Source organism: Cricetulus griseus (assembly GCF_003668045.3).
Source record: "Cricetulus griseus strain 17A/GY chromosome 1 unlocalized genomic scaffold, alternate assembly CriGri-PICRH-1.0 chr1_0, whole genome shotgun sequence".
Classification (NCBI taxonomy): domain Eukaryota; kingdom Metazoa; phylum Chordata; class Mammalia; order Rodentia; family Cricetidae; genus Cricetulus; species Cricetulus griseus.
The window spans coordinates 76,474,288-76,546,376 of record NW_023276806.1 but is presented as its reverse complement, the minus strand read 5'-3'; the positions used below and the strand labels follow the sequence as shown (position 1 = coordinate 76,546,376).

The 72,089-nt window shown below is 35.9% G+C and overlaps 1 long non-coding RNA gene across 1 annotated transcript; it reads right to left on the bottom strand.

The window, feature by feature from the left end:
- Positions 1-16,249: 16,249 nt before the first annotated feature.
- On the bottom strand, positions 16,250-46,527 carry LOC118239564. The gene is made up of 4 exons (XR_004772042.1): positions 46,417-46,527; positions 44,683-44,757; positions 39,718-39,797; positions 16,250-16,399 (listed from the first exon to the last, which is right to left on the bottom strand). It is a non-coding gene; the product is annotated as an uncharacterized LOC118239564 (long non-coding RNA).
- Between the last annotated feature and the right edge of the window lie 25,562 nt (positions 46,528-72,089).

Below are 72,089 nucleotides of genomic sequence, written 5' to 3'. Positions count from 1 at the left end.
TTTTGTTTTTTGAGACAGGGTTTCTCTGTGGCTTTGGAGGCTGTCCTGGAACTAGCTCTTGTAGACCAGGCTGGTCTTGAACTCACAGAGATCCACCCACCTGCCTCTGCCTCCCAAATGCTGGGATTAAAGGAGTGTGCCACCACCACCCGGCTTTTTTTTTTTTTTTGTCTGGACCTCTTTATTGTGCACTTGTAGTCTTCTCTGACTGTCAGACAAACCTTAAATGTCCATGCTAGCCACCTTGAAGCTCTGATTCCTGACTATGCTCCCCTTGATTCTCTGAGAGCTTAGGCTTATGGTATCATGTTTACCACCCCAGTTCTAGGAAGCTGCTGTTTCCACTATGTATCTGGAAATTTTTACTAGCAACTGGTCTCTCAAGTGCTCTGCTGCACATCAAAGCCTCTTAAAGAGTTGTGGGTGTAGTCCCTATCCCAAAGGATACAATAGACACTGATGACACCCTATGGGAGGCCTCACCATCCAGGGGGAGAAGAAAGGATATGTGATAGGGTTTTATTGGGGAAGGAGAAGGGATCTGGGATTATCATGTAAAACAATCCTGTTTCTAATTCAATAAAAAAGTTGGAAAAAAAAGAGTTGTGTCTTTGTATGCTGAGCCTTCCCAAGGGACCACTTTCTCAGGTCCTGTGTGGATATTTGAGCCTCCATCTTGGATGCCATATGTAATGTCTTTCTCTGTACCACCAGGTAGATCCCAAATTATGACATAGAGAATTATTATTGTTTCTGAATGCTGTACCTTAGCTTGAGCTTGTCCCAGTAGATCTTATAACTTAAATTAACTCATTTATTTTAATCTACATTCTGCATCATGACTTGGTAACTCATCTCTTCATACTGTTCATGCTGTTTCTTCCTCATCTGGCTGGCAAACCAGCCTTCTTTTTCCCAGAGTTCACTCTCTGCCTGGAAGCCCCACATATATCTCCTGCCTAGCTATTGGCTGTATATCTTTCTATTACAATAATCACAGCAATACAGTTTCACACAGTGTACAAATATCCCACTACAATTATCTGTTCATATTTATATGTCACATATCAGTCAGGATACATATTACTCAGTTTCTCCTATTACATGAAAATGGTATAAACAACAATAAATATTTTCTGAGCTACAGTGACTTAGAATGGAAGGTAGGAAAACTGTTGCTCTTATGGTATCCAGGACAAAGACAAGGAGTGATGAAACCATGATAGAGCTCCCAAGATCATGCCCTAGTAATCTACTTCCTCTTTTTTATAATCCTAGCTCCCAACACTTCCAAATACATCTCCAAATAAATTAACTACGTAAGAAATCACCTGAGTCATCAAAATAAGTTTTGTGAAGTATTCAACTTGCATTAAATGTTTAAGGCATTATAAGAGAAAAATTCTACCACAAAATATGAACAAATTTTATATGTATATATGGAAGTGCAAGTCAGGTAAGAGGTTGAACAAATATTAAAAATGGCTGCATATGATATACTCAGTGGAAACTATGGAGCAGTTCTTTGGTTCTTTGTAGGAACTGATAGGATAATGATGTATTTTAAAATATATACTGATCATAAAATACCTAACAACTAAAATGAATGAAGATATAGAGCTGATATATAAAGAGTAACCATACAATAAGTAGACATGACAGCAAGAACTACTTTATGAATTATCTAGTTAATTTTTTTGCTTTGATATTCATATGATGGATATAAAAGGAGTAATATAAAAAGATGAGTGATTTGCACTGGGTTCTGAGTACATAAATTGTTCTGATGATGTTGTGAGTGGGGCCACTTGATACAATCTATGATCATGGATATTACTTATTTTTCTTGCTGTTACAACAAAATATGTACTGGCCCTTTAAAGAAGAAAGGACTTACTTTCAATCTCAGTTTGAGGGCATAGTCCTTTATGGCATGGAAGACACAACAACAGGAGAGTGAGGCAGCAGGTGACATTCTGTCTGTGATGAGGACACACAAAGAGAAAAGTTATGGTGCTCTCCTCACTTCTCTTTTTATTCATTTCAGGGTCCCTTCCTATGTGGTAGTGTTGCCCACATATATTGTTCATCTTTCTACCTCAGTTAACCAGTCTAAAAACTCTCTCACATACATACTTGTGTCCTGGAGGATTCTGGATCCTGCCATGTTGGCAATTGATGTACACCATCCCATCAGAGAAATAGATTCTAATTTATTATAATACTGTGTGAATGATAAGTGCTTTGATCACAACTATGAAAGTAAACAGAGACAAGAGACAGAAGTGCAATCACCAGTGGATAATATGTTTAAAGAGAAATCAGGCACTAGGGAAATGTCTGGAGAGCAACAAAGATGACACCAACTAACAGTCTAAGCAACAGAGAAGAAGCTACCTTAAATGCCCTCCCCTGATAATGAGATTGATGACTAACTTACATGCCATCCTATAGCCTTCATCCAGCAGCTGGTGGAAGTAGAAGCAGAAACCCGCAGCTAAACCTTGAATTGAACTGGAACCCAGTTGCAGAGAAGGAAGACTGATGAGCAAAGGTGTCCAGATCAGGCTGGTGAAACCCACAGAAACAGCACACCTGAACAAGGGAGAGCTCTTGGTTCCCAGACTGATAGCTGGGAAACCAGCATGGGACTGATCCAGACCCCATGAACATGGTGTCAGTGAGGAGAACTCAGAAATCTATGGGGCCCCTTGTAGTGGATCAGTACTTATCCCTAGCATAGGAATGGACTTTGAGGGCCCATCCCACATGGAGGGATACTCCCTGAGCCTAGACACAATGGGGTGGGCCTAGGACCTATCCCAAAGGATATGACAGGCTCTTAAGACACCCTATGGAAGGCCTCACCCTCCTTGCAGAGCAGAAAGGGTTTGGGATAGGTACAGTGATAGCTGCAGGGGCAGGGGAGGAGGAGAGGGAGAGGGAACTGTGATTGACATGTAAAATAATCTAATTCAGATAAAAAATTTAAAAAAAGAAAGGTAATGGAAATACTTTATATAGGTAAATGATAGTCTATAGATAAAAGGAAGCTAGATGCTCAGTAAATAAAGACTAAAATCAATTATTTTGATGATAGCACTTTTGTGAATATTAACATACAGTGAAAAAAAAGAACCTCATTATTCAGACTACTAGGGAGCAGAGTGAATGAAATACAAAACTGTCAACACAAAGCAGAGCTGCTCTGTCTACTCAAAAGCAAATAAGAGGTACTTTATTCTGAGCCTAATGAAAGTGACAATGGCATGGGAACACCAATTTTCATTGTTCCAAATTGTATAATTTACCATGGATGTCATTAAAAGAGCTCTTATGGTCACAGAACTACAACAACAACAAAAGTGCTTATGGATTATTGCATTTACAAAATCCATTGGTAGTGGCAACAAGTAACAAAATTAAAAATATGTAGTACATACTCTAACACAGGCTTCAGATGTTATCTGACATCATTCTTACATTATGACATCTGTGTAATTTACTAATCTGTTAAGAATATGTTCAAGAGCTTTCATTTAAGACCCCAATGTATGCCTGAGGATATAAGGAAAGTTATGAGCAACCCAATGAAGCAAGCCAATAATCTGCATTCCTTAATGGTCTGTGTTTTTGTTCCTAACCTCAAATTCCTGTCCCAACTTATCTCAGTAATAGAATGTGACAAGAATGGTAAGCCAAAAAACCCTTTCCTCCTCAAGTTGGTTTTAGTCAGTGTTTCTATCACAACAGAAAGAAATCATAGATAGTTTCTAAGATCTAATTGCTATCTTCACTACACGCTTTGGTGGTAGAATACAGTGAGATCATCCTGCGACTGAACTGGGGACTTGCTCCCTTGAAGGAAGCCTCCTGAGGGCTAGAAATTGCTGTGTCAGCAGCTGGAGGAAAAAAATCCATAGTAATAATCCCTGCCTTTAGACCTTGCATTCGACAAAACAATTTCCTAAGCAATTAGTGCTTATTATGGTATGATAGTGATATTACTGGTATGTGGGTAACTAACATCTGTATGAATTCATCTCAGAGCTGTTGTATCAAAGGAACTCATGCCCTATATTATGGACCTAGTCAAACTGTCTTCACTGGATAAGTCATAAGCATTAGGGGCAAACCTACTAAATTGGTCCTGTTAATTAGACATGCCAAACTGTATCTTAAACATTTACATTTTTACCCATAAACCAGTGTTCTTTTTTGATCAAAGAAGCTTCTCTTTGTAATGAGTAGCTATTAATGTAGAGTTTTGTGGATCTTCATTTAGTGCTCAGCATTAAATGGAAGACACTATCAACCACCAAAAAACTTAGCTAAAATTACCAAAGAGGAATTGGAAAAAATAAAATGGCTAAAGCATATGGAGGAGGGCTGTGAAATCCTGTGTTATGTGTATGTGATACAGCTGTGACATTTATGAACTCATAGCATCTATAGCTACTAGTATTGCGACCATATGACAATGAACAAGGAAACCTCCAGCTAAAGATGATGGGTAAACTCAACAGATTCAATTCCAGATAGAGAACAAATGGAAGGCATGTTTCCTGGAGGAAAGCCATTGTCTTTGGTTACATAGCCATTGCTGAGTTACTCATGCTCCTATAGATAATGGACCTCCCATACACATGTAACTAGAACTGATTAAATACAGTAGGTCATAAAGAAAAGTTAAAGTCATAAAGACATTGAAGATTGATCTGGTCTGGGTGGGAGGAAGAAAAGATGTTTGGTGGAGATAAGGCTGGATATGAGTATTACCAGAATGCCCCATACACATCTATAAAATTATCAAGAGAATATATTAACTGATGAAAAGGGACATTTTTCAGGTTTTACCTGGACGTCTAAAGGTTGTTAGGCCAGATTCATAGGTGTGCAGTGAATGGCTCTAAGTGGAAAAATGAGAGCTTTAGAAAATTTTAGCTAATGATTTTCACATCTGAAGTCTCCACAATTATTCCACAGCATATGTGTACATATTTGGATGTGTGAATGTGGTATACACATGGCACAGCACACACCTGAGGATGAACTTGAATATTGGCCCTCATCTCACTCCTTATTTGAGGCAGAGTCTATTATACTTTGCTTTCTGTTGCTGTGACAAAATACTGAAAAAAAAAAAAACATGAAGAGGGAAGAGTTAATCTGGTTTTACAGGTTAGAGTCTATCATCTAGGAAAACTATGTAGGAGGTCAAGACAGACTCTGGAGGCAGGAATTGAAGCAATGGCCATGTAGGAAAGCTGCTTACTGGCTCATTTTTTCCCTCCTTTGCTTAACTCTGCATTCTAATATAATCTAGGATCACCTTTCCAGGCTTACCCCCACCTCTAGTGGGTTGGACCATTCCAACTTAACCATCATTTAAGAAAATATTCTACAGATATTCCCACAGGTAAATTTGACAGATTCTTTTTTTTTTCACTTGGGACTCCTTCAGGTAACTCTGGGCTGCCAAATTGGTAGTGTTGTTAACTACAACAGGGTCCCCTTGGTATTACATAGGTTAGCTGTCCTGTGTGTTCTCAAGGTTCTCCCATCTATGTCCCTCTGCAGGTTCACTCAGACTACTGATGCTACTCCTACTGTGTCTAGTTTCCATGAAAATTCGGGGGATTCAAATGTAGGTTCACAAGCAAGCACAGCAAGTGTTTTTTACCAGTGAGAAGAGTTTTAATCATAATTACTAATCTGAGAATAATTGTGTCTTTTTAGACTATGCAGGCAGAAACAAAAACAAATTAAAGTTGCAGGAATCAAAGGAGTCTGAAAGGATAAACTGGCTCATGACAACAGCTGAGTTCCAGATACTCTTGATTTGTGAGCCCTGTAATATACTCAGACACAATCCCTCTAGCTCATCAACTTACCCTGCTTCATAGATCATCAAAATCTCCCTGTAAGCTCTGATTGTGTCATTTACAACCACTAGGTATCATAAAGAATTTTTTGTATAACATAACATACAATGATAACATTTAAAATAATTTGCATGAAAAATCAAGCAATCTACAAAGAGGTAAATGTGGAATTCTAGTTTTACAATGGAAAACACTTATATTACATCTCAGTCAAATTATTGAGGGGAAATCTTCTCACAGAATATTTTTGTTTTATTTCTTGAACTATTAATAGACATGTATATAATTATAAATATATACATATATATTTGGGACAAGATCTCACTATGTATGTCTGGCTGTCCTGGATCTCAGTATTTATGGGCAAGGCTGAACTCAAACACAGATATATTCCTGTTTGTGTCTCCTGAGTGTTGGGATTAACGGCATCTTACTTAACACTCACTACATAAAAGCTATCATATATTGTAATACTGATAACTCACCTAATAACTTTTCCTAAGAAAATCCTTCCTGAAGTACATTATCAAATATAAACCAAATTAGTAGAGGAGAAGAAATGGAGGAGCAGAGATATTGAGTTGGGGGAAGAATAGAGGAGAGAGAGCAGGATGAGAGATACCATATCAGAGGGAGCCACTATAGGTCCAAGAAGAGATCTGGAACTAGGGAGATCTCCAGAGACCTACAAGGATGACAGGATCTGACAGTCCGGGCAATGGAGGAGAGGATGGCCTAGAAGCCCTTCCCCTAGGAGGTTGATGACTACTCTCTATGCTCTCCTAGAGTCCTCATCCAGTGGCTGATGGTAGCAGAGACAGACATCCACAGAAATACACTGAGCTGAAATCTGGAACTAGTTGAAGAGAGGGAGGAATGAAGAACAAAGGGGTCTGTACCAGCTTGGAGAAACCCACAGAAACAGTTGACCTGAAAAATGGAAAGCATATCGACCCCAGACGCTCATTGGGAGGCCAGTACGGGACTGATCCAGCCCCCTGATCATGGAGGCCAATGGGGAGGCCCCTGCACTCCTGGGAGCCTCCGGAGGACTGGCGTTTTGCCCTGGTGTGTGTGGGGGACTTTGAGAGCCCATCCCACTTGAAGGGATGAGCTCTGTCTCTGGACACATGGGGAGGGGCCTAGGCCCAGCACAGGAAGATTTGGTGGACTTGGTGGAGCCCCTGTTGGGGGCCCTACCCTGCCTGGGGAGTGGTGGGTGGATGGGGTGGGGGGTAGGTTGGAGGTGGGGGAGAAGGAATGGGGGTGAGGGGAGGGAGAGGGAGCGGGGACTTACATGTGAAATAAGCCTGTTCCCTAACCTGAATTAATAATAATAATAAAAAGAGAAAAAAAAAAGAATTGGATGAATTGTACTTCATAAAATAAGCAATCAATCCATAAGCAAAAATGCATATATGAGCAATTAGAGTTGTATATGTATGATAAAGTTTTCTCAGTTTACATTCAAGTTCTATATAGGTAAATTGGAAGATAACGATTAAAATACAGGTAATACTTTGGACATATCACAATAGCAAATATTTATTGACAAATTTTCTCCTGGCATTTTCTTGTGTGTTTATCAATGAAGATCATTGTTTCTCAACAATAAACTATCTCTGCAAGTATGCAGTTTAGAAACTTGATTGCATATAACCTTAGAAAAAATAATACTAAATGGAATATATTATCACTGTTCAAACAAAAGCTAATTTTTTGAATAAAACAGTCAAATATTGTACTGATGATAATGAACAAATGAAACCAGCCTTACTAATAATCACATTTTGACATTGTAAATTTGTTCTTCTCACAGTGTTTCTCTGTTTTGTGGTCCATATAATTTGTAATGTATCAGTTAAAAGATTGTAGTCAATTATTTTGAAGATTAGCATAAATATAAGAATTATATTTATCTGTGTTGCCAATTTCTATAATTCAACACCAATATTAAAAGATAACATTAATGTTATAGTTCAAGTTTTACACTAAATGAGAAAATCACAATTTAAAAGAAAGCATTCCATTGTACTGTGTACTTGAGGGACTTTCATACTGAAAAATAGAATATCATAATTTCTGTGTTCATGGATCTTAGATGTGAGAGCATTACTACAATAGAACACAAGGAAACACCTTTATAGAGAGTGAAAAAATGTGATTATGCCTTAGCAAGTTTGCTGAACAACAGATGGAGTTGTTATTGGGAGATAAAAGACAGAAAGTGAAGAGATGATGTGAGTCTGGTCAACAATTGAGGGAAAAAAATCAAAGTCAAAAAACTCAAAAAGAAAATGTGTCTATGCACAGAGGAAATCTACAATCAAGTGTTGCCAAACACCAACACTGTCAGAATTTTCAAACTAAAGCAGCTTCATTTGAACACACACACACACACACACACACACACACACTGCAGAGAAATATGCTGAAAATATTCATTGTTGAAATAAAGGGATACATGAAAACTGAGGTATATAGTTGGATATTTAATTAAAATATCACATCATTGCCACACTGATTTCTATATCTTTCTGCATATACTCAATATTTGTTGACCTTTGTTATTTTGGATAGCCATTCTGACCAGGACAATATTGGGACTCAAAAAAAGTGTTTTTATTTCCTTTGCATAATGGTGAAATTGTTTTTTCTTAAATGTTTTTAATTCATTCTTAGAGAATCATGAACTGTATTTTTTTAATCATATTCATTCACACTGAACCTTTTTACTGGTCCACCAACCCATTTCATCCATATACAACTTTGTATAGTCATTCTTTCATTAGTTTTTGAGTCTACTTAGTAATTTCCTTGTTGTCGTGGGTTTTTGTCCATCCAATGAAGAATGTGAAATGTACACAGTGTTCCTTTCCTAAAAAATAAAATTAAAAAAACTAGCTCTCCATGCCCACTGCCTTAGCTCTTCAGGCTGGAATTTTGTCTGGCTTGAGATTGTGCAGATCTTGTGCATGCTTTCACAACCTATAAGTTCACATGTGTATTTTCAGTCTTATTTCCTGAAAACACTATTTCCTTGCAGTCTTCTAAAGCCTCTCAAAGTGTTTCTACTCATTCATCATCAATAATTTCTGAGATTTAAAGTGCAGAAAATGTGATATAGAATTTAGAAACATTTATGGTGATGTTGGAAGAGGCACTTCTCTGTGGGCATAATGGGAGGATACCTAAGAGTCAATTAAATAGGATGTATTATTACCAGGGTAACAGTATGTTCTCCCCTTGGGCCCACTGCTTATCCAGGCATAGATTCTTAACTCTGATAACTGATCCATGTATGAGAGTTCCATTCATCAAGAGATTAATGGCTAATATATTGTACATTTATATAAGAGAACATTATGTGGCTGTTAACACCAGTAAAATTATGGACTTTGCAGGTAAGTGGGCAGAACAATGATTTCTAATGTAGTAACCCAGAAACAGAAAAGACATATACCACATGTTGCCCTCATTTGTGGATGGATGGCAGCTTAATATATTTAAATGTGTGTGTCATGTGAAATACTGACAGAAGTCAGGCAATTAGTCAGGGGCCTTAGGGAGGCAAGTTTTCAAGGGAGAGAACACGGGACATAGTAATACAAAGGAGAAAGAGGAGGTGATATATCAGTAGGGGAGACAGGGAGGTGGGTAAAAGAACAGGGTATAAGAAGAGTGGGTGAGATAACTGACACTATGGATCTTCTGAAATATCATGTGAAAACTACTATAGAAGAAACTTCCTAAAATAGAAACATATACATATATAAAATACTTCAGATTGAGTCACTTTATCAGGAGCAACAATGTTCTTATTAGACACCAGAAGATAACAAAGCCCAAAGCTAGCAATACGTTATCTCTATTGGAGTCATTACCCCAAAAGTCATATAGATACCAAAATACTGTAGGCCATTTCTATTGCTCTAGGTCATCTTCTGGAACTCAATTGTAAGATGCAAAAATCCTTTACTTGATTCACAGTCTAGGGAAAATTCAACCTGTTATTGACCTGGAAGCTTCATGCCTATTGGATAGCTTTCATAGTTTTGGATTGTGCTATGTATACTGCAATAGAATAAAAGATACCATGACTCTTACTCGGCTATGAGCCATGTAAGCTATAGTAATAACAAGCTTGGCAAGATATGCCACTGGTACAATAGTGGTGTGAATGTTGCCCAAGTAACAAACCATTTTCATATGGCATTGAAAGATGAATTTGTATAAATTGACAGTTGAAAGAACTATTTTATAGTAGATAGTAATAATAGTGGAGGATACTTTTTTTGGAAATTGATGTCTTTTTATTATTATTAGAAATAATAAAAATATGTTTTATTATTATATTATTATTATTATTATTATTATTATTATGTATCATTTACATGTCAATCCCAGTTCCCTCTCCCTCCTCTCCCCACCTCAACTGACCCATAGTCCCCATCCCAACACCTTTCTGCTATCCAGGGATTATGAGGCCTTCCATGGGGGATTTTCAAAGTCAGTCATATCATTTAGAGCAGGGCCTAGGATTCTTTCACAATATGTTATCCATGAAAATTAATAAGTCTTAACTGTTCATTTGTCATTGTCCAGCCTCTTGCAGAACAGTAAGCATTCCATTTTTTTTCAAAAAATGCAGGAACATTTTACCCTGTATAAACTAAAATGAATGTAATTATAAGTTCAAGAACCCATTATTTTAGTGCAGGAATATATTCAAACAAATCAATTATTTAAAATGATCAAATCAAATTATTTACTCAATTCCTACTAAACATTGAGAACATTTGAAACATATTTTAATATTTTTTGAGATCTAGTAGACAGAACCTGAATAGATCTATTTGGCAAATTATAAACTGTAGCACATCTTAATTAAGTTATAAATAATTATAGTTATATGAAACCACAAAAGATCATAGGATTATATCTCATTTGAATACTAGTAGTGCACATCAAGGAAGCATAACTGCATGGTTAATATAGGAACACTCTAGTTTACTCAGGAGATCTTGCATATTTCCCAAATCCATGCATGTCTCTCTTAGGGTCTTGCTTTTTCCCTAGCTTATCTGGGGTTACGAAATACAGGAGGGTTATGTTTTGCTTTATGTCTGATATCCACATCATATCATGTTAGGTTTTCTATCAATTTACCTGAAAATTGCAAGATGTAATTGTTTCTTACCACTGAGTAGTATTCCATTGTGTAAATGTACCTCATTTTCTTTATCCATTCTTTGGTTGAGAGGCATCTAGGTTGTTTCCTAGGTTCTCACTATTATGAATAATGCTACTCTGAACATAATTGACCAAACACCTTTGTGAAATGAAAGTCCCTCATTGGGTACATACCCAAGAGTAGTATTTCTGGGCCTTGAGATAGATTGATTCCCAATTTTCTGAGAAACCACTGTATTGGTTTCCAGAGCAGTTGTACAAGTTTGCATTCCCACAAGAAGTGGAGGAGTGTTCCCTTTACTCCACACACTCTCCAAAATAAGCTGTCATCAGTGATTTTGACCTTAGTCATTCTGGCAGCTATAAGATGGAATCTCAAAGTGGTTTTGATTTGTATTTCCTTGATGGCTAAGGGTATTGAGTATTTCCTAAAGTGTCTTTTGGCCATTTGAGATTCATCTGTTGAGTATTCTCTGTTAGATCTGTACCCCATGTTTAATTAGCTTATTTTGGGCATGGGGTGGGGGAGTGTGGAGCTGGGGCAGGGAGGTGAGGGGAGAGAAGGGGAAGGTGGGGAGAACATGAAGCAACAGGATGGTCCAGTTGGGGTAAGGACAGAGAGAGAGAGAGCTAGGGAAGAGACAACTTGATAGAGGGAGCCATTATGGGATTAGTGAGAAACCTGGCTCTAGGGAAATTCCCAGGAATCCTCAAGGATGACCCCAACTAAGACTCTAAGCAATAGTGGAGAGGATGTTTGAGCTGGTCTTTCCATGAAATCAGATTGATGACTTCCTTAGTTGTCCATCATAGAACATTCATCTAGTAACTGATAGAAATAGATGCAGAGATCCAAAGTTAAGCACTGGGCTGAGCTCCCAGAGTAAAGAGGAGATGAAGGAGTGGTAATATGAGCAGAACAGTGAAGTACGTGATGGGGAAATCCACAGAAACAGCTCATCCAAGCTAGTAGGAGCTCAATGACTCTGAACTGACAGCTGGGGAACCTCCATAGGACCAAACTAGGCCTTCTGAATGTGGGTGACAGTTGTATCGCGTGGGCAGTTTGTGGGACCAATGGCAGTGGGACCAGTATTTATGCATAGTAAATGACCCGGCTTTTTGAAGTATATTATTTATGGAGGCACACCTTGCTAACTCTACATACATGGGGGAGGGCCTTTGTCCAGCGTCAACATGATATAACAGACTTTTTTTATTCCCCATGAAAGGCACCACTCTCTCTGAGGAGAAGATTGGGGATGGGGTTGGGGGGGGAGAGAAACATGAAGGTTGGGAGAGGGAACTGCAATAGGTATGTAAAATAAAAATACATTTTTACAAATGAATTAGTTAAACTTAAAAAAATCATGGGAACATTCTGTTATCCTGCAATTCTATGGCTAAATACATATCCCCATATTAAAGACAAGAGTTCTGCCTTATTCTGTTAAGGTTTCTACAACAGTATAATAATATGGGTGACTTATAACTCCTGCAGGTTTCTTGAGTGTGAATGAGGAGAATCCAGAACACTAGATATTCTTCCTAGTGTTATTGATGGTCACTTCTCATGAGGAGAAAGCACCCCAAAGTTGCTATGTAATGGCACTGATTCTAATATAAGAATTCTATTCCCCAAATTCTCCCCTAAATATGAACCTCTAAATATAGTAATAATAAATGTAGTAATAACTATAATAATTGTGAGATATATACACATTTAGCTCATAGCAGATTTGAGCCATTTGTTTAAAATTACAAAAATAAAAAGAAGATCATTACATCATAACTTTATTGATTCTCATTCCAAAAGTTAGTTAGATTTGGGCTAAATTCTTTTTCCAAAAATAAATATTATTTAAAGCACTTTGAGGATTTTGTGTTAATGTCATAATAAAGGTTTTAAAATGCAAGTAAAGTGTAGTCACACAAAGGTTAATTGAAAACAGGAAAAATACCTGACTGTGGAGTTTCTAAGAAGGAAAGAGGGCATTCATGATTGGATTCTGTCTATACATAGTTATCTCCCATAAGTTAAGGGCAAACAGTATTTAGTTATTTTAATATATCATCAGCTATTAAATAATCTTTTATTTATTTGTTTTATATTAACCTGTCACTGGTCAAAATTATAAATAAATGCTTTCACTCAATAGACTGCATGACATTGTTATTCAGAATTCAACAGAAGCACATGTATTTAATTTACCACTGAACACTGAAGAACTTTTTCATTGATGATTGTTGAACTAATTTATTAAACTGATCTGTTTCATTGTTCATTACTGATCTAGTCACTAAAATTGCATTTAGTAACTTTCCTTAGTTTTAAACAAAATAGTCTGATTATTAATGTTCAAATTTTATATAGTTGAAAGTTTTTATTGGGGTGTGTTCTTACATACACAATGTGCATGTACGTGCAGTTTGCACAATCATTGTGACATGCAATCCTTGTCTAAAGTATTAGTTGATGAGTATGCTATAAAAATAGCCACATGCAGTTAGTGTTTCAATTGTCACTAAGTCAAGGATGAGAAACAATTATATTGAAAAGAAGTCTAAGAAGACATAATAAATGGTAATAACAAGGCCTCCTGAGTGGAAACCTTGAATAACAAAAGAGTATTACATCCAAGGAGAGTAAGAGATAGATGAACATGTCCCATTTTAGTACTAATGCATCAGTACTAGGAGATGATCTGTGACAGATGGTAAATGCTTCTCCTTTTGCTTTGCCAGAGAAATGTAATTCACATCTCTGCTTTGTAAAGGCCAGTGATTTCAGCTAATTCTTTACTCTTCTAGTTATAACCTTGGTGATATATTGTATTAAATACATGACTGATATAAACACTGGTGCAAGGTGTCTAAAGATAACCCCAGGGAACAATAATATATACCCAAAATTTCACTAGACAGAGTAAAATCACAAAATTCTATATATGTAAAGGAAATATAAATAAAACAAAGTATTACTACTGATCTTACAAAATTACCTTACTGACAAAGCAAAAATTATACAGGTCAAGAGAAACATGAACGGAATATTTTATGCAAAGCTATTAAAACCATAACATCCTAGAGTAGAATCCAAAGGACAGCATAGAAACAAAGAGGGGAAGCTGGACAGGGACTTTTAACACCTACATCTGATGATGACCCAAAGCCAATGAATAGAAAACCTGTGCGTAGTCAAGGGATTTGAGGTAGTTTTACAGATTGAAGTACATGTCTCTACTGGTAAGGGTCAGTCAGAGAGTGTACAAGCTTCTTTGATTGATTATGCTTTTTAAAACCATCTCCTTCATTTCTGTAAGAGGTATACTTTTGAGCTGTTAGCTTTGAACTGACTATGATTTTTACAAGATCTAATTTCAAAGGAGGAAATATTTTGTAATTGCAAGTGCTATAAATGAAAAACCCAAGAACAGAAAACTCTGCGTGGTTCAATCACAGAACTTGTGTCTGTGGTTAGAGGGAGGCCAACAGCCAATAGGCAGGAATCAGCAGGCATAAAGACCATTCGGAACAACAAAAATGTCTTATAGCTGACAAGGAAGAAACCTGGCTAGTGTGTTCCTGTTACTAAATTTTAAAAAGGAACCTTAAAATATAACCATCTCCTCTTCTACAATGATCATTGAGACATTTGTGGTATGATATAGATGTCCAATATGCTCCAGTAGATGGCCCAACACTTATCCTTATGCAAGCAAAACTAAGTGGTCTCTGTGTTTAAAAACAAAACCACATGAGGTTGAGAGAGAAAAGTAATGTTGATCTAGGGAATCAATTAGATCAATTGAAATATAATCCAAACATTATATTCATGTATGAAATCCTCAAACAATAAAAGAAATTTTAAAAATACATGTGATGTTGTACTCATGCATACACATTTGAAATGAATTAAAATAAATTTCCAAATGTTTGTTTTTCTATTTTAGATGAAAGAAGTCACAGCTATGATATATTTCACATAATTGTGCATAGAAACTTATATACAGTTAAGTGACATAAAAATTGATGGACAGAGATCTATTACTAAAATGAACAAAAACATATTGTCTATATATAAATATATATCTTAGATAAATATCAAAATAAGATTTATTTGCAACTCATAGTATAAATTATGATTTTATATTTGAAGAGTATGAAGTTACAAAAGCAAGTGCTAAGTATTGTGAAAACCAACAGATTTTATTTCTATGAAAACATGGGACACTTTTGTAAACTATTGGGATGATTGCCACATAATAGACAAGAAATATCATAAATACTTCATAGTCTAATTCAATAACATTAGTTACATGAATGATTTATGGAGTTTTCAAACCATGAGTGATGGCCCTGAGGAGATAGCTCACTCAGTAGAGAGCTTGATAAATAGTCATGAGTATGTTAGTTCAGATTCCTAACAACATTTTTAATTAAACAAACATCCAAAAATTTAAATAAAAACAAGAGTTAAGGTCAACATCTGCAACCCAGCCCTAGAAGGATAAAGACAGGAGGGTTTTTGGAGTTCATTAATCAATAAGTCTAGTAAAATAAATGAGCTCCAGGTTCAATAAGACATCCCATCTCATTATATTATGTGGAGATTGATTGAAAAAGACACTAAATGTTTACCTCTTGCCTCCATTAACAGACATGAATAAGCACACCTAAAATTTCATACATAGTATACACATCTAGATATATCACACATAAAATTATTTATTACTTGGTTCTCATTTTAGATGTAGTGAAATTATTATATAATTTTTCTTTAATTTCTTCTTTCAAAAGTAAATATTATTGCATATTAGCTATAGTAGCTGCACTATGCTTGTGAATTACTGGTATGTAGTCTTGTTGGTTATAGAGCTGGCAGAACTGTAAATTTACAAAATTCACTCCTCCAATAAGGTTATTCTAGTTCCTGTTATTTTCATATAAAACATACCTCTCCTTGGTGCTATGCCTTATTCATTTAATCTCAAGGATTTAAATAATAAAAGTTCACATTTTGTTTGGGGTATTATTCTTAGTCTGCTCATAATTTATTTCAACACATAAACAATACATTTTAATAACATTGAATAAGAGCAATTTAAAATCGTTAAGCAAAAGTTATTGATGAACAAAACTCATCAATGTAAAGCAATACCTACCTTAATAGCTCAAACTCAATGCTGTGTTAGAAAAAAATCTATTCAATGGGAGACAAACTCTCAATATATCCCCATGGCATCACTGATGAATTGTTTGTAGCAAAATAAGTTGAATGACAGTCAATATCTTGGTCCATGGAATGAGGTAACCGTTACCTAGTGGAAAACATATCCCATATCTTAAAATTTGTTTTAAGATAATTTGGTGCATCTTGATTGTGCTGGCAGGTGTGCCAGAATAAAATTACCTCATGCTTAAAACTGTTCATTTAAAAGAGGCGCATCTCATTATCCATAAAATATATTTCAAAATATTCATAAAGCAAGAAAATATGAACCATTTATCCTTTAATGGAGATGTGTAAAATACTGGGTTTTCCAATTTTTAAGGCATACAAATAAGACCTATATATTATCTTAAAATATTTAAAACATAAAATTTACAAATAAAGTTTGTTAATGCATTACTACGGTTAATATCTGTAATAAGTATTACAAGGAAATGGAAAGAGGAACAAAACATGGTGAAAAAATGACAGTGGCTTCTGAATTAAAATATGTATGAGACAGACACAGACAGATCTAGACAAGAGTTTTCTGTTCTTCCTTGTCCCGAAGCTATTTAGACCCAAATAACCACACTGTTTGGCTGATGGCACAGGTTTCCTATTGGATAGTTGTCTCTTAATTATTAATACATTTCCATCAATCTAAGTATTTCCATGTGGTCTTATCTTACTGGAGAATGCTCCAGCATGTTACTCCTTCAGCTTCTATATGGCATCTCCCTAGTCTCTTCTCTCTGCATCCTCTCCCAAGAATTTTCCTTGTCTGGTAGCCACACCTGTACTTTCTGCTTGACTACTGGCCAATCAGTGCTTTATTCACTAACTAATAAGAGAAACATATATACAGAAGGACATCTCTGATGATCTCCTCTTTTCTGTCTAAATAAAAGGAAAGTTTTAACTTTAACATAGTAAAAATATATGCAACAAAACAGTTATCTAACAAGAAGTACAGTTTACAATATTTAGTGAGTTAACAATTAGCAAAATTTAAAGAAAATATTTTATCATCTATCCTATGTTTGTGGGTCTAAAGTTTTATATTTAAATGATCTTTTATCATAACAAAGAAAAACATAACCATAATTATCTGTCTTCAACATCACCAAAGACCAAAGAAAGATCATATATAAACCCTAGAATTGACAGAGACATCTTGCTTCCTGGACAGCCACCCAAAGTTCTTCTGTAACATTGGGACATCTATCCTCAGCCTATAGGCATAGAGTGTCTGGTAGTCTTCTCAGTGAAGCAGGAAATTTAAAACCACCCTGCCTGTATTGGTAGTTCATTAGTCTTTTTTCTTTGTGGCCTGAAGAATGTCCAGCAGACTCTTCCATGAAGCAGGAACCCTGAAGGACTTTATTCTTCAACCTTTTAATACCATATTATTATTAATATCTCATTATGAAAAAGGATACAACAACATCTAAAAATGAAGGTAGCAGTCACATCCTGAGATGAAGTTGAAAACATGTATTAAAGTTAAATTTATTGCCATTATTCTAGAAATATATCCAGAAGAAAAAAATAAAATATGTTCTAGCTATGATATAAAAATATTAGAAAACACCAACATTGAAAAGAAAACTAATAATAAAAAACTCACACACTTTAAACAAAGTGAAATGTATTTTATATTCCAATAGTAACACAGACAAGTACTGACATGACTTCTGGCTGTGTGTGGCTGGTGCCCATTCTACAATAGGCATCATGTATGTATGTATGTATGTATGTATGTATGTATGTATGTATGTATGTATGTATTTGTCAGACCATGCTACATGCATTTGTAAAAGAAACACGAATCACATGAAATTCCAGAGTAAGAGAACATTCCAACATGTAGTGTTATAAAAGGGATCTTTCCTCTTTATATTTAAAGTAATAAAATGATTAATAATTATTCCAGGTTGGCCTGGAAGTTGCTATGTAGGCAATAGCAAGGGCCATGCAACTTTCAGCACAGATATTACAATCCCATGCCATATATACTACTTTTGGGGTCTAATTTATTAGTCATTTGGGGGACATTTGCTTGGCAGATCCCAATAATGAAGGAGGCATTCCACATAATACGTCATAGAAATAGACAGCTGCACTGGGATTCTCCCAAAGAATGCTATATCTTCAGACAGCTCAACCTTGGTTACATGTTTTGAAATTCACAGCAAATGGCATGCAACTACCACTACAACAAAGAGGAACTCTAATCCATACCACAGGAAGAAAAGAAGCCTTAACTGATTCTCAACTATCAGTCTTTTCTTACATTACAGGAGCCATACAACTAATCTTCCTCAACTCATCTTTAGACTGGATATAATTGATTTGAGAAATAACATGCAAGAAGACACTGTAGAGATGTGAAAAACAGTTACTCACCTCTGATAGGATACTAAGAGCACACTAAAGGATCCATCAACTGTATTGTATCGACCAATTTCACCGAAATGCAGCTTGATGAAACACTGAACTCATTAGGTCCACTCACAGGAGCAATGATGAGGAGTTCTTGGAGTAGCTGAAATACTAAAGCTTTGACCCCTCATTCTTCCTGCATAGTCCTTAGACAGCTTCATCAGAGAATGTCCTCTTTGGCAGCAATGGTTTACTTTCTACAGATGCTCAAAGATAACTCATAAGCCTATGAATTTTATGAGTACTGGGAGTTTCCTAGAGTGGATAAGTGTCATTTCCTTCTCATGAGGCCCCTTCTCTCTTAAATAAATGTTTCAACTCATAAGGCATGATTTTTGCAAGTGTTTATGAAAATTATAAATGAAATTAAGTTGTAATATAAAAAAATCTGAAAATACAAAACAAAAAGTCAAGAGTATAATGGCTGATTTTATCTTGGAACACACACCATTTCATTTTTGACCCACTATCACTGAAATTCATTGTAGAGCAAATAGCCTTGTGGTTGGAATTACATGGCTGCTCCCTGCACTGCCCTGAAAGAACAACTACAAACTAAAGAAGCTCAAAGTACACTTTGCAAGTAAGTTAAGAGGAATATTTAAATGTGTTTCACTGGATAGTTTCCCTAATGTCAAGAAGGAAACAACAGGAATATGTAAAAGTCACACATTGGTTAATATTGGTGACAAGTTTATTTTTGTGATCCAGAGAGACTGATTTGGTCTCATGGCATCAGCTGTGACATCTGCAGTTAATTTAGTTCATGTTTCATGCTCATAGTGATGAAGATGCTCATAACTGTAAGAGTGTGTAGTGCAGTGATTTTGCATGCTAGGTTATAAGACCAAAAGCAACCTGTAAATCCAGCCTGTCCAAAGACCAGGTAACTTCCTCGAATACTGGGAGGTGATGTTATGGGAAAATAATAAGACCTTGTGTTAAAATATGGTGGCCCGATGGTTTTCTCCTCAAAAGGCCGCTATACAATGTGTCTAGTGGCTGCTAGCTGGGAATTTCAGAGAGTGGTCCTGACCAAAGTCCATCCTGTTCAGTATTTAGTTAAAGCTTTATTCAAATTTGACTCAAAGTTGTGGAGCTGGTTTTTCTCTTGCTATTCTCAGGATTGACAATTGGAAAGTACAGTGAAAAGGGAGGAAGTGCAGTATCCTAATACTGACAATCCCTACAGTAAGAACCCTCAATAATGGAAGTCATTTCCTCTACTGGTCCAGTACTACCAGGAGGGTCATAGGCTGGGCACTAAGCTTTTAATAGAGAGACCTTTTGCAGGCACTTAAAGTCCAACCACTAATGCTAGCTAATGAATAGAAAGGTTTTAGATCAAGCAGCTGAAAACTGTAATGCAGTAAGTCATGAATAACAGCAGTAACCAAAATATTGTGGATAATATAAAATACTTGAAATGTATCTGCTAATATCACTCAAAAGTCTGTCTGCATTGGTCAGAGTGCATTTGCACCTTCTATTAAAGGAAGAGATGATTTCAGTGTTACTTAAACCTATCAGAAATTTAAAACAAACAAACAAAAAAGTTACTACTTTGTCTTCCAAGCATTACTCTCTAAGTATAATATTTTATATTCCCAGTTTTTTTTAAAGTAGTAGAGTATACATTTAAAGAAAGAAGAAAAGAAAGTCCTTAGATGTTGTGTGAATGACTGTATTCTCAGCATTGAGGTTGGGGTGCAGAGGCAAGATGATAAGGAGTTGAAGACCAATCTGTATTATACAGATTCTCTAGAAGGAACAAAAAGAAAACTAAACAAAAGCAACTTGTATCTTTTTAAAACTACTCTATTTTGTAATTCTTACAGAAAATCCATGCTTCTGTATATGCATTAAGAAGACAATTAACTTTAAGAAAATTTATTCATTTTGGCTTGTGGACATGGCCCTCTGTGTTACCAAAGATGGTGAAACTTCTGAGCTCAACAATTGTCCTGCCTCAGCTTCCAGAGAATGAATGCTTAGTAGAGATGCCACCACATTACATGATTTGATTTGCAGTTATTAGTTTTACATTTACATACTTGATAATGACAATCTTTCTCATTTAATGTAGATATTTGTAAATTTACCAAATTTAGAATGTGTAATCAAAAGAAAAACTATTCATAATCGACACAAAATTTCTATTGTTTCTTTCTTTTTATTTTAGTTTCCAGGGACAGATGTGCTCCTATATTAATACTGTAACATTCATATTTCATGTGATACTCCCAAATATCCTGATTTTCTTGGTGTACAATGATAAAAAATAAAACAGCTAATAATAGCTTACTGCCTAAAGTTATTTACCAAGGATTTTATTGAGCATCTGACATCATTTTTATGTGCAATAGTAGTTTAGTATTGGACCACTTTACAGACCATACAATTGAATATGTAGTTATTAAGATATACATTTCCATCTGTTTTGAGGCACAGTTTGATTGTATAGATCTGGCAGGCCTAGAATGTCCTGTATAGAGCAGAGTTGCCATCCCACTCACAGAGATTCATGTGCTTCAGTCTCCTGAGTTCTGGGACTAAAGTGTATGTCACTATGCCTGGTCCAGCCCACATTTCTTTTAACCTAATGTTGTATACCCCTAGATTACTATCAAAAATGAATTCATGATATAAAGTTGTTGATAATATAATTGATTTCTAAGATCAGATTTCTAGTCAGTAATTTTGAGAAAATAGAAAATATGATGTTAAGATCTTTTTAATTGAAAATAGATTCTATTCTCATACTATACTTTCTGACCACTGTTTCCCATCCTTTCGATCCTCCCAGCTTATCCTCTGCACCCCCCCCCCCGCCTCAGCCGACCCACTCCCTATCCATTTGCCTTCAAAAATAAGCAGGCCACTAAGAGACAACAACATACCACAAAAGGCAAAATGAGATACTCTCTTGGGACTCTTCCTCCTATTGGGTTGCCTAATCCAGCCTTAATTGGAGGGCTTTTGCTTTGTCTTATTTTTAGAAATCCTTAAAAAGGGTGCAAATTATATCACGAATGTTGTCAGTTATACTAGCAAAAAGTAATACTCAGATCCAAGCAAGGTGTTAGAAATATCATAATGCAGGAATAAATAGAAATTCATTTTAACCTCAAAGAGAGACTAGTAAAATAGAGTAAGCTTCTCTACCTAACATTATTAGTCATGCATAGCCTCATGCTTCCATCCACCAAAAAGGTTCATACAAACAAAGAAAAAAACCTCTTGCCCTTTAGCAATTATAATATAACTCTTTTCAAAGAACACAGGGTGAGAATAGGGTGGAGATTCATTGGCAATTTTGTTAGAATTCCCTTACCTCTGCCAAGCCACATATTCCTGCGTGTAGAACCAAGAGTCAGCTGAGCTGAATACTCTGTATACTGACAAAAGGCATTTCATGACATGTATAACAAACTCTTATGACAATGTTGCTGGCTCGTTTTATTTTCTTGCTTCTCAGTTTCCTCTTGGGTCCAGGCTTAGTATAGCAAGCTAGATGATACTGACACATGCTCAAGTTGGTCAAACAGTCTGTTAGTCTGGAAAATGGCACTGAGGGAAAATTCTCAATTTTGTGCACTTTAGACAGGGCATCCAGCCACACCCATCTGCCAACCAAGAAGAATCTGTGTCTCTTGGATGTTTCTATTTCATCATGAATTCTTTCAATATTCATTACCTTGCCTGTGACTGTTAATAATATTTGTGATGATTAACCCTCCTAATATAGTCCATTTATTTGATTACTATATGCCTGCATAGTCTGTTCTTTTCTTTTGTATCTCATCTGTTTTTTTCCAAGGACTTAGACCAGGCAGCTCCACCTAAACACACATGGCATACAGGCACACAGACATGCACATGCACATACTGACTAAATATTCAGGTGAATAGAAAATGGTTCTTAATCATGGTCATATAATCTGTTGGAGACTGCACACCTACACACAGAACATTGTGCTTATTCATTTTTTGAACTACTTTTCCTCTTTAAGCATAATAGTTTGTGCAATACATCATAACTTTTATCTAGGTTTACATGGAAGCATTAAAATAGTTTAATGTGGATCCAAATTACTCTTTCACACCCTGTGTCTCACAAGTCTTGAACATATGTCATGGTCTTAACATTGATCTTAAATTGTCCTTTCTACTAATTCATAACAAGAACATTATTGAGCCAAAAACTGTAGGCTCTGTTGTTATAAAACCAGAAAAGATAGGACATAATGAAAACATTTTTGTAAATGAACAAATGATCTCAGGACCACTTTAGAATATATACACTATGTTTTGCTATGACTAATCGTAAGAAATAAAATATTTGAAAAACTGGTTGTATTCTAATATCAAATAGAAACTGGCATTAATGGAATGGGAAATTTTGTGTTTTATGTTTATTAGCTGTGAATAAATATATGTTATATATTTATATACATAATATAATAAAATATATAATGTATGTGTACATGTTTATATGTGTGTTTATAGTTAATATTACATCATTAACATGTAATTATCATATAATATCATTGGTATTCAGTTTTTATATATTATGTAATAATGATAACCACCAATTATTTTAATTGTTAGTTTAGCTTTTTTTTGAGGTTATTGAGACCTGGTATTACTATATATAGCTAGCTTCCAACTTGATTTGTAGACAATACTGACTTTGCACTAACAAAGATCAGTCAGACTCTATCTATGGAGTGCTTATATTAAAGGAATACAATATCATTTTCTAGATATTATCTTTAGTTTTCTACATAAGCATATGCAAAAATTATCAACAAAATATTATTATACATAGCTCCATGTTTTGTTTTAACTACTGCTTCTAACCTTTTATAATTTTTAAACCCTGTGTAAATGCATTTTAAACATCATGAAGGTTTCGGAGAACTTTTTAGATTCCATGTATGTGTCTTTTTCTTCATGATATTTCTCCTACAAATTTGAATTCACAGTCTATAAAGAAATATCCATTTCATCTTCATTATGAGACAGAATCTTGAAGTTAGTGCCTTGAATCTAATTGATCTTAAGAAGCTATATATTGAACACTAATGCTTTGATTGCATCTTAGTGGATACTTCATAAACAGAAAAAAGAGTATTGCTACTCACTGATTGGATATAATTTTTTGCTGTTCTTATGGCTATTCCTCTCAAGGATTTTTCCCTCTCTTTTTATTTTCTCTGAAGAAAAAGCATTAAAACGTTGAGTGAATGGAGTATCATGTAAATGTCAGTATTCTGTGTTATATGTGAAAGAACCAATTCAGAATAAAGATTGGTTTGTTAAAAGCTACGAGGCTGGAAGTCTTTCAGACCAATTGAGATAATAAAGATTTATAAAGCAGTAACAAATTCCCCCATATGAAATATAATGTGAAAGATTTATCATAACCTGTGCAGCTTCACTATCACATAAATGAGGTGTGTTCAGTTGCTCCTAGATAACCATTAATAACATTATTCCATAAGCCAAGATTATGCATATATTCAGTGTCTATATAATTTCTTATTAATAAATATACAAATTAGTACAAACAGCTGAAAATGTCACAAAAGGCAATGCCACTTACAGAAATGTATTTTGATATCATTTGATCACTGCCTTCATTTTAGTACTGGGATTATTTAAAAAAGAAAAGTAATTAACAAAAGCAGTGCAGATACATTTGAAGGGTTTAGATTCACAGAAGTGCTACAGGTAATAGGAATTCTAAGCCTACTTTTCTAGTTAAAAGTTTACCATGTTTTATGCATCAATATACAGAATCAAGACATGCAACAATTATATTTTTGTAATAAAACTTGAAGTAGCTGGGTGGTTGTGGCACATGCCTTTAATCCCAGCATTCAGGAGGCATAGGCAGGCAGATCTCTGTGAGTTCAAGACTAGCCTGGTCTACAAGAGCTAGTTCCAGGATAGCCTCCAGAACCACGGAGAAACCCTGTCTTGAAAAACAAAAATTAACAAAAAACTTGGAGTGACTTTACAAATTAAAAAACTAAGCAAACAAACATCACACACAACTTGGTGCTTTTTCTTTACATTTACTCTACTGGATAACTTGAGAATTTTCTAGATATAAACTGAATGAGTAAAATTTCTCTCATTGGTGTGCATAGAAGAAAAAGGTGATCATTCTCCCACCCTAGTTGCTCCTCCAAGCTTTTTTGATCCCTAAGTCATTTCTCTAAAATGAAGTTTGAATGGGACATTAAAGATAGTCTATAACATCAAAGAATGAACAAGTAGTTATCATTATTTTTAATAAGGTGATTATTACCTCATTACAAAATCAGAAACAGCATAAACCCATCGATATTTTTGTAAAAAATAGTTTATATAAATTGAATATTATTTGCAAAAGCAGAGAAGAGGAAGATAAAGGTCTAATACCATTAATAGCTTCATAGATTCTATTTTGGTAATGTTTGGTATTACTCATACTTTCAAAAAGCTTTTGCATTTCAGTTAACCATAATGGAGTCATAAACCTCCATTTTTATTTAACTACTGAATGATTTTTATAAACAGCATTTTTATTTCAAGTTATTTCTAACTTCACCCTAATTACCAATCTATGTTTTATCCTCCAAAACTGACCTCAGGAGAAAATGCTGTGATTCTGCTTTTAAGGATTGTTTCATTTGCAGTAAAGAAGAGTTTGTGAGTGTCAGGTTGCCCAGGTGAGCCTTGCTTCTGCTTGTTCAGCTAGCCATATTCCATTTCTTCTCTTCATAGATTTGGCCTGAGGAGACCTTTGTTTGTGTTCCTCACTTCCTAGAGCAGACTGAAGACCTCCCTCTGAACACCAGTCATACTACAACTCTGACAATATATTTTCCTGCACAGGCTTCCTGTCTGTAAATATGTCCATCACTTTCCCTTTACCAGATATGCACAAAACATTTTTCCATAATTATATATTTATACCAATCGTCCAGATTCTATCTTGTGTTTGATGTGGGAACTGAGAATTAGTAAAGGGATATAGGTCTAGGGCCATGCACCCAGGGACATGCCCATTTCTTCTCAATTAATGAATTCTTTTACATCAAAGTGTTGAAGTTTGACATTGGAAATGATATTGCATAGGCTTCCAAGAGTTTGAACTTATTGAAGTGGGAAAGGATTGATGTTACTGGCTGAAATGCTTGGCTTAGTTGCCCTCAAATTAGAATGTTCCAAATGTTCACAAGGATTAGATATGTCACCTTATACTGTTGCCTATCTTACTAAGTATACCTGAAATTTGTGGTCTACCAGTAAGAACTCTTAAAACAAGTTATTCCACCAACCCAGGCATATAACCTTTGAGCTACAATCAGTCTTGCCTGAAATACATGATTGTGCAATGTGGCACAGAACTTGAAGGAGTAGCAAACCAACAGCCCATGCCCTACTGCTTGGATGGCCTGGAAACAGATTTTGGATAGCACAGAGATCTATTGTAGAATCAAATATGACTGACCACAAAAAAGAGAAAGTCAATGAAATGATTGCCAATAATATTCTGCTATGCTGATAATTTGGTGCTTTGTCCAGCAGTTATCAGAGAGCCTTACCCTGGAAGCAAATGGGAGTGGATGTAGAGATGCACTGCCAGACATTATGCAAAGAGACAGCCTAAATTTGAGATCTGCTTTGAGTACCTTCCCTTTGGTGCTCAGGGAATCCCATGGAAAAGGGTATGGAAAAATTGTAGGAGTGAGAGAAGATGGAGAACATAAGAAGAATATGGTCCACTGAATCATCTAAGCAGTGCACATATGGACTCACAGATCTACTGTGCTATAGAAAACCAGAGCCAATTCTTCTTTATGTGTAATCTTCTTTATCTATCATAATTCATCCTTTCACTACTCCAGTGTCTCTAATCCCATATATACATTTAACATATATAAAGTACAATGAGATCACATGTATCATTAATTAATTCAAAATCAGATCATACTCAAATTATTTTCTAATAATTTAAAGTTATTCTCTAGTTATTTTTAGCAAAGCATTCTTACCTCTTTGGCTCCTCTGTCTCTTAGCTCAAGATAATGAAATACACAAATTACACGAAAATAGGTACCTACTGACTTTTATTTATATATTGCTTGATGAATTCAGACATCTTCCTGAAATAAACTGCTGTATTATGTATGACTATTCTCTGTGCATTTCTGCTTTTCTGAACTCATGGATGAAAGCTTCTGTCAAAATGTATCATATTTACACAAAATGCAGGAATTTGAATTTAAAATAATATGTATGGAAAGAGGAATCCCTAGATGAATGTAGAGTGAGATAAGAAAGGAAAGGACAGGAATGCATAAGGATTTTTACAGTGGAATTTTCAGAACATAAGAAAGAAAAAAGTGATTAGAATACTAGAAGTTGAATGATAGGATTTTTCAAAACGACAACGAGAAGGCATTTCAAATAAAAGACAAGAATAATACCTAAGGGAATCTAGTTGGAAGGTTGCATTTCATGAGGAATGATCTTTTTGAAGGATATAGACAAAATGAACTTACAGTGATCTATCATTGCATTTAACTCTATGAGAATATACAGGGTTTCTTAAAAACATATATATTTGAATTTGAAATCAATGACAGACATAAATAACATTAAGAACACTGGATTTAATAATAGAGATTTAATTTTAAATTACCCATTACAAACAACACACACACACACACACACACACACACACACACACACACACACACATATATAACAAAAAGCAGGTTCTCTAAAACAATCTTGCATAATAAAACAAAGGCTACAAGTATAAGATGCAAGATCTCAAGTTCTACTGCAGAGTTATTATAATAAAAAATCTTATGTTGATCAAATGAGTCAAAATGCAGACAAAATATAAATCTGCACAATATGGATACATTATTTCTGACAAGAAAGTCAGAAATACACTCAGCAATTGAGACAGCGTCTTTCAAAAATGGTGCTGATCCACGTGGAAAGCTGCATATAGAAAGAAGAATGCAAACTATTCAAATTGTTCCATATTTATTATATGCAAAACTCAACTCCCAATGGATCATGGACCTCAACATAAGGCCACATACCATGAATTTGATATAAGAGAAAGTATGAATAGTCCTGAGTTAATTGACACAAAAAGATGTGGACAGGACAACAATAGTACAGGCACTGAGAACAATAATTAATAAATGGGACCTCTTGAAACTGAAAAAATCTTCTGTATGGAAAAGGACACCCACATTCAGACAAAATGGCAGGCTATGGAATGGGACTATGAAATCTTCTCTTATCATCCTCCTTGTTTCCTAGCTCCTTTGGCAGTGTGGATTGTAGACTGGTAATCCTTTGCTCTATGTCTAAAAGTCATATATGAGTAAGTACATACCACGAGTATCTTTGTGTGGCTGGATTACATTACTCAGAATGTTTTCTTCTAGTTCCATCCATTGGCCTGTGAATTTCAAGATTCCATTTTCTCTTTTGCTGAATAATACCTCATTGTGTAAATGTACCACATTTTCTAGTCCTTCAAAGAAGGGGAGGGGGACAAGAACCCCTGAACAAAGTGGGAGCATGGGGTTGGGGTGGGGATGAAGGAGGTGGGAAGGGAAGAAGGGGACAGGGGAGAGAACAAGAGGAATGAGACGGGAGGAATAGAGGAGGGCAAGGAAGGAGATGCTTTGATAGAGGGAGACAGTACAGGTTTGTAGAGAGGTTTGGCACAGGAGAAATATTAGGGGATCCACAGGGATGACCCCAACTAAGAATCCAAGCAGTGGTGGAGAAAATGCCATTGATGCCCTTTCCTATAATGAGGTTGGTGTCTACCTTGGTTACCATTCCTAGAGCCTTCACATAGTAGCTGTTCAAAGCAGAAACAGGCACCCACAACTAAGCAGTGAACCATACTCCTGGAATCAAATTGTGGAGAGGGGAGGAGAGATGAGCAAAGGAGCCAATATGGTGCTGCCGAAAGAGTTGACCTGACCTAGTGAGAGCATGGACACCCTAGTCATAAAACTGGAGAAACAGCATTGGACTGAACCAAGCTCTCTGAATGTGGGTGCCAGACTGTCTATCGGGCCTCTGACAGTGGAGCCAGTCTTTAACCCTAGAGCACAAATGGACTTTGGGAGCCCATTCCCTATGGAGGGATACTATTGCAGCCTAGATATCACAAGGAGGGTCTAGGGCCTCCCCCAAATGATATGACAGACTTTGAAGATCCCTGGTGGAGGGCCTCACTATCCCTGGGGAGGACATGGGGGATGGTCTGGAGGGTTGATGGGGAACATGGGAGGATGGGAGGGCAAGGGAGTGGGGGGATGGATATGTAAATATGAATAGTAATTAAAGAATTTAAATTAAAAAAGAAACAAGCCACTTAAATGACTCCAAAGAGCATACAGCTATATCCATAGACAAGTGTCTCACTCAACCACCATCAGCGGCTTCTTCCTTTGGAGTTTGGAACCAACATGGAGAAGTACAACTGGGCAGTGTACAGAGATGGATGAACTTTGCAACGAACATTATGGGGCTAAGTTAAATGTTGATAGTACTGTGATTGGTGGAATAGTGATCTGTGGTGTCCTGGGGTGGAATTGTAAAGTGAACCTTTATCTTATTTATTGTTATGAGCATTTCAGGATTGTGGAGGAAACAGTAACTATAAGGGATGGTAAAAGATTTGGTGGCTTTGGATGATGGTTCATAAGGAGCACTAATGCATTAGGGATAATACATTACATTTCAAGCAATTATTCATCAAAGTAAAGAAACACATTAGTGCCACAGGGTTTCTGGAACATATAAAGAATACACTCACCACTTTCTGGTGAGCTAAACTTAAAGTCTTGTTAACATAGTTAAAGTAGCTTTCAAAATCTCTTTCATAGAATTCAGGCCCATGATAGGAAAGCAATGCAATCCTAGAATGGATACCCACACACACTCACACAGACAACTGCTCTTTTCTGTCAACTATTTCCTAATAGATAAATTTAGATTCACTGTGTTTTAGGAAATGTTAGGAAGGATTCACAGTTAATTTAGCAAAAAAATTAAATATTTCTTGTGATTGGAGCAGATATTTCAAAAGGTAAGTCAAGGAAGCTTAACTATTTTCTGTGAAAAATAGTTTACTATGAAATTAATTTTTATAAATTTGGGAATCCATATTTCTTTTTTATTATTATTTTAATTTTATTAGTTCAAATTAGGAACAAGTTTGCTTCAGATGTCAATCCCTTCTCCCTCTCCCTCTCCTCCCCCCCAACATCCAACCTGCCCCTAGCCATCCCCCCTCCACTCCCCAGGCAGGGTAAGGCCCTCAAAAGGGGCTCCCCAAATCTATATTTCTAATCTAAAATACTTTAGACTTTCCCTGAAGATTAATTGTTGAGTTCTAGATTCATTTGCTTTCCTTTATGTGAAGAACTGGTTGTAATGGAAAGTTTTCTGACAAATCTTATGGAGATAAACTTTAATCATCATTTCTAAACAAAGTAATTCCCACAGCATAAATTGAATACTTAGCCCCTTTAAGGCTGAGGACAAGTGTTACACATAAAGAATTAGAGAATATTTGCCAGGTCATAGCATCCCTTCCAAGACCTGGAATGGAGTACAATAGACACTAAGAATCAAAGAATACAGGTATCCAACACATTTAATTTGCCCCAGTGCTATGAAAGGGCAATCAGATAGCAGTAGTCCTAGAATTGTTTTAAACTGGTATTTTGATTTTGTATATACATCTCTCTCTAACAAAGTGACAGAGTATAGAAAATGTCCCTTCCCATCACTTCCCTCCTTCCCCTTCCCTTCCTCTCTCTTTTCCCTCCACTCTCTTTGCATGTCATTTGTCGTCTCCTCCTATATTAGCTCTGCAGTCCTTTGACATCTCTGGCACTCACTTCACATTCTTAATACTTAAACTAAACATCTTATTTCCCTGCCCACATAAAATAGCTTGACATCATGGACCATGAGTCACATCTCATCCATGTCAGGTTTACCAGTACTTAAACTGGAAATCAGCCAAGCCTGCACATCTATAGTCCCTGCTGTAATATGAAAACATGAGTCCTATTATGCCCTTGTCTGCTACAGAGAAAAACCTGGTGGATTTAGTTCATTAAACACAGCACAAATATAAGTATATATGCAATTGAGATAAAAAAAATGTCTTATCTTGGGGATTGTGAGATGGCTCCTTCATTAAGAGCATTTACTTTTCTTTTAAAGGAGTTGAACTAGATTCCTAGCACACACATCAGGTAGCTTATAGCCAACTTCAAGGGATGTGATATTCTTCACTGTTTTAGCATGTGCACTCAGATGCACTTACCTACATGCAAACACACACACACACACACACACACACACACGCTATATATATACACATACATATATGTTTATAAATATATATAATTATAAATAAAATGAATCTTAAAAATACCAAAATTATACTTTCTACAATTCCAAGAAAACACTGAAATATTTTAAAATATTTATGGGCTTAATGATGGCTCAGCGGTAAAGAGCACTGACTCTTCTTCCAGAAGTTCTGAGTTTAATTCCCAGCAACCATATGGTGGCTCACAACCACCTTGAGTGAGGTCTGGTGCCCTCTGCAGGCATGCAGGCAGAAGACTGTATACATAATTAATAAATACAATCTTTTAAAAATGAATCAAAAATATTTTAATATTCTCACTGCTTAGATTGAAATTTATATATAAGAAAAATTATACATTAAAAGTGATCAATGCACAATGCTTAGATAATTTAATATATCACTTTTGTTATAAAACTATTTTCATAAATCAAATAATTTCATAGGAGAAAAAATGTTAATTTTTTATAGTTTAATGCTATAGTTTAATTTGTTTTAGTAGTAAATCTTGTTACTTCAATTTAGAATTTTATCTTTTTTATATTTTACTTATTACTTATTACATTTCTCCCTTCTTTTTTCTGCATCCATGACTTCACATATCATCACCCCACTCTACTTCAAATTTATGGCCTTATTTTTATTAATTGTTATTTTATTTACATACATATACACATATATATTCTTAAATATAATCTGTTCAGTATAATGTTACTTGTATGTTTGTTTTCAGGGCTGACCATTTGTCACTAGAAAACCAAATAGTTAGTATACCTTTCCCTTTAACTCTCAGTCAAAGTATAAATTTTAAAAGCAAAATTATAAATTTTAAAAACAAAATTGCTTTCTCTATTTCTTTAAATCACAGAATATTAGAAAAAGAATACACTTAACAAGGGCGTTATCTATTTCTATTTTAATTTTATTTTAGCCTCTCTGTCTCTACATCTGTCTTGCTCTCTCTTGCTGTCTGTGTGTGCTATGTATTCATATGGCTATGGGTATACATGTTCAGATAGGTGATTATGAAGGGTAAAGCTGATATTTGTTATCTCTCTCAATTGCTTGTTCCCCTTATGTTTTGGGACAGTTTTTTACTGGCTTACTGTTTAGTCAGAGACCTAAAAACTGGGTCATCTCTGCATCCCTCCTGTCCAAGCATTTTTTTTTCTGTTCTGTGCTAAAAGTCACTTTATTAATTACACCAATTTTAATAAAAACTCTCAATGAAAGCCTATTTTTTCTGAATCACATTTTAAACATACATTGAAAGAAGCCGGGCTGGGGTGGCACATGCCTTTAATCACAGCACTCAGGAGGCAGAGGCAGGTAGATCTCTGTGAATTCAAAATGAAATTAATGCAAACTGGTGAATGCACTGTGGAAAACATTGAAAAAGTTTCTCATAAAGCTAGAAATAAAACTACCTCAGGTTTCAGCAATGCTACTCTTGGGCATTGTGCTTGTTTGAATGACAATGCCCTCCTAGCATAGGCTCATATAGTTGAATGATTGCTTTATTGTTAATGTAACTGTGGGGAAGAAGTGGGAGGTATGGACTTCTTGTATTAGCTGTGGGCCTTGGTGTAGAAGGTGTGGCACTGTGGTAGAAGGTGCATCACTGAGTGTGTCAATGGGCTTTGAGGTTTTGATAAGTCATGTCATACCTAGTCTCTCTCTTTGCATGCCACCTGCAATCAGGATGCAAAGTTCCCAACTACTGTCTGCTGCCTTTCTGTTTCCTACCACGATGATTGTGGATTAACCATCTAAAACTGTAAGCAAGCACCCAAGTAAATGCTTTCTTTTCTAGGCATTGTCTCTGTCATTGTGTCTCATCACAGAAACAGCACAGTCACTACGACAAGTATGTATCCAAAGTACTCTATAAACTATTTCAAATATACATGCTTATTTGCAAGAAATGGGAACAGCCTAGATATCTCACAACTAATGAATAGATGCTGAAAACATTGTACTTTTGCACAATGGAATAGTATTTAGCTATTAAGAAAAGCAATGATGAAATTTGCAGGTAAATGGATGGATCTGAACATCAGCATCTGTGAGAAGTAACCTAGACCTGGAAAGCTACATTTGCAGGTTTTCTTTTATTTGTGGTTGTTATCTTTGAATCATGAGATATGTTTGTTTCATTTAGAATACCTAAAGAGGTCAGAAAATTAGTTCATGGGTTTGGGGGACTTTGAAGGGATGTGGGATGGAATGCAGTGGGTGAGGAATTGGAGTACAGCATAAAGGAGAGAATTCAGGGAGGGGTAACTAACAATATAGGCCTTTAAAAAAGGGTCATTAGAAAGAATACTACTGTAAAACCTTCCAAAAATAAATATATGCACAGTTATAAGGAGTGTTTAGGTGGAGTTACTCTGTAATGGAACAAAAGTTTCCCTAATAGACACTAATACTACCTAATAAAAAAGCTCATTAGCAGGAATGAGTTACTTCTTTGGAATTGTTGACCTTGAATTACCATAGATTTCCATATTTATCAGTATTGGTAATGTTTTTAGTTACCAATCAGTCATTATGGTGTAATCTTATATCCAGAGACACCCAATAATTAGTCAGAACATAGAGAAATCAAGTGAGTGCTGTTCAATACTGATGAGTTTTCTTGGTGCTGTAAGGTTCTAGAGAGAAAACTATTGGTCAGTCTCACTCTGCTGGGAATCCTGAAAGATATAGTGATATCTAGCCTGCAAGACATGTCTACTACTAGCATAGACATAGAAATAACCTCAGAGTAAGTAATTCCTGTTCTAAGTCACTCTCTACATGATGACAACTTCTGCAATCTCCAGAGGGGATTTCTGCATACATGTTCTCCTTTTGTTTTCTCTTGACATTGACAGATAAACCCATTCCAATCGTAACTGTGCACAAACTACATAAACATTTTTCTCTTAAAACATTTACTTCTTGCCGGGCGGTGGTGGCGCACACCTTTAATCCCAGCACTACAGAGGCAGAGGCAGGCAGATCTCTCTGAGTTTGAGAACAGCCTGGTCTCCAGAGCAAGTGCCAGGATAGGCTCCAAAGCTACACAGAGAAACCCTGTCTAGAAAAACAAAACAAAAGGCATTTACTTCCATTAATCAAACTCAATGTCTAACCCTTAGTGTTTACATTTGGATATGTATGTAAACAGCTATTGACAGGATGCTTATGTTTTCCTCTATGAAACATTTTCTTTTAAAAAGTAGTATTTTTACTGTGTGTATGTGTGCATACCTGTGCATGCACACACATAAGCCCAAACTTCACTGTACTTATGTTAGAGTCTGTTCTCTTCTACTATGTGACTCTGGGGGTTCCAACTGAGGTCAGGCTTAGGAACATGCATGTTCATCCATTAAGGCATTCCATTGCCCAAAAAATTCTAACTTAGTATGGTTTCCTCTTTTGCACAGAATTTTCATTCTCTGTTATAACAATACTCTTATTACTTGCTAATCTCCAGTTGACCAAATGGAGTTAAAAGAACAAAGGCAAATTAATTCAATAGGAAAAAGGAAAACCAGAAATTCCTGCTTGGGTTATAAACAGGAGGACGTACAATGGAAATACTGGAAGCAGCAAAATCTGGCTGGAGAATGAAATGCTTGTAATTAAAATTAGTAGACCTAACTTTTAAATTTCTAGTAAAAGGTCCAAAATGATTATGAAAATGAATATTTGGTATGGAGAAAACAAATGTAGAAAGGGAAGATATCATAAAGGGTGATAATGGTGCTGGAGACAATACATTTTGAAAAGTGTGGGAAAGTGTTCTTTCTGGATCACAGATAGCTGCAGTAGAAAAGACAGAGAACAGTATACATTTCTGAAACTAACCTGAGAGTGAAAACCTATAGAGATAGAGGTGTGAGAATGGGTTTCAATAAATTCCTAGATAGAAATTCTCAAATAAGTCTGTGCACTGGGATTACCTGGGGAGCATAATGAATAGTAATGCCCAAACTCTGTCCCTCATGATTATGAGGAAATGAGTCCAGGCTTTATCCCGAGGCATGCTATGTTTAAGCTCCCAAGGGGATGGTTATGTGAAATCCTGAGTACTTATCTCCCCTCAATTTCAATGATAATCAGGAGAGAGGAAAAATAACTCGCCTGATAAGATTTACAAGGACTGAAATGACTCAGCGGAAGATTTAATTTACAGGAAATCATAAGGGTAAAAAGGTCAGTGCCTTCATTAGTTAAACTTGTTGACTTATCACAGATTCCTACAGAATGATAGCCAAGTTTTCAGTGTTCAGGAAGAGGAGAAAGGACAATAAAATACCATGCTGAGGTATGTGGTAAGTAGATCCAGAAAGGTGAAATTCAGCACAATCATCTTTGGTGTGATGAAAATACACACAGTATGTGTATGTACACACATACACACAGTAAAAATACTACTTTTTAAAAGAAAATGTTTCATAGAGGAAAACATAAGCATCCTGTCAATAGCTGTTTACATACATATTCAAATGTAAACACTAAGGGTTAGACATTGAGTTTGATTAATGGAAGTAAATGCCATTTGTTTTGTTTTGTTTTTCTAGCATCTTTTATGCTTGACCTAGAGGCAAGCATAAAGCAATATTAAGAAGGCTGTTCTTCAGCATGGATGGAGACAGGAGGATGTGAGTTTCAAGGAGAGATCTAGCGATTCTTTCTCATCTCTCCTTTGTATCTATGGATGCAGCTGTACTCCAGACTCAGAACTTACTCTGAGACACTTACTCTACTTCATGGCTGGGAGTTTGTTTTTCTTTGATGGGTGAAGTTCTGAGAGAGACAGGTTTTTTAAAACCTTAAGACAGGTCAAAAGATGGCTTTATCACTGATATATCAAAGAAATTTTTAGAAATCCTGCTTTACTGTAGGATAACTCAACACTTGCCTAGAAAGCCTGGAATATTAAATCAAGTTTAAAGGACATATAGATAGCTTTTAAGATGTAGTCATGATTTATTTGCAACTATTACTAAAACTTTATCAGAAAACACATTGGAATGAAACATGTCAAATTGAAATTACTTCCAAAATGAATGGACATGGACATACACTAGAAAAATAACGGATGTTCAACATAAAAGCAAATTACAATGTAAAGATTATCTTAATATAATAACATATATCCCAATCTTGCTGTCATCAATAGATAATGATAGAATTGCATATATTATCAGAAATTAGTATGTAATTTCCCAAGGGATTTGAAAATTAGATGAATAAATATAAAATAAAGACACAATTAGGAAATAGTAAAAACAAAGCTATACAAAATAAGCAACATTACAATTCACTGTCACCATATGTGACATTATAATGATTAGTCAGATTGTGTGTGTGTGTGTGTGTGTGTGTGTGTGTGTGTGTGTGTGTGTGTATGTAACAGTGATTAAGAAAAAAGAAACCCTAAATTGCAATAGGTCTATAAAGGGAAGGTTTGGAGAAAAGCAACACTGGAGTGAAATTAATTATATAATTATTTTATAATCTCAAAAATATGTAAAATAACTAGCCCAAGAAATGACAAAAGGTCAGAAAATGATAGGAAAATCACTTATGTGGAGCATTTTCAAAAAACAGATGTATGTGTTAACAAGTATTTCGGTAGGTCTGGCAGTGGTGGCACACAACCTTAATCCCAGAACTCAGGAGGCAGAGGCTGGCAAATTTCTGTGAGTTTGAGGCCAGCATGGTCTAGAAAATGAGTTCCAGGATATCCAGGACTTTTGCACAGAAAAACCCTGACTCAACACACCAAAAAATTAAAAAAAAAAATAGTCTTTTCTTCATTACCACTGTTACGAGTTTCTGATTTTGTGATTCTTAATACTTTTGATCTACTTAAATGTGGTTTTGTAATTAATTTCCTATTTCCAATGTCAACTGAAAGACAGAGTACAGTTTTGAACTCATTCATAGGAAATCTGTTATTTTTCCCAATATAATAGTGAATAATTCTTGATACAGTTAGCCAACTTGCTCTGAGAGCTTATGATCTCATTCAGTTGTCTAGTTTTTGCAATCACCATTATCTGAGAAGCCACTAGCCCAGTAGTGTATGCACATTGTTACATTTAAGAGCAGTTATCATAATTGCTATGGGTCATTTATGTTTTGCCAAAAGGGCTCATATTACTCATCTCTGCCCTTTCCTTTTATTATCATTTTAGAAACAGCCTGTGTTAACCCAATATAGAAAACAAAAACTATTTTGTCACTCTTATCTTATTATGTAAAACATGTCTTTCATATGTATTTAGAGATTTAAATTGAAAGATGTTATGAAGGAGACAATTTAAAATAAAATTGAACAAATATTGTTAACTCATATGCATATGTATTAAGAAGAAAATCACAGTAATATATACCAGTATTTTATTTCAATTTTCTATAAGTGAAGAAAGATTCTCTGAACCCTAGTAGACAGAATCTGCCATAATTATATTAATTTCCCCCAAATTCCCCTGTGACTATAATGTTCATGTTGCTTTTATTATACCTTTACTTCAGGTAGGCAGGAAAACATGCTATATTTGCATTTCTGGTGTGACTATTTTAGCTTAGCCTGATCATTTTATATTTTGAAAATGACACTGTGCTCTTCTTCATGTATGACTATAACTCCACTGTGTGAATTTATATAAATTAGTATATTATGTATATGTATAAATTGTCATAATAAAATGCAGCATTTTATACTATATACACTCATAAAATTATACAACCCATTTGCCTGACACACAGAGTAAAAATAACACAAATCATATTTTAAGCTTTGTTTTTTTAATGCATCTGGTCCACCTGGTTCATGATCGTGGGCTCCTGGAAAATCTGATAAAGGTCTAAATACTCTCCTTATAATTCATTAACTGAATTTCCAAGAAGGGCTGTTATGTTCATTAATGTCCTTAGTAAATTGTTTGAGCAGTATGTCAGAATACTAATTTAGTTCCTAAAGTATCAGCTAATTCCATTATACTACAAAATTATTACTATTTCTGGATTAGAAATTTCAAAATACTTCTACAAATGCTAGTATTCTTATGATTTTTATTTAAATTAGAAACAATCTTATTTTACATATCAATCCCAGTTCTCTCTCCCTCCCATCCTTCCATGTCCCCCACTGAACCCCCATCCCAACCTCTTTCTGCTCTCTAGGGAGAGTGAAGCCATGCATAGGGGATGATCAAACTCTGTCACATCATTTAGGGCAGGGCCTAGGCCCTCCCATGTGTCTATGTTGAAAGAGTATCCCTCTATGGGCAATGGGCTCCCAAAGTCCATTCATACACTAGGAATAAATACTGTTCCATTACCAGAGGCCCCATAGACATTACAGGCCTCCCAACTGACATCCAGTTCAGGGGGTCTGATTCAGTCCTACACTGGTTTCCCAGCTGTCAATCTGGAGTCCATGAGCTTCCACTTGTTCAGGTCAGCTGTTTCTGTGGGTTTCCCCAGCCAGGTCTTGACCCCTTTGCTCATCACTTCTCCCTCTCTACAACAGGTGTTTGGCTCAGGGCTTAGCTATTGGTCTCTGCTTCTGCTTCCAAATGCTAATCAATAAAGAAAGTCCATTTGTTACCATACCTCTTTTCTACAAAAGTGACATATGCTCTCATACTTTGCCAAGATTGCTGTCTTAAGGAAAAAGCATATAGCTGACTTTCTGTCATATTAGTTTCTTTAGGCTCAAAATTCTCATGCTTTGCTACATCAAAATATTCACAATTTTGCAAGTCATTTTTTTTTTTTACCTGACACATACCGTATCTCCAAACATACTATGCTATTATCCTTTTTTGTGAGACTATTCCACTTTATTTCCCATAGGTGCTTTGATTTTTTAAATGTGTTTGGGTGTTTTGCCTGCATGTATGTATGGGCATCACACTCATGCCTGGCCAGAAGAAGGCATCAGATCCTTTGGAGAAATGGGAGAGATTGTTATGAACTGCCAAGGGGATGACAGGAGTTGAACTCTCATCCTCTGGAAGAGCAACAATTATCCTTAACTGCTGAACGATGTAACCAACCCTCATCAACATGGTTTAAAAGCCCAATAGAAAATGGAGACCACTCTGTTCAATCCTTTGATCATTTGGACTTCATGCATATTCCAGTGGATACCTATTTCAGATTCACCTGGGCTCTGGTTCAGATTTGCGAAACATGTGTGGGTTCAATCTCACTCTTTCTGCATTTGCTATTTTAGCTATTCCTCACAGGATCACAGCCAGCATATAACTCAACATGTAATTCTCAAGATTTAAAAACCTTTTGGTGCATTGGGGAATTACCTCTAAAACAGGTAGTTCCTAGAATCCTACAGGACAAAGCATTGTAAAACATACCCATGGCCTCTTTAAAATGAAACAAAGGGAAAACAGGCTCCTTTATGCCTTCTGATTCACTATCTCTAAGTCTTTTAGTTTTTAACCTGAAGTTTTTTAAACAGATGATAGTGGATGTTCTATAGAAAAGCACTATATAGGATTTTCTGCTCATGTGCGCCTTACCTGGAGATTTTCTGATGGGATCCAAATTCTGGAACGTGGAAAAAAAAACCAGACATTCTTACATGTGGTAATGGGTTTGTCTGTGAAAGACATAAAATTAAGTTCTTTGAGCCAGGGGTGGGGTGGGGGGAGAAACAGAAGAAAACATCAATCATCATTCATGGGGAAGTAAAGACTCCCACCTAAACACTGAAATGCCTTCAGCTCAAAACTATGCCCCTAATCTAAGGATAAGAGAAGACATTTGATGAGAAAGTGGAGAGTTGAGAGACTTGAGCTGGTCCCATTCCATTACAAATGTGCTCTCTATGATGGTTACCATCAACAGTACTTTGATCAGTTTTGCATATAAGCAGATTTATTGATCACAAATTCCTCAATCACTGGAGCTCATATTATCATTTAATTAGTACTTGCTCATCTTTGTTAGATATTTTCGCAACTTGACATGAGCTAGAGTCATTTAAAAAGAAATACTCTTAGTTCAGAAAAAAATCTACAAATTTGGCCTATATGCAAGTCTGTGAAACACTTTCTTGACTAATGATTAAAGTATGAGGTCCTATCCCACTAATGATTAAAGTATGAGGTCCTATCCCACTGTGGGTCCTGTCACTCATAGACCCTGAATGGTATAAAAACCAGGATGAGCAAGCCATGGAGAGTTAGCCAAAAGCATTGTTCTTTCATGCCATCTGCTTTGGTTCTTGCCTAATCTTCTGTTAATAGATACTGACTGAGGATATGTAAGTTAAATAAACCCTTTCCACCAAAAGTTGATTTATTGTCATGGAGTTTCATCACAACAATACAAACCTAAATAAACAAGATACTCCTTAAGTTGTTACTACCCACCAGGCCTGTTGATAGAGCAACATCAACTACACTGGGTTTGCTTATCAAACTCTGTTGTGTATGACTGCTAATAACTCCTTCTTTTATCACCCATAGTACAGACCTTTTTGATAAGAAAACCTAAGAAGTGAGATAAAAAGACCATGCTGAATTTTATAACATCTTAGTGATTTGAGTCAGGGATCTATATCACTGTCACTTATATTCCATAAAGATCAGTTTGTGCTAATCATACACAATGGAACCCCACAAAGGAAGTTTTAATTTAGTCTGATTATGTTACCAAACATCCCTGTAATAAAAGCATAGCTAAAAGAGAAAAGAGGGGAAAACAGAGAATTGTTGGATGTTAACAATCTGATGTGGGAATGAGAAATCAATAAAACACAATTTGATTACTCCTAGCATGTGGTGATTTGCTCTACTATGAAGTGTGCTATAGAAGGGTTAAACCCCTTCCCACTACACACAAAAACACACAAATTGTGCTGTGGAAGGGTTAGGACCCCACCACACACACACAGTGTGCTGTGGAAGGGTTATCATCTCTCTCTCTCTCTTTCTCTCTCTCTCTCTTTCTCTCTCTCTCTTTATTTCTCTCTCTCACACACACACAGAAGAGAGAGAGACAGAAGAGAGAGAGAGAGAGAAAGAGAAAGAGAGAGAGAGAGAGAGAGAGAGAGAGAGAGAGAGAGAGAGAGAATACTATGGAAGCTTAGGATGCCTCCATACACACACAGTATGCTTTGGAAGAGCTAACAGCTCCACATACACTACACACACACAGTGTGCTATGGAAGTGTTAACAGCCCCCTCCCCCACATGCAAGCACACACAATCTTAGGATGATTTGAGTGGACTTCTGTAGGACCTTCTCTGAAATTGTGGAGGGCAAGTGGTTCTAACAGTGTGAAGGGAAGATTATACCTGGAATACAATTCAGTGTTTTCTATTTAATCATAATCACAAATAAGGAATTTCATATATTATCATGTGTCAAGAATTTGAATATTTGTATCTCATTCTTGTTTTGACTGTTATTTGCAACAATGTGTTAACTGAACACATTGTTTAAATGACTCTGTGTTTATGACTCTTAAAATCTAGTAGATTCCTGGGTTGAAATCTGTCTTAAAGAGCTTCAGCTGGAGACTTCTAATGTAGCCTTTATGCAAGAAATGTTGAGACTTCTCAAAGGTTTATTTGTTGGTCAATTGCTAGAATTGTGATATCAGCTAATATTGTTACAGTTACAACAACCACTGTAGCCATGCCTTATACCAGGAAGAGAAACTAACTTCTTGTATTCAAGAATTTAACAAGAACTTGATAAGCACAAATCTATATTGACAAAAAGATTCTTCATAAGATCTAAAACTTAAAGGAGTCCATATTTCAGTTAGGTGAACAAGACCAAGACTTGAGACACTCACAGTATCTGTAATGCCATCTTAATATCACTCAATAGTATGTTATATCATTCATATTGACTTTGATACAACTCCAGGAGGGAGAAATGCTGCTCACAGGCTTGTCAGAAAAAGAAACATTTTGCATTTAAGAGCATTCTGACCCTTGGCACACTTAGGACATAAGGAAATAGTCAAGGAAGCTGGGATATGCTATTTCTTAAGATGTAAAGGTGAGGTATGTCTGTGTATATAAAATTTCCCATTCTTCATTTTCTTTTTCTCCCTGGTTAATTATCAACAACTATTACTCGTAAGAAAAAAAATTGTGTGGTATCTTTATATTGTGTGTTATCTTTGCAAGTAGTTACTCTAATAAATTCTCAAGGCCATAGACACAGAATCCTTAGAGCTTCCCAAATGCTTCTTGGGTACCCAGCATCTCCTGACAACTAAAACACACACACACACACACACACACACACACACACACACACAGAGAGAGAGAGAGAGAGAGAGAGAGAAGAGAGAGAGAAAGAGAGAGAGAGAGAGAGAGAGAGAGAGAGAGAGAGAGAGAGAGAGAGAGAGAGAGGGAGACAGGGAGACAGGGAGACAGGGAGACAGGGAGACAGGGAGAGAGAACACTTTGTGAGGGTGTTAGTGATCAAATGAGGATCAGTCTAAAATCACTCTTGGTGTATCCTGTGTTACTTGCAATAAGACTTGCGAAAGACAATGTAGTATTTGTTCATAAGTTGTTATTATACTTTTTTATTAGTTTTGTCAAGACAGGGTTTCTCTGGATTGATTTGGAGCCTGTCCTGGAACTCTCTCTGTAGATCAGGCTGGCCTCAAACTCACAGAGATCTGCCTGCCTCTGCCCATCAAGTGCTTGGATTAAAGGCATGCACCACCACCTCCCAGCTCTATTATTATTTTTTAATACACTTGCAGCTCCAGGGGAGGGTTTTGCAGAAAAGTATCTTCACTGTGAGAATGGATGATTCAGTGAGAATTTGTAATTAAAAATTTATTTTTCTACCATGTGTAAAATGTGTATTTTTCTAGCATTTATAATCCATTCCATATTTCTTACTTTTCTTTACATAGTTTATGATTTATTGTGCAAAAGCACATACTGTCTGTCTAACAAAATTTGCTACTTTAATTAGCAATCCATTTCTATACCTTGTTCACAATTGATGTCAAAGGTCATATGTTCCTGTTGAACATACTTTTCCCCCCAATACATATTTGGTGCCTCAGGGCTACATTTTGACTCTTTTACTATTGCTCAAGTTCATTATTTTGTCAACTTTAAGCCTAGAAATCAAATGCCCTATTATCCTGCAGGCTTTACATGCAATATTTAAACAATGAATAATAACTTTCAATTCAAGATTTCAGACACTCTGAGGCTTTGGGGGTTGATACAAATGGGAAAGGCAACGTGTTAACTAATGATGACTCTTTTATAGACAAATATGCAAAATGTAGCCCTTTGTTTGCTTAAATGAAGATTTAAATAATTAAAATTTGCCTATAATTGTGATGCTTTAGTTCCAATCCTGCACACTTAGTTTCTGTAATTAGCCTTGTGTGAATGAAAGCTGCTCCACATGATCAATATGTCTATTAAAACAAAGTAACTGTAATATATCTGAAAACCATTTTCAGTAGTTTTGTAAACAAGGTCCACCAATTCAAATCATATTTTCTACAGGATCAATATGAACTCTAGCAGTGGCACTGTCTGCAAATAAAGCAAAATGTTTTGCATTTAGAACTAAGAAAATTTATCTCAACTGACATCTAACCACAATAAAATAGCAGTTGAGATTAAGTCAAAGTGAAATGTGAGAAGCACCTTCTGCATATGTCCATCAGAAAGAAAATGTAATCAAAGATATATATCTCTTGTTGTTTCTTCTAGAACATCTGATGCATGTCTGAAGATTTAGGAAATGCATTTATAACGGTGTCAGAGAACAAGCATTCACAGATGATGCCAGGACCAAATGGTTTAGTTAACACATTTAAGTAACAAGTTAAATGGGGACGGACAGACTCCTTTTATTTGTTTTTTGTACCTTTTTATTTGTTTATTTGTTTTTATTTGTTTTGCAGTACTGTCCATGAAATGAGCATCCACTGATTATGATCTTTTCCTCAGCGGTAAAAAAAAAAGAAAAGAAGCAATAAAAAGTCTTTTGATGGGGGGGGTGTCCTTCTGAATGTTACGAATATGTTTCTCTTATTGGTTGATGAATAAAGCTTTTTTGGCCAATGGATAGACAGGATGTAGCCAGACAGGAAGTATAGGTGGGGCTACCAGACTAGGAGAATTCTGGGAGAGAAACGGAGATACCATGCAGCTGCTGAGAAAGCAAGAGGCTTGGGCATTCTCCAGTAAGCCAAAACCATGTGGATATATATAGATGAATAGAAATGGACTAATAATTAAGACAGAGATAGCTAATAAGATGACTGAGCCCTTGGCCAAACAGTTTATAAATAAAATAAACCTCTATGGGTTTATTTGGGACTACATGGCTGTGCTACCAGGTAAGACAGAAATTTCTGTTTATAGTCTTTAAAATCCAAAGCAAAAAATTAAAAATCTTTGATGTGTACAAATATGTGGTGAGTAATATGAACTATAAAGCCAAGAATTGGCATCAGCCAAGTGTTTGGTGCTTACCTTTAGTCTCATTCATAGGCAGAGGCAGGTTGGATCTCTGCAAGATCCAGGCCAATCAGAATACACAGTGACATCCTGTAAAAATTTTTTAACACTGAATTATATTTTCTGACATTTAATGTCAATAAAATGTATATCAAGTAATATTAAGGTATGCCACAAAATTATATGCTCAATTATAAGCAAATTTCTTCATTTTAGGAAATACTAAGATATGTCTTTATGTATGTATGTATATAAAACCAGCAGTAATATATGCCTAATTCTTTTCATTTAAATTAAGTTTCTTTTCATGGTTGCATAAAACACAAGAATATGTATTTTAATGAAGTGCATTGTAATGTCTTTATACATGTATGTAGAATACACACACACACACACACACACACACACACATATATGTATATGAGCATATTATGTATACCCACATTTATTTCTCTATTAGAAAGCATGGTATTATAGAGCTTTTAGACTCAAATACTGAATGTTTAAAATATATCTGATACAAATTTGATACAAATTACTAACTAATGGGGGAAGTCTTTCTGTGTATATGTTTGTCTTACTTGTTGATAAATAAAGCACTGTTGGCCAATAGGGAAGCAAGATAAGTGGGTCTATGAGTCGAGGAGGAATCTCAGAAATATAGTAAAGAAAGGAGTCACCATGTGATCCCATGAAGAGAGGATGCTTGCCACTGGTATCCTCAATAAAATAAGTCTTTATAAAATATATGGATTAATGATTATGGTTGATACATAAGACAGAGACAGCAAATACAAAATCCTAGTCATTGGCCAGCAGCCATATATGGGGTCTTTCTATAGCAGCTATAATAATAATTAATCATAACTAAACATAAATTCATCAGTCAATTCTCAAAGACTAAAAGAGTCAGTAAGCTGAGGCACAATTTACTTATCTAAGAAATAAAAGGTTTCCAAACAGATTTCTATATTTCATAAAAAATATTCAATTTGTAAGGCAAAGAAATTTAATTTTGGAAAAAAATGAATAAAAATCATCATAAAAAGTAGCCATAACTGGAAGTGTTTAAAACTCATCAAAAGCTGTAATAGACATGTTTAATTATTCTAGTACAAAGCCTCTATCCAAGGGCCAATATACAGATTCTGAGTGACATAGCTTCATAACCAACAGATCTGAGTGAACATACTGATATTCCATTTAAGTCCAAAATGTTAGTATACTATCTGAGCCTGATTATTAGAACTAAATGGTTTGGAATTCTGTATTATTTGAGTAAAAAATATTTACATATCACTAATTAGGTTGGTTGAAACAAATGTAAATACTAAGGTTACCAGGTCAACTGTCCCTTATAGCAATATGTGAACCATGGATATTCTTCAGTTCTCAGCTGACCTAGGATAAAGGACTTTGAATCCTGAGTTACTTAAACACTTGTCTCCTAATGGATCTAACTGTCCACTTAGTAACTAAAAGGACCTTTGTAATCAAATATATAACATTATGAGCTCTATTGAACTTATTCAGCAAGCTAGTTTAATAATTTTAAATAAAAACTATAAGAATTTTCAACACTGCTAACTTTTCCCTATAAGAAAATTGCTTGTGGAGATTCTTCCCACCCAAGTGAACCAAAACTGAGAACTAATCACATACATAACATAATGTTCATGTCAACACTGCAAACAGACAGCAAATTGGCAAATTTCCTGAACCAATATTTTTACAGTCAAAGATATATACCTTAGTAGTCTGGTCTCCAAGGTAGTGCAACATAGAGAGAATTTGTTGTGATTATATTGCATATCCATCTTTAATGAATCAAAGGGATACAAGGAAAAATATTCAACATAAATGAAGATGATGCATATTTATAATTCTGCATAGAAAGATAGAGAGAAATTAGTACATTAACTCAAGAAAATTCAAAAAATGAACTCAATATTTTATCTGCACACTATTTAAGGTTTACATTCAAGAACTTTCCTTGCTGTGTTACTTATAGAAGACAATACTTGAATCAATTTGTACATTCATCAGATCATGAATATATGATTAAAGCATAGTAAATTCATGTAATGTTATAAAACCAAAGAAATTTAAAAATCATAATGTAGATAATGAAACATTTCACAAATATTATAAATATAAATGAACCAGACTTTAGACTGTAGTTTATCTGCTACAGTATTCAATCACATAGAGCATGAAATAGAAAGGGTAATATATTACTTAAAGAACAAAAACAGCAGTCACGCATAAATAGATCATGGCGTCTGTGTAGATGTAGGCAAGAGAATATAAAAGCTCTTGCCACTTCATTCTCATGCTTTAATCTGTGTTATACATATGCCACATTTAAATTAAATAAAAAATCATACACCATCAATCAAATTCAAAGATGTTATTGTTATATATTATCTACAAAGAAAAATCCTACTTTGCTGATATTCTTCGATATTATTTTAATAATGCTTTATTTTATAAATATATTTTGCAAAATGCATGTTTATCCTTTGGTCAACACATTGATAGTGCAAGTGTTCTGATGTAATATGGTTGTCTTGATACATCTTAGAAAATGGATCATTTTAGGAAAAAAATTAGGTCATTAACATTGGCAGTGAAATGAATATCTAAGATTCCTGTATTTCGTTTTTGAGATTACACAAAGTTTAATTTTAAAAAGGAACCATTATTAGGAAATAACATTCAAGCTTAGAAGGAGACTAATAAGAAGTTTTACAGATAATGTTTTTCTCAGTAATTGCCACAGAAGTGGGATTGCCATGTTCAATTTTCCTTTCTGTTATCTCTTTCATGAGAAAGATGTAGACGGAAACATCGTTCCACTCTATTAAAAAGTATAATTGGACTGGATTGATCCTTCAGTTTGATTTGCTAATTGTACCCGATCCTTTCTTATTGTCGTGTCATATTTTTTTTTCTGTACAAACTAGAGGAAAAGAGGGCTTTGTGAAAATTGCCTTTCACAGTCTATTAGTCTTCATTGCTGCAATCTGATGACAGGAATATCTAGGAGTAAGGACATTTTGTAGGTATGTTGAAGATTGCAAAAACAATGATTTAACTAGAATCTATCCAAATACAAAGTGAACACTGGTTCTTTTTATGTGCTTTTCTATGAAGTGGAACTTCAGTCACTAGGTACATTAAAATATTATGGCTGCTTTCACTTTGGTACACAGTTATCAATGCATTCTCTATATGCCAACATTGTATGTATCTGAATATTAAAAAAAAAAAAAAACTTTGTGTATATGCCTAAGAGTGGAATTGCTGGATCTTGTGGTAGACTGATTCCCATTTTTTGAGGAGTCCCCATACTGATTTCCAAAGTGGCTGTACAAGTTGGCACTCCCAGCAGCAGTGGAGAAGTGTTCCCCTTTCTCCACATCCTCTCCAACATGAACTGTCATTGGTGTTTTTGATTTTGGCAATTCTGACAGGAGTAAGATGGTATCTCAGAGTTGTTTTGATTTGCATTTCCCTGATGGCTAAGGATGTTGAACACTTTCTTATGTATCTTTTAGCCATTTTAGATTCTTCTATTGAGAACTGTCTATTTAGTTCTGTACCCCACTTATTAATTGGTGTGTTTGGTGTTTTGGAGACTAGCTTCTTGAGTTCTTTATATATTTTGGAGATCAGCCCTCTGTCAGATGTGGGGTTGGTGAATATCTTTTCCCAGTCTGTGGGCTGCCATTTTGTCTTGCTGACTGTCTCCTTTGCCTTACAAAAGCTTCTTAGTTTCAAGAGGTCCAATTTATCAATTGTTGACCTCAGTGTCTGTGCTACTTGTGTAATGTTCAAGAAGGTCTCCTGTATCGATCAATTCAAGGGTATTTTCCACTTTGTCTTCTAATAGGTTCAATGTAGCTGGATTTAAGTTGAGATCTTTGATTCATTTTCACTTAAGTTTAGTGCAAGGCTTGGGTCTAGACAAACATGGTATGTACTTACTCATATGCGGATTTTAGATATAGAGTAAGGATTACCAGCCTACAATCCACACTGCCAAATAAGCTAATAAACATGGAGGTCCCTAAGAGAGACATACATGGTCCCCTGGAGAAGGGGAGAGGTTTAAGATTTGCTGAGAAAATTAGGAGCATGGGAAGAGGGGGGAGGGAGCTAGGAGAATGAGAAGGGGACAGGAAGAGCAATGCCGAGGACATGATGGAGCAGAAAATATGAGTCAGGGGAAGAATACATGATAACAAGAATGGAGATATCATAATAGAGGGAGACATTTTTAGTTTACAGAGAAATCAGGCATTAGAGAAATGTCTGGAGATCTACAAAGATGACACCAGCTAACTATCTCAGCAATGGAGGAGAGGCTACCTTAAATGCCCTCTCCTGATTATGAGATTGATGACTGACTTATATGCCTTCATCCAGTAGCTGGTAGAAGTAGAAGCAGACATCCATAACTAATCACTGATCTGAACTGGAACCCAGATGCAGAGAAGGACCAGTGAAAAGCACAGAGGTCTAGACCACGCCAGTGAAACACACAGAAACAGATGACCTGAACATCTGGGAACTCTTGCTCCCCAGTCTCATAGCTGGAATACCAGCATGGGACTGATCCAGACCCAAGGAACATGGGTTTCCATGAGGAAACCTCAGAAATCTATGGAACCTCCTGTAGAAGCCCAGTATTTATGCCTAGCATAGGTGTGGACTTTGGGAGCCCAGTCCATATAGAGGAATACTTCCTGAGCCAAGGCATACGGGTATGGGCCTAGGCCCTACCCCAAATGAAACGAAAGTCTCTGATGACACCCTGTGGAAGCCTCACCATCCAGGGGGAGCAGAAAAGATATGTGATAGATAAGGTTTTAGTTGGGAGGGGAGGGGAGGGGAGGACAGGTGGGAGAAGGCAAATGGGATTGTCATGTAAAACAACCCTGTTTCTAATTCAAATGAAAAAAGTTAGAAAAAATATCTTTTGTGTGCTGTAGTTCAATCCAAATTTTAATGGTACATTCTTCCTTAAGCATTCACTTTCAAGAATGAATATTGAGTATAGCAACTCTTACTGTATACTAGACATTTATGTAGTCAGTTATATGTTTTAGATATCAAATATGTCCACAAAGGCTCCCTTCCACTTAATGAATGCAGTCATTAGGAAGTCACTTAATCATACAGCTTTTGACCTAATCAATGTGTTAGTACTTTGCTGGATTCATGATATGAAATGACATTTTTTCGAAATGAAACCTAGTTGAAGTAGTTGAAGAAAGTAGGTCATTGAGAATGCATCATGGAAAGAGATGTCCTGCCTTGATCAATTTCTATTCTTTGCTCCCTCTCCACCTGAGGTGAAGAACTACCTCTTACACATGTACTCAGTGTGATGATGCTCTGTTTTGTCTGATGCTCTAAGTAAAGGAGCTAGCCAAATATTAAGGCTACACTCAGAAACCATAAACCAAAGTACTAATAATTACTATATTAAAATTACTTTTCTTAAGTATTTTCCATAGCAGCATAAAATAAATACTTAGTCATACAACTAAGCTTTATTCATGATAGCTAAAGTTAACCAAGTAATATTGGACTTTAGAAAACTCCTACTTTAAAGTTACAGATACTCAGTGATCAAAGAAATTACTATCTCACCATGTCTAACATGTTGTGCATTCATGGGCATAATTTATACAGTATTTCCCCATGAGGAATATTTCAATATCCCTTGTGGGGGACTGAAACTCTCTTTTATACGGGTCCATACATACACAAAGTTTATATTCACAAAATTTATGTAAGTATTCAAAATTGATTTATAATTAGCTACATTAAGGGACTAACAATAATTAATAACAAAATGGCATGATTATAACAATACACGATCATTAAATTTATTTTATTTTACTACATCAACCACTCTTAAAAGATACAACAATATTAAATGGCAAGATAACTAGAGAAAGCTGAATAACAAGCAATGTGATAGAGCCCCTCCATACAGCAAAAGTCACCTAAGAACAATTAAATTGCTTCTAAGGCTGGATTACATTTGGAGGAAAATGGAGGAGGATAGCCTGGTTCCAGGCTTGGAACTTATAATGTCACAGAAAAAATGTACAAATTATTTATGCTTATCATTGTCCACATAATACCTTAAAATTACTACTAAACCTGGGATGGCAGGGCATAGGATACACATATGCAAAGCAGATAAGTGTGAATCCCTTCTTTTTCCTGCAGTGCAAGATACTGGGATGCCTTGTCATAAAATATCTTAGTTCAGAACTTCATCCATAGTTCACTTTTGTCACCTAAGATGCATTTTTTCTTTTTGTAGCAGTTTCTGAGGTAAAGTACTCAAGAAAACCAGAGAGAGAGAGAGAGAGAGAGAGAGAGACAGAGAGAGACAGACAGACAGAGACACAGACAGAGACACAGACACAGAGACACAGAGACACAGACAGACACAGAGGGAGAGACAGAGAGACAGAGAGACAGACACATAGAGAGACAGAGTTACAAAATTATGAAAATAATGGCTTTATGAACTTGGGGTACATGTCAGAGAATACATTATTCAAAAATGATTGTGTGAATATTAACATGACCAGAACATGATGACTTCTCAGTCTGTGAATTTTGATGTCTCACTACTCCTGATTTGACACTGTAGTGCATAGAAGACTCTTTGAGCATTATTGATGTTTAGTCCACATTCCCAAGTAAAAATGCTAGAATCTGATATGAGAAGAAGAAGGCAGCAGTAGCACCATAAGAGGACAAGATTGCTATTGAGTGAGGAGTAGGCAATCCTTCTTTAACCCTAGACATCTTATATTGGGACTATGTGCCCTTCATTATGAAGGAGGGCTTCCCTTCTTGAAACACCTTCAGAAACACAGACAAACCCAGAGTTATGATTCCTAGTTCATTCCAGATCGTATTAAGTTGACAATCAAGATTAACCATGCTAGTAAGCACAGTGAATTTCTTCTTTTGAAGGAACAGTGGTAAAAGTTTTGCTTCACATAAAATTTGCTAAGCTGAATTTGGTTTGATACATAACTAAACTCTACACTTGGGAAGCTAGGACCCCAGGTCGGTTATTCAAAGACAATGGGATATATGGCAAGACACCACCTCAAAAAAGAGGGATAAGGTAAGACATGGTGTTCTAGCTTACTTTTTTGGTACTGTGATAAAATATTGACCAAAAGCAACATGTGGAACAAAAGGTATATTTAACTTATACTACCAAGCCATGATCAAATATTGAGGAAAGTCAGGATGAGAATTTAGGTGGGAACTCAAAGAAAGACCCATGGAGGAATGCTGTTTATTGGCTGACTTTTACTTGTTCTGGTTCATGCTCAACCAGATTTCAAATGCAGACTAGGACCACAGGCCCAGGGATTTTTATGGCCCAGACTGCGTTGGATCCTCTCGCAAAAAGCAACAATCAATATAGTTCCCAATAGGCTTCAGATTGCTTTTCCAGTGACTTTTGGTTGCATGAAGTTGACATTAAAAAAATCTAACCATGGCATGTAGTTGTCTTTTTTACAATAATGGAACAGTGGTTTAAAATGTATGTCACTTTTCTATGTGAATTTAGACCTTCCATTACCTCTTCCAGTTCAATGCTCATCAGCACATGTCTCTAATTTACCATTGACGATGTGGCCTTTTTTCTCAAACCTGGAATGTACTGTATTAGAAGTGGATATTAACTGTCTAGTAAAGCACACACATGCTACAATCAACAGACTCAGAAGGGCTAGGAAACAACATTCTCATAGTCAATAAACTTATTGGGAAAATAGTGAAGGAGACAAGAAATGAGATTTAGATAGCAACTACAGTCAATTTATGCTGCACTGCAAGTGGTGTTTACCATCTTAATTAGTCTGGAAAAAGCAGCCAAGGTAAGGCAAAGGGAATGCAATAACTGACTCCATTTGTTCAATATGACTTGAATGTAGAAGCTACAAAAATTTCACTATCAAGCTTACAGAATTGTGCTAATATCTTAAGGTATATTTTTATAGTAACATTTGCCAAGTTTACATTGATTGAAATTTACAGATGGTATTTAAAATATTATACTGTGAAGTCTGTTTACTTTCCCAGTCAAAGTATATTAAACATCTAGAAAGTCCTGAAAGATTGATTAAATAATTTTAAAACACTACTGTGCATTGCTCAGATAACATATATAGGTTAGAATTACTGACATTTGCAAACTATGCATAAGTATATGAGAACACATTGTAAAACTGAAACCAAATTATAATACTAGGAAATTTAAATTCTTGAATATGTTATTTAGTTAAAAGGCTAGTTTAAATTTTATACATTGGAAATAAACTGATAGAAAATACTACAAATTACAGCAATGGGTAAGAATATGCATATATGCATACATTGAAATATAGAGAAAGGCATTCTTAAATTTCTTTGTAAACAATTATATAGATTTTTTGATAGAATAGCCACAAAATTATTAGAGAAAATGTCTATGTAGGTATGAAAATACTTTAGATGACAATTTTTCACAAAATTTCCAACTGATTTAATGAAACTACCTAAAAGTTTTTGTACCACTGGCATTTCAAAATTCTACATGAAAGAGAAAAGAGACAAATCAAGATTCTTCTTCATAGGAAGGAGAGGAGTCTGTGCTTTGCTGTATTATAGAGATTATACTGTGATTGTACAGCAGATTTGAGTAAGTGATTTAATTGAATGTAGTGCAGAGAGTTGTCCATGGTTCTTTTCAATTTAACAAAAGTAATATCAGAAATCGATAAAGAAGTTAGGATTTTTAAAATAAGTAGAGAAGGAAAATGATGATTTGTATAAAATGAATGCAATTAGATTCCATTCTTTAATCAAAGTTAGATCTGTATAAAATAAGAAGTTATGTCAAAAGCAATACTATTGAAATCTGGAATAATACCCAATTGCTCTATTATTTTGCTTGAGGTTGTTCAGCATCTCTTAAGACAAGATTTCCTTTCATTAAATCAAAGACTGACAAATGGGATTTCAATAAAATGAGCAAACTTCTATATCTAAAACTCTTTATAGACATTGAAAATTCAATTTGCAAACCAGAGAAAGATATTCAAAACACATATAACCAATAAAGAAATATAAAATCCTCTCACAGATCAGCATGAAAATGACAAACTAGCTAATACAAAAGCAAGAAATACACATGAAAGCATTTTGAAAGAGGCAATTCATAGAATTATGGAAGATGTGAAGAGACAGTCAATCACATTTATTATGAGATACATGTAAACTGGAAAATGAATGGATTCAATTTTACACATTTTCAAGGCAGAGTGAAGAAGTGTGACAATATCACGTGCTTGAAGATTGATTCTTCAACCAGTCTAAAGAGGTGGCAGAAGCAGCCATTGTTTTTAGCCTCCTAGGTTTGTTATACACCATCCTGTGAATTTTAACATTCATAACCTTACTAACCATGAAGCGTATTTCTAAGTACACATGCAGAAAAGCATGCATCCATTTTACAATGATACTGAAAGAGGTTATTTGCAGCAGTCTTCTCACATGTGTGGTGGAGTAGTGTAGCTTTACCGCAGCTTTGTAGAGAAGAGTAAAGCCGAGATTCACAACAGAAAAATGGATGAAAGGGATATGAAGTATCAAAAGCCGTTTGCAAAGGGCTCAACACAGATTAGCTATATCTATCCACATTTTAAACACACATGTTAACATAATCTTAAAATCATAAATTATTCTAATCGAAAAAACTGCAAATTTCAAGCCAAATAGCTTCTAAAACATTTGGAAATGAAAAGTTCAAAACAAGGTAAGATAAGGACATTTACTCTAGTGGCTGTTTTATGGGGTATAAACAGGGACTACACTAAGGTAGGACCATACCAGAGGACTTGAATTATCAACATTAACAATTTCATAACAATTTTTCTTTCCTGGTGTTTTAGACATTTATATGCGATATCCTTAATGTGATGTTAATGGCTAAATACACACCTATTCTTTTTTTTTTTGCACATGAACCATTCTGAACAATAACATGATAATAAATTCATTGCAAAATTATCCTATGCTCTTTATTTGAAACCTAAAAGTTATAGCTAAAAAGGTGAAGACTGGTAAAATATAATCAATTATTAGAGATAGCCAAAACTTCTTCTTTTAACCTATTTGTGTTGCCATTTTGTGATAAATTGTAATTTCTGACAGCAATATCCCATTTATATCCTTTTCTATATATTTTTGTTTGTTTTATTTTTCAGATTTGTGGCTCATTTATCCCCTCATCTTTATAACCCCATATCTATAAGATACCCCTGTGTAACCCACACTGACCTGGAACTTGAGTTCCTATTGCCCTGCTACACAGGCACTAGAATCACAGGCCTGTACCGCACCAGACTTAATTTCAAGTTCTATTTATTAAGGTGTTTCTCTGTTTTGCACCTTGCTTGCAGGCAATATTCAACCCTGTGCTACCAAATTATACTTGGCTGCTTACCTGTAGGAAATAGTTTTCCTTCATGAACTTTGAGCATTTTAAAGCATGGTTACATGTCTCCTTAACTTATATGTTTCCAAACTATGTACTTCTCATGGAATGCAAGCAGACATCCAGAAAATATCAAATTAACCCAAGAATAAGCACCAACGTGAACCTTCTAATTGAAAACTGCTGGACTATATCCATTCTAACTACTGTTCATTGTAAAGGCTCCCATCTCAAATGAACCCTGAACTGTTCAGCAATTTAGTAGACCAGAGCCCTGGGAATTTAGTGTGATAGGCATAGCCCCATACCTACTATAAAAGATTGAGGAAAATGTTTGTGTTCCACATAACACTAGGAAAAGAATCATTCTTACCCTACATTTTCTTTCTTTCTTTTTTTCTTTCTTTCTTTCTTTCTTTTTTATTTTTTTGGTTTTTTGAGACAGGGTTTCTCTGTGTAGCTTTGGAGCCTATCCTAGCACTCGCTCTGGAGACCAGGCTGGCCTCGAACTCACAGAGATCCACCTGCCTCTGCCTCCCGAGTGCTGGGATTAAAGGCGTGCGCCACCAACGCCCGGCAAAAGTTTTTTCTGAAGTTGTTTTTTTTTATAATTTATTTAACTTTTATTTTATGTGCATTGGTATGAAGGTGTCAGATCCCCTGGAACAGTTGTGATCTCCATATGGGTGCTGGGAATTGAACCTGGATCCTCTGCAAAAGTAGCCAGTGCTCTTAACCTCTGAGACATCTCTCCATCCCCCTTACCCTACATTTTCTCGATCCTTTTTCTGGTGACAGTGTCTTTAAAGACACTGTTTTCTTTTAAAGAAATTTCCTCTTTCCAAGTAGTATTTCCTGTGCCCTCTCCTCACTGGCCTTAGATTGCATACCTGCTAATCTTACTGCCCTTCACAAATTCCCTTTTCAGTTTACAGGGAACTTATTTGAAAGTGTACTCACATTTACTACATAAAATGCAGAATAAGAGTTATGCCATCACTAGCTGCTGCTATTAAGTGTATAGAACTTGCAATCTACTCCACAGGACAGAAACACTCTGATGTTTAAGGAAAAGGGCCAGCCTTAAACGTCTTACAGATAAGATCTCTGAAAATGTGCTCAGCCAGGCTGTGTAGATGTCTGGTCACACTCATACATCTTGTCTTGATTCTACAACAGTTACTATCCATGGAAGCATTTCAGAGTTTTAGAGTCTCATAAGACAAAAACCAAATAATTCTTCTGTCAGTATTCATCAAAATGCTTTTCGAATATCCACTGGTAACTGTGGCATTTTCTCCACCACTTCCTTCTACTTCAATTCCAAACACTAACATAGATAATGTCAGACAGTTATTTTTCACCCTTCCAATTTTACAAGTATAGGAATGAAAATGAAACAGTTCCTCCTATATTTCTTCACCCATGCTCTGCTGCTCTCTTCCATTTCTTTCACTTTTGCTGCATTGTGCTTCCTTTTTTGAATCATAGTAGTGAAGAAATGAGTCTATTATCTGTAGAAAACTCAGCCTGTTTTTTAGGAAAGGAAAACACTGCAGTGGGCTCTTTACCTACATAACATTATTAGAAAGCACAATGTAGTATCTCACAAACTATACAGAATGTAGGCATCAATAACTGTGGTATCAGCAAAGTGAAAAGCCTATTCCAGATATTATAAAAAAAACTCATCCTTATGCTTCTGTTGCCCGAGAGCCATTTCTGATAATACAGTCGGTATTATTCAGGATTCTGCGGAGGTGCAGAACTGATAAATTGTACATGATAGATGACAGATAGATGATAGATAGATAGATAGATAGATAGATAGATAGATAGATAGATATAGGTGATATAGATATAGATGGATATGAGCTTTATTAGAGTGACTTGCATGCTGTGGTCTCATCTGGTTAGTCTAACAATGGTTGCATCCTGACAGAAAGTCCATGTTCTTCAGTCCTAGAGACTATATATCTCTGGTTGTCTTCACTATATGTTAAAATGCTACAGAAATAGGTTGTCCTGCTGGTGATGAAATACCGTAGCAACAGAATACATAAAGCTGCCAGGGACATTAAGGGCAAGCAGGCAAAAAGTAGATTTCCTTCTCCCATGGCCTTTATATAGGCTGCCCACAGAAGGTACATCCCAGATTTTTAGTGGTTATTCCAACCTCAGATTATCTATTTGATCAAGAAAAATCCATCATATATGTGCTTAGCTGTTTGGGTTATAGTTGATTACAGACGCAGTCAAATTGACCAGACTTCTATTAGTTTTTCCCATTCTGTGGGCTACAGTTTTGATTTGTTGACTATGTCCTTTGACTTTCAAAAGCTTCTCACTTTCAGGAGGCCCCATTCATTAATTGTCAATCTCAGTGTCTGTGCTACTGGTGTTATTTTCAGGAAGAGTTTTCCTGTACCTATTCATTTGAGGGTACCACCTATTTTCTCTTCTAAGTGGTTCAGTGTGGCTGTATTTATGTTGAGGTTTTTAATCCATTTGGACTTAAGTTTTGTGCATGGTGATAAATATGGATCTATCTGCAGTCTTCTACATGCCAGCATCCAGTTATGCCAGCACCATTTGTTGAAGATGCTTTTCCCCCCATTGTATATCTTTAGCTTCTTTTTCAAAAATCAGGTGTTCGTAAGTATTTGGATTAATATCAGAGTTTTCATTTCAATTCCATTGGTCTATTTGTCCATTTCTGTTCCAATACCAAACTGTTTTAAGGACTATAGCTCTATAATAGAGCTTGAAGTCAGGGAGAGTGATGCCTCTGGATGTTCCTTTATTGTACAGGGTTGTTTTGTCTATCCCAGGATTAGGCCTGAGGAGTGCTTAGATTGTTTTTAACAACTGGTCTGAAAGGGAGGAAAGAATCCCTTCATATGTCAAATGATGGAATGTTAGCATTGGGTTTGATCTTTCCTCTTGTTTCAATTACATATCCTCCAATTTTTAAAATTAGTGCTTTCTTGTTCTTTAGAACACATTCTATGTAATTCTATATTATGAGCATACTTCATATGCTAAGATTTAACATTTTACGGAGGACAAATCATAGCACACTGTTGTCTCTACTCAACAGAAAGTCACATCTGTTTGTTTTATAACAAACATCAGATGGACCTGTCTGTGAATTGATGGCCTCAGTATATAATGAGAATTTGGTCTATCTTACCTTTAGTGATATGTTTTAGGAACAGGGATTGGTGTTCTCTTGCAAAGGAAACCTAGTAGTAATTCTCCTTTGGAATTTCATGTTTAACAATTAATTTTGAGAAGAAAAGAAATATGTGCAACCTACATTAGCAAGGAAAATGGCCAGTACTGACTCAGAACATTCCTTATGTGTCTCATGCTTCTCCCCAGTTGCATTATTTCTTCAACATACTTCATATGAGAAATCTTGAATTTTGTAGTTGGTCAGCAGACAAAGTTTTATCTAATCTGCTCTCTCCATGGCATTGATGCAAGTAGTTTTCATCATATATCTGACCATATCTTTCTTGGATCTACACTAAAAGTGAGAAATAAACACTCAGAGATTTACTTACCATTATTCCCTGAGCTTAAAGTAAAATTGTCAGTGCTTAGGCAAATATAAGGCAAAATTATAGAGTTCTATGAGCCTCCTTATGTACCAACACACGCGCACGCGCGTGTGTGTGCGCGCGCGCGCACACACACACATACACACACACACACACACACACACACACACATGAATGCACACACTCACACAAATGCACACACACAAAGTTTCATTTAATTTTGATATATTTGATTTTTTATGAAGAAAATGTAACCAAAGTCACATAGGAATAAGCACGTTCTCAGCAAACAGTTTAATGCATTAGTAATGACTTATCTTTTCATTTTTGTCTGATTAGTGAAACACCATAGTCATGACTAATTCTAAGCAGAAAAACATTTTAGTTTCTGACGAATTTCATCTCCTGGAATTTGTTACCTGCTATGACCCGATACGTTTATTTCTAAATATCATTTATTGTAAGCTTAACTTCAATCCCGAAATGCCGTCATCTTAAAGAGTGCATATGTTTGATTTAATGATTTAATGATCATCAAATATGCAAGATGAGGAAATGATTTCAATTGTACTATTATTTTCTCTTTTATTGTTCAAAATACATCAAAACTCCAAGGTCAGCCAGTACTATGATTTAGAAATGATGATGAGGTGATGGCCATAGTGAGAAAAAGGATTGGTGGAATGCAATCATAAATAAATTTAGGCTCCAACATTCCACTTTTCATTAGTGATGTGCATTTTTATTGTTCATTATTTTATGCAAATGAGAACTCAAGTCAATAATCAAAGGTAAAATTACTTCAAATGCTGTGCATCTTCCTAAGTTCCTCCAATATTATTGCAGTTGCATTTTCCAAACCATATTTTACCTAGTCAGGCTTAAAATATTGCTCTCCTCTGCCTTTCTTCTTTTGAAGTGACACCTTGAAAGTGATACCTTGTGTGTTAGAGATGACAGACTAAAATAGATTCAATAAACTGTCTGTCTAATTTATGCTGCACACAACATTACACAGGGACAGTGTGCCATGAGGCAAAAGGAAGGAAATAGTGTTTTGCCTTTCTGGGAGTTCAAGTATTGAAGCCCTGGAGACTATTTTTTTTTTTTTTGGCTATATGTACCTCAATCTCAAGAACATGTTGGATTTTTAAATATCCCTTAGGACCGACAATTCCTTTTGTTTCACATAGCTATCTTGAGAATGGTTTTTGGCAAATTTTGGCTGTCTTTTTCCCTGTGATGGAGAAGTGGAACAATTTTTTAGGTATAGTGTGGATATGGCTATAACATTGTCCTATGTAACCTGTTTTATTCCCAGAAAATGGCCACCTACTTACTAATTATAAACACAGGCCCCTTTCCAGGATAGAGACTTGATTACAAACCAAAAGGGAAATGTTAAGGAAGCATAATGAGCCTAGATTTTTTCATCTCACTGATTTACATAATCCAAACATGTCTTTAAAATAATGTCCATGGGAAATTCGCTGGTTTGAAACTACAGATGATCTGTTAATAAAATAAAGTAGAAATATTAATAGGTAGTATCATTTTCAAGTGCATAACACTTCCAATTTTATAAACCATGTTGCCTATATTTAACAGTTAGTAATCTTCTATGTCAACATAAAATTCATTTAAAATGTTAGATTTTGAGGTCATTTTTATCACGTTTGAAGGAATTATTCCATACTACTTAGACTCTTTATAGATTCAGGCAGAATTTCTCAAGATAAAAGAACTAAGTGGTTTAACACTTTAATTACATATGAATCATTGCAATGTGCATAGTAAAAATAATAAAACAAAAAATGGTAAACTGTTTTTAAAATACTACAATACTATTTATCATGTGGAATTATTGTATTTAAAAGAGCCACATCAAGTTATTTGACATATCGCTTTCCTCCATACTTAGCTGAAAAGTATTCTACTTTACAGGACTGTATTTCTTGATATTTCTTATTGATTGAGGACTTACACTGGATCATAAATTTGACCTTCCCTTTTGGTGGAAAATGCTTTATGACTCTCATATTCACCTTCTGACACCCTAGCTATAGTCATAAAATGAAACAGAAGCATCACACTCAAGTAAATGTCATATTCTCTGACCATGTTTTCAGAGTATAATAAAGAGGCTACACTGGAACACTATTGCAGTGAAGGGGACACTCACTGACAAAGTCAGCTTAAAGAAGGTCCTAGTATAGTCACTTAATTGAGACAGAAAATGAAGGTAGCAAGACCTTCTCAGTTTATAGGCCTTATAAATGTGAAAATACTCAAATTTCCAAAATGATCTTTAAAAGAAAAGATGATATTGCTAAAATGTTATGATATCAAATTGATTTAAAATATTTTGATATGCACTATACTTCATATTTATTTATTCCTTTTCCAAAATCAGTACTATATTTTTAAATACTAAAAGTTGTGTTCTCATTGTCTTCCACAAATAAAAATACAACTCTTAATTTCTTAAATTATAAGGCCAATTGATGTCTAAGACTTATGAAATGTGATTAACTGTGTTATCTAAAAAATATCATAGAGAAAATGGGCAATTTCTTAATTTTATAGTGTTAGTTTTATTTAATAATTTTCTTAAACCCTGGTAGAGTGGAACACATTTTACCTATGTTTGCTTGTCAACCTAACAGCTGAGAATAGCAAACCCAGAAGGTGGCTACCCGTGGAAACCAGATTAAATGCCTATAGAGATCTGTTGGCCAGCTCTTGGAATTACTGCACTGGGTCTGAAGTTGTGCCTTTCACACAATGCACTGGTTGCTGCATCTTCTCTCATCTAAATCTACTCAGCTCTGGATTTAGTGAACTATAACCCAGAATAATATGAGGAGAGAACCATCCACAAAGGTAGTTTCAGAATATCCAAAGAGAAATTAAAGCTAGCATAATTCTATTAGGTGCTTAATTACTGTAGACAGTTGTGCTAATGAAGCACATCATATAACAAACTTCAAGACACAGATCTACATATTGACCTACCCCAGTCCATGAGACAGGGCAAATTTCCCTGTCCAGAAGTTTTCACCTAAATTCCATATTTACTTTGAATTCCTATGTATCTGTCAGATTGTAATCACAATAACTGGGATAATCAATTAAAATGAAAAATAAATGTGATGTTTTGTTTACGGTTTTGGAATATCCAGTCCATGACTGGTTGGCTTGTGACTTGTGTCTTTTTGTAAGGCATCTCATCATGGTGGGAACACAGGTGCTGCAAGGATTTATCCCCTTGCTCTGGATTCAAAACCTAAGAAGAAAAGCTTGTGCTCTATGATGTCACACCTGCATTTCTATAATGACTTCCTCTCCTAAAGGTAGCACTACCTCACAATAACAACATACTAGGGACCACATAATAAGCATAAGGATGGATGGAAAGGCACACAATTTGACATATAGTATATCTAAAAGACAAACTGCTGAGTAAATTTCATTGAGCATTATTGGGGTAGGCAACTGCTAGGTGAGACTCTGGCAAATGCATTAATTTTAATGAAACAGTTATAATAGCTTTTATTGTTTCTCATATTTCTTAAACAGCTTTTCTTGTCAGTAGCTGCACAGTGATGTAAATAGAAATACATTTCAGAGTATCACTATCAAATGTTTCTATCTCACCAAAATTTGCTCTCTTTGAGAAACTTATACACATTCCTTCTAATTCATATAAATACTAAGGCCAACTAGTTCCATGAGCTTTCTAGCCCAGCAGGTCCTCCCACCCTTCTCTGCCCCAAAGAAACATGCAGATGCTATATTAGTTATAAAGCTGTTGGCCATTGGCTATGGTTATTGTTGGCTATCTCTGACTTAATTACTAACACATTTCTATCAATCTAAGTATTTCCACGTGGTCTTGGCTTACCGGGAATGATGGACATGCAATTTCTTTGCCTGCTACATCTCTGCAGAGAAGAGAGGAGAGTGATTTTCTATTTGTTCCTGCTTATATTCTGATTCTTCCAGGCTGTGTGACTTCCTGCTTGTCTGTAAAGACCTCCAGATCTCTATGGTTAGCTAGTGGCAATTTCTGCCCAGCTATGTCACTTTCTGGGATCACATGACAACTCCCCTCTGCCTATGCTTCCCATAATTCTCCTTGTCTCCTAGTCCTACCTATTATCCTGGCTGGCTAATCAGTGTTTTATTCATCAAACAGTAAGGCAACCATACACAGAAGAACATTCCCTGTCATCTCCTATTTTCTGTCTAAATAAAAAGAAGGGTTTTACCTTTAACATAGTAAAATTATATGTAACAAAACAGTTATCAAGTAAGAACTAGAGTTACAATATTTAGTCCATTAACATTTAGCAAGATTTAAAGAAAATATTCCATCAATCAGCATGCTGCCAGCTTGGAGATGTTGTCACTGGCACTGCCTGCTGCTCATACACACCATTCAATTGTTAGCAGGGCCTTTTAAAAGATTCATGAAGTTTTTCCATTTCTGCTGAGGCAATAAACTTCCCTTAAATGAGCAGCATGAGTCAATTCTCTGCTTGTTTCCAGCAAAATAGAGCCCACCCTAGAAAATACTACTGCCAAGAAGCCATGATAGTCTCTGTTCTTTTGTTTTTAAAATCCCTTTTAAGATTTTGTCATTTTACATGGAAATTCATGCCACATGTTGCTGGCACCATTTTGTTACAAGATGTTTTTGGCCCCACTGGTCCCACTGCCCGTCTCTGCCCCCAAAGAATTATGCAGATGCTATTTTAATTATAAAGTGTTGGCCATTGACTACATTTTTTTTAATTGGCTAGCTCAGACTTAGTTACTAACTTATTTCTTTCATTCTAAATATTTCCACATGGTCTTGGCTTACCAGGAATGCCAGACCTGCAGCTCATTTGTTTGCTACATCTCTGCAGGGAAGAGAGGAGAGCAATTTGCTTCTTGTCCTTGCTTATATTCTGATTCTTTCCAGCTATGTCACTTTCTGCCTGTCTGTACAGACCTCCAGATCTCTATGATTAGCTAGTGGCAGTTTCTGCTCAGCTATGTCACTTCCTAGAATCACATGACAACTCCTCTCTGTCTACACATCCCCAGAATCCTCCTTGTCTCCTAGACCTACCTATTATCCTTCCTGTCCAATCAGTGTTTTATTTGTCAACCAATAAGACAAACATATACACAGAACATTCCCCATTCTGATTAACCATCCTTATGTTGATTCTTGATATTTATCTATTAAAATGCTTTAAATTCTATGTTTCCACATTGTCATATTCACTTAAGTATAATATGTATATTATATGTATATTTTATGTAACCATATATATGTATATAATTTTTGCCTCCTTGCAACAAAGAGTAATTGTTATCTGCTTTTATATATGTACTTAATAAAATTACATGTTCATGAGTTTCATTGTCTGCACTCATTTTCTTAGAATTGTATTTTCTTGTCACCCCCATTCAATAGTGATTATAGCTAACATTCTGATGAGTCATAATAAACTGTGTAAAACATAAGTTACAACAATGCACTATATATATACTCTGATGACCATAGTAGTCAGCTGCTGAACAGTTGTATGGCCCTCTGATGGAAAAGGAGAACTTCTATTTTGATTTCCTAAAAGTGTAATGACTATTTCATACAGAATACTTATTTTCACTGTTTCACACTGTAAATCATTTCCAAACTAGTTTTGTAGCTTATTTGCAATGACGATATGTTTACCATGAGAAAGTTAGGAAATACTGGTTAATTGTGTTATTCATTGTCCTGTATTCTTATTAATGAATTTTGTTTCCTGCTTGCTTCCCTGCCTATCATATAGCAATCTATGGATGACCTCACCAGCTTTTAAATTTTATCATTTTCTTCTCACTTTACACAGAATATTCTCAAGGCACTATGTAATTAATTCTTCACAGGGGAAATATTTCATCAGACAACTCAACTCATTATAGTATCTCGTTTCCTTTATGTACACTGTCAGAAACTCATAGGAGTTCAAGATAGCAAAGCTGCCAAGTGTGAAAGTAGGTAAAACAAGCACTCAGAATTAGAATTGCCCCTTTGATGATATCTACAGTATAAATAAAAGATGAGTCAGACAACTCCAGTTTTTGCTTTTTCTACACATTAGTTCCATATCTTCCCCTATGGAATGAAACAGGTGGATCAAACTAGATTTGAAATGATTTTCATTATCCAGGGAGTGCCTAACCATTTAGTAAAGATATGAATTGCATATAGAACAAAGAGGGAAGAGTCCGAATGTGGGAATGTAGTAAATACTAAGTCAGCATAAAGAAATGTCTTCAAGTGCATCCTTCCTTCCTAAGGAGGTATCAATGTGGCATCTGAGCTACCCTCAGGTTAAGATCCCAGGTAAAGTGGTCAGCACATGAAGATGCTGAAGCCAAAGATGCATATACATGTGAAATCATAGCTGGCTTATAAATGCCTGCATAGTGATTACAGCTTTCTTCAGAAACTGCAAAGACCAGGGCTGTGCTGTGCATAGAACCAGTAATCACCAAAGAGTCTATATTTTAAAATCTTGCAACTGCCTACTCTATCCTTGAACTATCATATCTGCATGTCATACAGGATTCATTCTTCATAGCTCCCATTAATTTAATTAAACTTCACATTGTCAACTTCTTTTGTCCTTTGCATCACTGTACTCTCATTTACTTTCTAGATTTTTGTGTGATTATCTTAAAAGCCTATACATTTTTTTATCAAATTTGGTTTATATGCACAAATTAATATTCTCACTCTATTACTTGTAGCATTTAATTAAATTGAATCTATGTATAATTGAATGTATAATATATACAATTCAATTCTACAGTTACTTTTAATTTGATTTTTATTTACTCTGCTGTTTGCCTTTGGATTAATCTATAATCAAATGCTATTCAATTTTTATCTTTTTATTAAATTGTAGTTTATACAATGGACTTAATCTTCTTTTCTAAAAAAACCCACAGACTGCAACATGCATTCCTGACACATTATTTTTAAGTGTGATAAAACTACAATTACTTGAGGAAAATATATCTCCATACCTTACTGCTTTTATTGTTTGTGTCTAAACATAGTATTAATTTATGTTGATAGAAATTTGAAGTTTTTTTATTTATTTATTAGTTCTAGTTAGGGAACAAGCTCGATTCACATGTAAGTCCCTTCTCCCTCTCCCTCCCCTCACCCCATCTCTCCTCCCTCATCCCAAACCTAGTCCCCACCTCATCCACCCACCACTCCCCAGGCAGGGTAGGGTGCTCAATGGGGGCTCTACAAAGTCCAACAAATCTTCCTGTGCTGGTCCTGGGCCCTTCCCCATGTCTCCAGGGCCAGAGTGTAACCCTACAAGTAGGATGGGCTCTTAAAGTCCCTTCTTGCACCAGGGAAAAATACTAATCCACCACCAGAGGCTCCCTAGAGTGCACAGGCCTCCTTGTTGACGTCGATGTTCAGGGATCTGGATCAGTCTTGTACTGGACTCCCAGACAGCATCTGGGGTTGATGGGCTATCCCTTGTTCAGGCCAACTGTTCCTGTGGCTTTCTCCAACCTAGTACAGACCCCTTTGCTCTTCATTCCTCCATGTCTTCAACTGAATTGCCGATTTCAGCTCAGTGTATATCTGTGGATGTCTGTCTCTGCTTCCATCAGCCACTGGATGAGGGCTCTAGGATGGCATAAAGAGAAGTCATCAATCTCATTTTAGGAGAAGGGCTTTTAGGTTATCCTCTCCACCATTGCCTGGATTGTCAGATCGTGTCATCCCTGTAGGTCTCTGGAGATATCCCTGATTCCAGATCTCTTCTTGGACCTATAATGATTCCCTCTGATATGGTATCTCTCATCCTTCTCTCTTTCCTCTATTCTTCCCCCAACTCAATATTTCTGCTCCTCCATTTCCTCTACTCTACTCCTCTTCTCTTGCTCTTGTTGTAGCAACTCCCTCTCCCCTACCCTCATGCTCCCAATTAGCTCAGGAGTTCAGGCGACTTCCCATTCCTGGGGACCATTTATCCCTTAGGGTCCTTCATGTTTCCTAGTTTCTTTGGTGAAGAGTATTATAGGCTGGTAATCCTTTGCTCTATGTCTAAAATTCATATATGAGTGAGTACATACCATGTTTGTCTTTTTGTGACTGTGTTACCTCACTCAGGATGGTTTCTTCTAGTTCCATCCATTTGCCTGTGAATTTCAAGATTCCATTGCTTTTTTCTGCTGAGTAGTACTCCATTGTATTAAATGTACCACATTTTCTCAATCCATAATTCAATTGAGGGGTATCTAGGTTGCTTCCAGTTTCTGGCTATTACAAACAATGCTGCTATGAACATGGTTGAACATATGTCCTTGTTGTATGAACATGCACTATTTGTGTATATGCCCAAGAGAGGAATCGCTGGATCTTGAGGTAGACTGATTCCCATTTTTCTGAGCAACCCCCATACTGCCATACTGATTTCCAGAATGGTCTTACAAGTTGACACTCCCACCAGCAATGGAGGAGTGTTCCTTTTTCCTCACATCCTTTCCAGCATAGATTGACATTGGTATTTTTTATTTTAACCATTCTGACGGGTGTGAGATGGTATCTCAGAGTTGTTTTGAGTTCCATTTCTCAGATGGCCAATGATTTTGAGCACTTTCTTAAGTGTCTTTCTGCCACTTCAGATTCCTCTGTTGAGAATTTTCTATTTAGTTTTGCACCCTACTTTTTAACTTCATTGTTTAGTGTCTTGGTGGCTAGCTTCTTGAGCTCCTTATATATTTTGGAAATCAGTCATCTGTCAAATGTGGGATCTGTGAAGATCTTTTCCCATTCTGTGGGTGGACGTTTTGTCCTACTCACGGTTTCCTTTGCCTTGCAGAAGATTCTCAGTTTCAAGAGGTCCCATTTATTAATTGCAGACCTCAATGTCTGTGCTACTGGCATAATGCTCAGGAAGTGGTCTCCTGTGCCAATTTGTTCAAGGGTAATTCCCAATTACTCTTCTAGAAGATTCAGTGTGGCTGGATTTATGGTGAGATCGTTGATCCATTTGCACTTAAGTTTTGTGAATGGTGACAGGTATGGATCTATCTGCATTTCTCTGCATGTCCAAATCCAATTGTACCAGCACCATTTGTTGAAGATGCTATCTTTTTTCCATTGTATAGATTTAGCACCTTTGTCAAATATAAGGTAATCATAGGTGTGTGGGTCAATATCAGGGTTTTCAATTCAATTACATTGGTCTATCTGTCAATTTTTGTGCCAATACCAAGCTGTTTTCAGAACTATGGCTCTATAATAGAGCTTGAAGTCGGGGATGGTGATGCCTCCAGAAGATCCTTTATTGTAAAGAGTTGTTTTGGCTACCCTTGTTTTTTTATTTTTCCATATAAAGAAGAGTATTGTTCTTTCAATGTCTGTGAAAAACTGTGAGGGGATTTTGATGGGGATTGCATTGAATCTGTAGATTGCTTTTGGCAGGACTGCCATTTTTACTATGTTAATTCTACCTATCCAAGAGCGTGGGAGATCTTTCCATTTTCTGGTATCTTCTTTACTTTCTTTCTTTAAAGTCTCAAAGTTCTTATTGTACAGGTCTTTCACATTTTGGTTAGTGTTACCCCAAGATATTTTATGTTGCTTGTGGATATTGTGAAAGGTGATGTTTCCTTGATTTCTTTTTCATTGGATTTATCATCTATATACAGTAGGGCAACTGATTTTTTTGAGTTAATTTTGTATCCTGCTACCTTGCTGAAGGTGTTTATCAGCCATAGGAGTTCCCTGGTAGAGGTTTTTGGGTCACTAATGTAGACTATCATGTCTTCTGCAAATAGTGAAAGTTTGACTTCTTCCTTTCCAATTTGTATCCATTTGATCCCCTTTTCTTGTCTTATTGCTCTAGCCAGAACTTCAAGACAATATTGAAGAGATATGGAGAGAGTGGACAGCCTTGTCTTGTTCCTGATTTTAGAGGAAACGCTTTGTGTTTCTCTCCATTTAGTTTGATGTTGGCTGTTGGTTTGGGGTATATTGAGTTCATCATGTTTAGATATGTTCCTGTTATTCCTGCTCTCTCCAAGATCTTTATCATGAAGGGATGTTGGATTTTGTGAAAGGCTTTTTCAGCATCTAGTGAGATGATCATGTGGTTTTTTTTTTCAGTTTATTTATATGGTGGATTACCGTTGATGGATTTTCGTATGTTGAACCATCCTTGCATCCCTGGGATGAAGCCTACTTGATCACGGTGGGTGATTTTTCTGATATGTTCTTGGATTCCATTCGCCAATATTTTGAGTATTTTAGCTTCGATGTTCATGAGGGATATCAGTCTGTAGTTCTCTTTCTTAGTCATATCTTTGTGTGGCTTGGGTACCAAAGTGATTGTAGCCCCGTAGAAAGAGTTTGGCAATATCCCATCTGCTTCTATTGTGCGGAAGATCTTGAGGAGTACTGGAATTAGCTCTTGTTTGAATTTCTGGTAGAATTCTGCAGTGAAGCCATCTTGCCCTGGGCTTTTTTTGGTTGGGAGGCTTTTGATGACTGCTTCTATTTCATTAGGGGTTATAGGTCGATTGAAACTGTTTATCTGATCTTGATTTAATTTTGGTAAGTGATATTTATCCAGAAAGCTGTCCATTTCCTTTAGATTTTCCAATTTTGTGGAGTACATGTTTTCAAAGTAAGACCTGAAGATTCTCGGGATTTCCTCAGTGTCCGTTGTTATATCCCCCTTTTCATTTCTGATTTTGTTAATTAGCATGCTCTCTCTCTGCCTTTTGGTTAGTTTGGCTAGAGGTTTGTCTATATTGTTGATTTTCTAAAGGAACCAACGCTTTGTTTCATTGATTCTTTGTACTGTTTTCCTAGTTTCTACTTTGTTGATTTCGGCTCTCAGGTTGATTGTTTCCTGGCATCTACTCCTCCTTGGTGAGTTTGCTTCTTTTTGCTCTAAAGCTTTCAGTTGTTCTGTCAATTCTCTAATGTGGCTTTCCTCCAGTTTCTTCATGTGGACACTTAGTACTATGAACTTCCCTCTTAGCACTGCTTTTAGAGTGTCCCATAAGTTTGGGTATGTTGTGTCTGCATTCTCATTAAATTCTAGGAAGTTTTAATTTCTTCATTTATTTCTTCCTCGACCCAGGAATGGTGCAATTGAGTGTTATTCATTTTCCATGATTATGTAGGTTTTCTGCAATTTGTATGCTGTAAAATTCTACCTTTAATGCATGGTGTTATTTCAATACAGGGGTTATTTCAATTCTTTTGTAACTGTGGAGGTTTGCTTTGTTGCCTACTATGTGGTTAATTTTTGAGAATGTCCCATGTGGTGCTGAGAAGAACGTATATTCTTTTGTGTTTGGATGTAATGTTGTATAGATATCTGTTAAACCCAGTTTGGTCATAACTTCTGTCAGATCCTTTGTTTCTTTGTTATGTTTCTCTCTGGTGGTCCTGTCTAGTGGTGTAAGGGTGGTGTTGAAGTCTCCTACTTTAAGTGTGTGTGGTTTAATGTGTGGTTGAGCTTTAGTAATGTTTCTTTTACAAATGTGGGTGCCTTCATATTTGGAGCATAGATGTTCAGGATTGAGACTTCATCTTGATGGACTTTTCCTGTGATGAGTATGAAATGCCCTTCTTCATCTCTTTTGATTGATTTTAGTTTAAAGTCTAATTTGTTAGATATTAGGATTGCTCCACCAGCTTGTTTCTTGAGCCCATTTGATTGGAAAATCTTTTCCCATCCTTTTACTCTGAAGCATCGCCTGTCTTTGAAGTTGACTTGTGGTTCTTGTAAACAGCAAAAGCATGGATTCTGTCTTCATATCCATTCTGTTAGCCTATATCTTTTTATGGGTAAGTTAAGACCATTGACATTTAGGGATATTAATGTCCATTGTTCATTGGTTCTTGCTTGTTTTGGATTTATTGTTGGTGGTGTCATTGTGTGTTGATTTCCCCCTCCTGTTTCTTTTTGTGTTTGGTAAAATTAGATTATCTATTCCCTGTGTTTTTGTGAATGTAGTTATATTCGTAGGGTTGGAGTTTTCCTTCCAGAACCTTCTGTCGTGCTGGATTTGTGAATATGTATTGTTTAAATCTGTTTTGTCATGGAATATCTTGTTTTCTGCATCTATAGTGATTGAACGTTTTGTTGGGTACAGTAGTTTGGGTTGACATCCATGCTCCCTTAATGCTTGTAGGGTGTCTATCCAAGACCTTCTGGCTTTCAGATTTTCCATTGAGAAGTTGGGTGTGATTCTGATTGGTTTGCCTTTATATGTTACTTGGCCTTTTTCCTTTGCTGCTCTTAATATTTTCTCTTTATTCTGTAGATGTGGTGTTTTGATTAGTATGTGTCGGGGGGAATTCTTTTTGTGGTCCATTCTGTTTGGTGTCCTGTAAGCTTCTTTTACATTCACAGGCATATCTTTCTGTAGGTTGGGGAAGTTTTCTTCTATGATTTTGTTGAATATGTTTTCTGTACCTTTGAATACTGTTTCTTCACCTTCTTCTACACCTATTACTCTTAGGTCTATTTCAGCTATCATGCTTTGAACTGTTTCAAGAACTTCCTTCACTTATTTGGATGTTTTTTCTTGGGTTTCTTTAGATTCTTTAAGAGATTTGTTTATCTTGAATTTTTTGGTTTGTCTTTTCCTCCATTTTGTGTAATTTTTTTTGTTTTCTTTTTCTTCTATTTCTTTAAGGGATTTTCTTGTTTCCTCTTTAAAGGTCTCTGTCATCTTGCCGAGATAACTTTTAAGGTCCATCTCATCTTCGTGTTCTGTGTTGGGCTTTTCAGATCTTGCTGGAGTGGATTCCCTAGATTCTGGTGGTGTCATATTGGTCTTTCTGTTGTTGAATGAAATCTTATTCTGTCTTCTTCCCATATCTTCTTCTAGTGGGTGCAGGTGGGGTTTCTCTATCTCCTTTTGTGACCCAGTGTTTTTTGGGGGCCACGAATTCAATGTCTGCAACTCTGAGTGGTCTTGCCTCTCCTGGTAGTCTCCTCACTCATTGTGCATCAGTTGGCAGAAGGAGATGCAAGAGTGCGGTGTTTCCAGAATCAGGGAGCTCCTCCTTGTCTGTGCGTGTCTACCCCAAGCACCAGGCACAGGCCCTGGGAGGTCTGGGTGAATGATGGTTTGGATGGGGGTTGGGTAAGGGCAGAGGCTCTCTCACCTCGTTCCTGGGTCGGTCAGCAGGTGGGTCAGCAGAAAGGGATGGAAGAGTGGGATGCTACCAGATTCAGGGAGCAGGGAGCTCCTCCCTGCCTGGGTGTGTCTACCAAAGC